Source organism: Barbus barbus (assembly GCF_936440315.1).
Source record: "Barbus barbus genome assembly, chromosome: 39".
Classification (NCBI taxonomy): domain Eukaryota; kingdom Metazoa; phylum Chordata; class Actinopteri; order Cypriniformes; family Cyprinidae; genus Barbus; species Barbus barbus.
In genome coordinates this window covers 4,908,216-4,980,304 of record NC_136717.1, presented here as the reverse complement: position 1 = coordinate 4,980,304, position 72,089 = coordinate 4,908,216, and the positions used below count along the sequence as shown (strand labels likewise).

The window sequence follows — 72,089 nt, the reverse complement described above, 5'->3', positions numbered from 1 at the left end:
TTTAGCCAATCACTAGGGATCAGCAGACAGACGCAATGATTCATGAGCAAAAGGTTTTTAGCGCGATAACGGATCCGATTTTGAATGTATAACTGTAAGTGATCATAATGCCTATATATAAGTTCGATGGTAAAGAGTGGAGAGTGTTTTAACTCTCATCCTGTTGAGGGAGATGACATGAAGACTATATCACTGCAACTCCGAAATCAGAGCACAGTTAAATTATTTAATCAAAATCTATTTATATCTATACGATCCTGTCTTTTATCTTTTAAATGGTCCAGATTGGTATATCCTTTAGAGATGCTGGACTTGTTAGTTTTGACTGTGCAAAATTCTATATTATGTTCAATATGAACTTCACGAAAGACTTAGTTCTGTGTGAAATTATAGAGCGACACGAAGGTAAGAGCATTATTGTTGTTGTTAAATTTTTTTATTGTTGGATTATCATACAGATTATCATTATTCTGATCACTTATATTGGGCACTTTTTTTGTATTTAAATTCTGACTGTTGGCGTGTTTTTCGAGGGTATCGGTTAATTTCTCGATTGCCGTTTTGACAGTGTCTTCTTGCATATTTTAATCATATTTGGTAGTTCTCTTTAATGTATTTGCCCTGATTGATCCATGGGACATTTATCTAGCATTATATTTATATTATTTTGTCATTGTCGTTTCATTAGAAGGAGTTAAAAATGGCTCTTATCAACCTTGATTTACATTTATATCACATTATTTTGACAGTTACATTTTTGGGCGGGTTTTTGTGAGTTTTTGGGCTGGAAATCGTCCATCCAATCTGGCAACGTTGGGGACCGCTAGAATATTTTAAACTCACCACTGAAAGGGTTAAAGGGGAATGTCTGAAGAACAAACAATGCTGAAACTAGAGATGTGTCGTTTACGTCTGTCAAAACAACTGCATTGAAAATACCTGAGTGCCATAAATATAATTATTTCCAAAAGTTGTGTGCCTGTAACTCAAGATATAGTATAAAGTTATCTTAATATGATTTTAAATTCTGGTTCCATTTTAATTTTAAGGCCCTGTATAGTTTAATCCTGCAGCTCCATGTCCAAACTGTTGTATCCTACCATTTTCACACCAAATGTTGTTTTGTGTTTATCTAGTCATCACTGCTGACAATGCAAATATGCTAATTATAACAGTAACCCAGGGTTTAGTAATGTAGTGTGACACATCAGATTATGAATGACTAGGATTAATTGTTAAATCTAGGTAAAGTATGAACGGTGTGATATGTAAAATAAGATTACCCAGGATCCCATTTACCTGGGGTTTAGAATTACCCATTGTTAATTATTTCAAAGACCTAAACGTTTGGGTACTATCAGTGATCCTGCCAAATATGCCCGTTAGCAGTAGATACTACTTGATCTATGCCTATGCTCACATTATACAACAATAAAAAAGAGAAAGAAATTCTAATAATTAATCAAGGTTAGGCAAATCTAGGTTTATTGATTTGAATGCAAAGTGTGACGAAAGCAAACACTTTTCCTTATTAGGTGTGGGATTTGATTCTAACATGTTACAATACTGTGTGTTTGAACTCTTGGTAGCTTCAGAAGCTGTTAAAATGAACAAAATCCCTTCTTCCAAATATCCCTGAAACTGATTCAAATAGAGAATATTCTGAATAGACTACTTAGAGAAAGGTAATATGCCTCAACTTGACCATTACAGGGCATTTTTAGCACTCGGACAGGTATGTTCTGTGCATCCCTGGTTTCATCATTACTTATTCTTCAGACATTCTGCTTTAAATACAATAAGTATCAGCTGTATACAAAGTGACCAACATTTGGTTTCCCCATTTTCGAATGGTCACCATTGGCACATAATGCAACAAAAATGGCTAAAGTCAACAGATTTTACTAACAGACCTACCAATCTCTGTGTAAAAATAACATTTTGATGCTGCCATCTTTCTGAAGTCATTTTGGAATGGCCCATAAATAATTTATTTTAGTTCAGACCTCTGCTGGGAAGAGACCGGACCTCCTGGAACTTTAATTGAATACCCCTGACTTGTATCATAAAGAAAGACTTTATTTGTATGGTTTTGTAATATCTGTGTCACATGTGTAACAGGCTGGATGTACATTAACCTTATAATGTATATCATAGACGATCATGTTTTGTGTAGAGCTTCGTAATTAGGATGAGTTGAATTCATGAGGATTTTTAATGAGATATTTTTTAGCAAGCCATTAAATCACTCGAGACTTGACTCTGACTCCAGCGATAAAGACTTCTGAACGTCGCTGTGTGGTTACTCCACTGAGTGGATCTTCATGTGTAGCTTCAGGTGACTTTTAAAAGCGAAACTCTTCCCACACTGATCACACATGTGCGGCTTCTCTCTGCTGTGGATCTTCTCATGAGTTTTCAGATTAGCTAACTGAGTGAACATCTTGTCACAGTATGAACACTTGTGAGGTTTCTCTCCAGAGTGGATCTTCTCATGAGTTTTCAGATTAGCTAACTGAGTGAACATCTTGTCACAGTATGAACACTTGTGAGGTTTCTCTCCAGAGTGGATCTTCTCATGAGTTTTCAGATTAGCTAACTGAGTGAATATCTTGTCACAGTATGAACACTTGTGAGGTTTCTCTCCTGAGTGGATCTTCTCATGAGTTTTCAGATTAGCTAACTGAGTGAATATCTTGTCACAGTATGAACACTTGTGAGGTTTCTCTCCTGAGTGGATCTTCTCATGAGTTTTCAGATTACCTAACTGAGTGAACATCTTGTCACAGTATGAACACTTGTGAGGTTTCTCTCCAGTGTGAATTCTCAGATGCAGTTTTAAGGAGCAAACTGAAATAAAAGTCTTCCCACACTCAAAGCACAAGTACTCTCTCACATCAGAGTGCATTTTCTGATGTACATGTAAACTCCGCAGCAGTGAAAAACTCTTTCCACATTCAGAACAGGAATGTGGCTTCTCCTTCGTATGAACTGCCAGGTGTGTCTTCAGAGCTGATGACTTATGAAATGATTTGACGCACTGACCACACTTGAATGGCTTCTCTCCTGTGTGGATCCTCATGTGTCCTTTAAGATGTTCTGATCACGTGAAGCTCTTTCTACATTGATCAGAGGTGAACGGCTTCTCTCCGGTGTGAATTCTCATGTGATACTCAAGATTTTGTTTGTATGTGAAACTCTTCCCGCACTGATCACATGTAAATAGGATTTTCATGTGTTTGTTAAGTTGTCCTTTTTCTTTGAATTGACTTCCGCACTGGTCACATGAATGGTTTCTCTCCAGTGTGAACTCTCATGTGAAGCTCAAGAATTGATTTGCATCTTTCCACACTGAGTGCAGGTGATAGATTTATTGGCTTTTCTTTTCTTTAAAAATGTATTTTTAGTCTTTGAGCGACTAAAAGGTTTTTCTCCAGGTTTGACATGATGCTTCTCCTCAACTTCACTCAGTTCTTCACTCTCCTCGCTCACTTCCATCAGGTCTGAAATTAAAAAAATAAATTTTTTAAACAAAACCATATTCAAAGAGTGAAATATTAAAGCGAGTCCTGATGTAATAGCAGAAACAAGTAAAACATTATAATCATTTTGGTGTGTTTTTATGAATTAATTGCATGAATGAGGTACATTGACATTTCAGTTATTGTTTTCAAAATCTCGCCCCCATTTACTTCCATAGTAGGAAAAATAATTTCCAGACAGTCTGGAAAACCCATTTACTTGATACAATTTGCTGTTTATTGCTTAAAAAACCACAATGTTGTATCCAATATATTGAATATCTATTGAAAACTACCCATTTCATAATTTAACTCTTTATCTAAACGTGATGAAGTGCTTGAATCTTTCTAACATGAATGCTCGTCAGCATTGTGAATGAAGAATAAACACCAACCTGTTTGTTCTTGAGTATCTTCAGTGTGTTTGATTCTGCCGGGTTCTGGATCTCTCATCTTCTCTCTGTCCTCTTTAATAAACTCAGTCTTTGATCAGATTTCAGCTGATGCTCATCTGCACTTGTAAACTGATGGGAATCGTCCAGCATTTATTGTTGAACTGCAGTGGGAGGAGCCTCACTGATGATGAATTCCAGTGTGGGAGGAGCTTCACTGAAGATTAATTCCAGTGTGGGAGGAGCTTATCTGTCAATATAAAAAATATCACTTACTGAGTTTGTTTTTACAAGGTCAAAGACCAGATGTCAAAGTGCAAATTTGTGTATAGCAGGGATTCTCAAACTAGTTCCTGGAACCTCCCCAACACTGCACATTTTGCATGTCTCCTTTATCAATCACACCTGACTCAACTCATTAGTAGCAACTCCAAGACCTGAAATGGGTGTCAGACAAAGGGGACATGCAAAATGTGCAGTGTTGGGGAGGCTCCAGGTACGTGTTTGGGAACCCCTGGTGTATAGTTCATCTTTAGTCATAAGTTATAGTAGTTACTTATAGTTATTCTGACCTGTACTTAATCAAATACTGTATATAAAAAATAAGAGGTTGTTTATTAGGTTGTTTTAAGTGATTACAAAGTTCTTGCTGACAAATGGGTAAAAGCTAGTGTTTTGAAGGATAGTATCAAAGTATAGCGATTTAAATGGACAATTAATTATTATTTTTGGGCTGCACTATGATCCTTAAACACAGTGTTTGAAAATGTCATCAAATGATTCTTGTTCTAAATATGCCTGGAAAGTTTTTTCTTTTTTTTGCTATATAAACCCATTTTTGTATATAAACCCAACGTAAGCATTTATATCTGTGTATCATAAAGCAGCTGATGCTAATTCACAAATGTTTATTCCTAATTCTAACATTATTCTGTTTCTTCATTAAAATAATGGTAGATATCTAGAAAAGTAGTAAAGAACTGTGAGGAAAGCATTGGGAAGCATAAAGACAGAAATAAATGTACATACTTATAAGCAACAAATACCTTCAGTCTGTTTACACCGATGAAATAAGCTTAAAGTGGCAATTTACAGGAGATCTGAAGACATCAGCATAATAAATGAGCTGAGAACAGGAACTATTGGCATGAAATAAAGAGTGTTTTCAGCAGCTGTTAAATACTGATGAGCCTCAGACTATCAACACTCATTCAACAAGACAATCAGGATCATCAGCAGATCATCTCAATTTATTCTGAGTGTTTCTGTTAGAAACAGATTATTTGAGTAAGGATAGATGCTCAAAGCCTATAAAAGTGTTCTACTGAAAGATAATACTGTTATAAGTAACACAATACAAAAATAAACACTAATGTAACTCATCTACAACTAAATAACTACAGCAGCATCTCCATATGAATCTAGCCTAAATATAGTTTGATTTTATAAGTACATTGACTGCAATAAAGTAATTGTAACTTAAGTGTTAGTTTTGTGAGAGATCCAAGGATGTCAGAAAAGTAGAAGGGTGATTCTCTGAATTAGGTGCCTTTTGGGTCATACCTTTTTTTTTTTATATACCTTAAATAGTTATATTTCTGATAATTTCATGTGATAGTGGATTAGTCAAACCTTTAAGAAAATACATTTTCCCACCTCAGGCATGAAATTCTAATCGATATCGAGTGTTTTTTCTTACTGAAAGTTGTTTTGGAGTTCAACCCCGTCACAGACCACTTGGACCCTGTTTAAATATGATTTAAAAAGATTTTCAAGTAAATTTTTGTAGAAGCTTTTCAATGAGATGTCCCTTGTTTGATATCATTTATTGCATATAGAATTTTATTTTTAAATACTCACCATTTGAATACCAAATCAGGTCATGAAAACTGCATCTAACATTGGTCTTCATATCTTATCACAAAATATGCATTAACATTAGGATTTAATTAGGCTTTCATATTTTTTCCGACTGTCCTGTAAATTCTGCACACAGCAAAACAAACATTGACCTAATTTGTCTTCTTATCACGAAAATATTAATAAAAACTGTCAAATAACAGGGTTGAACTCTGCATAACGGGGTTGAAAATGATAACAGGGTTGAAGTGATGATCATTATTTCAATATAGTATGGATTTCTTACCTGTAAAGTTAATGATATCACATTCAATAACATTTTATTTTATTAAAGTTGGCCTAAACAAACAAACATTTTAGTAAGTATTTAACATTAAATCAAAAGCATTAAGCATTAATTAATCACTAACATCAATCGATCTTTCCATTTGGAAATATTGAACATAAAATACCATAATTGATTATTTCTGACAGTTCACATTACAATACAACAAGTCTACAATTGAGTAATCTACTAAGAAGTGTCAAACTTTCAACCCTGTCACAACGATTCAACCCTGTTATAATAAAAAATGTGACGGGGTTGAAGTTTTTGGCTAACAGTAGCTAAAACAGTTAGCTTAGCTAAGACAGTAGCACCACATGGCATTTAGGACATCATAAAATTTTAATGTTTTGCAAAACTATTATTTAATTCTTCTTAAACCGTTGTTTACTATCATTTAGTCATATAACAGAGTTGAAATGTTGAGCCTGACAATCTTAATCTGACAGTGAAAAACATGAAATATAGGTAAGAAAAGATACTGGCAAGTGCCTTTCTTTGCAGCATGTTCTTCAAGAGACTTGTGTGATGTCACTGCCTGGATGTGATGCCACAGGGATTGATCCATTATTTTTATAGGGGGGTAAATAGTATGGCGTGACGGGGTTGAAAACAAACTGGAGGACGTGTATAAATATTGCAATTTCATATATAATTAATGCATTTTTATATATATATGTATATTTTAGTTTAAGTAGACCAACATATGATTATATTAGCAGCAACATTTTGGTATAAATTGCACTTTTTATTTGTTTGATATTCAATGAAAATGTAATGATGGTTAGTGAGGACATGCAAACATGCTTGTTGTCTACTACTTAGGCAACCCATTATATTTAAATTAAAATAAAAAAAAGCAATTGTGTTGCATTATAATGCAAAGGCACCTGGTTCTATTAATTGACAGCGTTAAAATGCATTTTGTGATTTCCTTCAATTGAAAATCTTTGAAGTAAGTTTGGGGGACTTGAAGGGCACCCAATTCAGAGAATCACCCAGAAATAATTGGTAGCTCAACACTTGAGATGGACTCCAATCAGTTCCCCTCACAGATCTCAAACTCTTGTCCTCACATCCTCGATGCTGCTGCCAGTCTACTTCACTGCTGTGTCTCGCGTGCAAGCCTTTCAAAGTATATCCCTTTGCTGTAAGCACGGAAAGTGTGTGCACGCTATCTAGTAGACTTTTGTTTTGAAGCACTCGATTAACTCGTGACTATTAGTAGTCCGTGTGGTCACAAATCCTGGTTGTGTGCGGACGTCCTCTGCGGTGTATTGTCATATGCACTTATGGTGGAAGTGCACATTAACTCCACTAGGGGCTGTCTTGGTCTTATTATGGTGGTTACCAAAGGTGACGAGTAAGTGATTTCACTTATGTGCTGAGCCGTTTATGTTCAGCAATAAATGTGTATGGGGGGTAGATCGGGCTCAGCAGTAGAAGGAGAAGGAGCAGTCTACCCTTCCGTCGCCGTCAGACCGTGTCAAATTTTGAATGGGATTGATAGGAAGGGCAGACGATAGTCCCGTGGCGACGTCACTGTAGAACCAATCTTAGGCGGCGACGTGAAGGCGGCGTACGTGAGAAATTTACATAAAAAATGACGTGTGATTGGTACGTCTGAACTATGTACTTCGCATTCCATGACGCCTGATACATACAGATTTTACAGTAATTAGTTAACTAACAAGTGGCAATAATGCATAAGATTTCTACATTTATTTCATGTATTATGTATGTGTGTGTGTGTGTGTGTGTGTGTATTGGCTGTTATGTTAGTGTTGAAGTGAATAAATTAAACATGTTTTGAACATTAAAGGCATTATTATAAGTTGGATGCTATAGCCCTAAGAGCCTATGCTCAATTTTATGCTCAAAAAAGCCTGAATTTTCTTTAAGTCTTTTAACATTTTCTTCAACATTAAATGTGGTGCAGAACAAGTTATTCTGGGAAAACATTCTTGGTTTCATGTATATAGCTTATCTATTTTGGAAAATAAGAGGTTACAAAAAGTATAAACAGTAAAAAGTTGATGGTAGAAAGGATTTTTATTATCATTATTAAATTTGTTACAACAAAGGAATACTAACATGGTAACTTCTGACCAAAAAGGGGAGCAGTTATAATAGATGTATGAATTTCTGATGCTTAGGAGGAGAACAGCAAATTCTTTACCGAGCACCTTGCTATGTTTCTGGACCTTGATCGTGGTAGGAACATTGCTGTCTATGGGGGGTCAGAGAGCTGTTAGAATTCATAAAAAATGTCTTAATTTGTGTTGCGAAAATGAACTTAAGGGTTTGGAACGACATGAGGGTGAGTAATTAATGACAGAATTTTAATTTTTGGGTGAACTATGCCTTTAATGTCTTCATAAGATGCATCTGTTTTTATAACCAGGTAGTAAAGTAACTATTCACTGGAGTCAGTTTATGTAATGTCTTCACTAGATTGCAGGAGGGCTTGGACACATTGGCGACGAGACAGTGCCCTATTCAGCTTGTATGTTGGAGGTCCCCCTGCCCCGTTGACTGCACAGAAAATAACTGACCTCTTTAAGGTCAATTATTCAGAGAGAGGCACCTCTCGGCGGTTGGCCAGTGGAGAGACTGGCTTATCGACATAGAGGGTATACACAGTTTGTTAAGTACAATTACAAAATGTCAAACACAAACAATGTGTTACATAGTAATGTTAAGTTTAGTCATTCACTTACAAATGAACACACCATCTGCAAGTACTTGCATCAACATTGACACCGGGTGTACATATTGAACAACATAATAGTTCTCACAAATTCATTATAATTTGCCACATCCTGGTCTGTTGTGGGCCTTTTCTCACAGTACAGATTATTCTGTTGGCTTCCTTGTAATGAATCATCAATATCAATCAATTGTAATGAACATCATAAAGGAAAAATGAATACTTTGTATTAGAGGTGGTGTAAATATTGTATTGCCTCATGATTCTGGAAATTTTGTGAAAAAAGTAATTGGTTTATATTGATAATCACAATATAGCTTTTTGTTGTTTTTAAAATAAATTCAGATCTAGACAGAAGTATTCATGTAACAACAACAGAAATTGAATACATGTAAGACAATCACTACTTGCTCTTTAGTGTTTTTATTCCAAAACACTCATTGCAGCTGAAAAATGGTCACTTCAAAAGCAATAATTCTTATCTTTTATGTTATTTGATGAACATTAATAATGGACAGCAGCTTGTTATGACCATATACACAGATCTAATGTAATGTTACACATCAAATGTTTGCACAATATATAACCAACTATGTTTGGGTTAATACTCAACAAGATAGGATTTTTTAAATAATCTGTGTGTACTGACCACTCAAGTGCAACCTGAATTTGTGATCGTGGATTATTTTATTGTAAATTATATGTTCTTAAATCTGGAGGACATTAACTGTGGAAAGATGATTGACAGGCCAGTATACGGTGACAAGATGCTCTTAACTAAGCGACATAGCTTCCATTAAAATACACAATTTTAATTAAATGACCGTATGAAAGCCATTCTACCGTTTTGCTATACACTTAAAAGTATAGCAAAATACACTTAAACACTTTTAGGGCTGGGTACTGGGACACACCAACCATTTCACTCAGATATACATTACAAAAGAGAAGAAAAAGGCCTGCATAGCTTTCATTTATGCAGACTTTCTATATTTAAATTTCTTAATTCCCCCTCCCTTTTACATTTCAGGTGGAGATGCTGTGCTGACAGTGGAAGACACGGTCATCAAAGTTTCATTTGACAATCTTTTAATGTTTGCCACTGGCACAGACCGGATTCCAGCTGTGGGAGTTGATCCAGAACCTACACTTGAATTTGTACACATTCCAGTAAATGGATCACAACGAATGTATCCAGAGGCTAACACATGTGGTTTAGTTCTGAGGCTTCCACTGCATGCTTCATATGAAAGCTTTAATGAGAGCATGATTTTAGGCATTGTTCAGTCCCCACATTTTGGACTAGCCTAGTATTATTCATGTTGATTCCGTTCTTTTTCTTTTTTTCATTCTTGATTTTGTATTTTTGTTAATGTTGAAATATTAAATAATATTTAACAACATTGAGTGTCTATTTTGTGTCCATGGTCCTCAGTCAGAAAAGGGTGGTTTGCCCACTTCAGGTTGGTGGAGAGTTCCTGCCTCAAGTGGAGTTTAAGTATCTTGGGGTTTTGTTCACGAGTGAGGGAAGGATGGAACGGGAGATTGACAGACGGATCGGTGCATCTTCTGCAGTAATGCGGTCGATGTACCGGTCTGTCGTGGTGAAGAAAGAGCTGAGCCGCAAGGTGAAGCTCTCGATTTACCGGTCAATCTACGTTCCTACTCTCACCTATGGTCATGAGCTTTGGGTCATGACCGAAAGGAGAGCTTTCTCCGCAGGGTGGCTGGGCGATCCCTTAGAGATAGGGTGAGAAGCTCGGTCACTCGGGAGGAGCTCAGAGTAGAGACGCTGCTCCTACACATTGAGAGGTCAGCTGAGGTGGCTCGGGCATCTGTTCCGGATGCCTCCTGGATGCCTTCCCGGGAAGGTGTTCCGGGCGCGTCCCACTGGGAGGAGACCCCGGGGAAGACCTAGGACATGCTGGAGAGACTATGTCTCCCGGCTGGCCTGGGAACGCCTCGGTGTCCCCCCGGAAGAGCTGGAGGAAGTGTCTAGTTGGAGGGAAGTCTGGGCATCTCTGCTTAGACTGCTGCCCCAGCGACCCGGCCCCGGATAAGCGGAAGAAGATGGATGGATGGAGTGTCTATTTTGCATTTTTCTTTCATGTCTAAATAGTAAACGTTTGTAACCCATAATAAAATAAATAATAGTAAATGATAATAAATATAACAGAATAAAAATAATACTTTACAGTTTACAAATAAATAGGTGCCTATGGGAAATGTGAATAAAAATATGTAAATAAAATAAAAATATGCCAGTAAGGATAACTAGCGTACGTCAAACCAGAGAACAGCGGCATAATGTAACGAACAAGCGGAAGATTAAAGAGAAATTAATTAGTTGATTTTAAGACCCTACAAGATAAGAAAGATTATATTTACCTGTTTGTGGACCTATAGGAAAATTACATGAATGAGGAACAGCGGTTTTGGTGAGTTTCGACTCGTGCCACATTTCTATTGTGTTTGGTTTATATTTTGTGTTCAGTGTCATCATATAACGTTTTTTCCTTTGCTTGAGTGTGATTCATTTGTTCTCTTATCTGTGAAAAACATTAGCTCTGAAATTATCAAATTCAAAATAAGTATAATCAATATTTTTTATTTATTAATTTATTTAATAGGGACCATGCATATTCATGAACATTGTTGTATGAAAATACACCATGTAAATATGCCAGAATTAGTAACAATAACTACTTTTCATCTGCAGTCCCTAGGCAGGTAACATAAAACATAAAAACAGCCAACAATATTACAACATTAATTCACTATAAATAAAAAAAAAAATACACAATGACAACATATACATTAACAACAAGCAAGCAAAACAAAAATACAAAATGAAAAAGACATTGTTCAAAGTTAATTAATTAACTTTTATTAATACTATTCATAAAAGACTATCAAACTAAACTTGATCCACTACACCACAACTTGTTTCTTAACTAATTTATAATTTGATCTAAAACAAGTAGGAAAGAAGACTTTTAATACTTAGCTTTTGTCATCTGCTAGAATCTCCTTCACCTGAATAGCTGTATCTAAGATCTGGTCTCCAGTATACAGTAATTTCATATTTCTTTTTATATATTTATATATAAAAACACTCCGTGAGAACCTAAAACTCCAATAGCTTATGTGTTGCATTTGAGTACACAGGTGCTACATATTGGATCACAATATGAACATACTCTGAATTTTTATATTTTTTATACAGCTACTATTCTGAGAACCCAAAACTTGTAATGATTCAATTAGTAATTATGATGAATTTAAGAGATTATAGACCACTCCCTGCAATGTATTATATGTATCATTACCATTCACTGTTTTCCTAAATGTGAGCAAGCAGAGTACAAATAATGTCTTCAATTAATGATTAAAAACAGCAAATTCTGAGCAAACAAGAAAGAAAAAAAACATTGGAAAAAACTCACGAAAACATAAATATGTACAGCTGAGCTGTACAGTAAATATGAATGGTTTCAAGAGTTTTCACAATTTCTCTGCAATGAACCATTGTTTATTTTAAGAAATCTCAATAATCATATTTTTGAGGGACATGGAAAAGTCTTCCATAAGTCTCCTTTTAATTTTTATTTTCCAAAGAAGCAAGAAAAAGAAATACTTGTCTGGGACAATATAAACAACCCTATCCCTTTAACCCTCTGGTACTGTTCTGTTCAACAGAGTTGAGTTTGTGGCAAAACCATTTACGGTCCTTGTATTATTTTATTCTATTCTTGGTACTTTTTTCCATAATAACTTGCATTTGGGAATGCGGACAAAACTTGTGCTGTTGAAATTATTTGTAGCAACTTAAAAGCATAGCCAGCAACACATGAGAATGCATTTCTATCATAAATATGTGGCCAAACATTACAGAGTAAATGCAATTAAACATTAGATAAACAATGGTTTGCTTGTGATGTAAAGTTTAACAACTATCGTCAGGCCGCTGGCGCCGTCTGCTGGCATTTCTTATAATACATAAAATACATAAGTTTATTGTTTATACATTTTGATACTTTATTTCAACCCATTATTATTGCCGCTTTATTACATGTATTTAATTCGTACTAAAAGCTATTGTTCACTTATCTTAATTACCAAAAATATATAAATAAAATCTTCGGCAGATGATTAACAAAATAATCATTACTGATAGCCCTAGTTAAAACAATTGAAAATGAACCTGCATTGTTTTGAAATTTGTGATTAGAATAGTATTTTTCTGTCATATATTTTGCCATTGTTGATTTCTTGAAAATAATAGGCTATTAAAATGACTTAATCTCCTGAAAAGAATATTGTTTATAGTCGTCAGCTAATGTAGGCTATTCACACATTGTATAGTCAGTTGTGTTAATTAAAATTCTTACCACCATCAAAAGTAAAAACTCAGAATGACATATCCCAGAATATTGTTTATAGATTATAATTATTAATTGTTTATATTTGAAGTTGTTGTGAACATAACATAAAATTGCGACTTTGATGGTGTATAATTTGTCATTAATCTCCAAGAGAATGCAAATTAAGTCTTTTTTTAAAATTATGTTTGTAAAAAGTACAGAGATGACATCAATGACATACAACTTTGTATGCAATACACAATTAGTATCAAGGATATAGTCAATGTCATCAGAACACAGGAAAGTAAAAGAAAAAAGTTAATGATTGATAAAGAAAGTAAGAAAACTTGGGGAAAAAACACATGAGGGTAAGATACTAATTTATTGTGGTGGCAAAGTACTCCTCCAGCGTTGGTGTCACGCGTCTGTGTTGCGACGTACTCCTTCTCCTGCGTTGGTGTCACGCGTCTGTGTTGCGACGTACTCCTCCGGCGTTGGTGTCACGTGTCTGTGTTGCGACGTACTCCTCCAGCGTTGGTGTCACGCGTCTGTGTTGCGACGTACTCCTCCTCCGGCGTTGGTGTCACGCGTCTGTGTTGCGACGTACTCCTTCTCTGGCGTTGGTGTCACTCGTCTGTGTTGCGACGTACTCCTCCTCCGGCGTTGGTGTCACGCGTCTGTGTTGCGACGTACTCCTTCTCTGGCGTTGGTGTCACACGTCTGTGTTGCGACGTACTCCTTCTCCGGCGTTGGTGTCACGCGTCTGTGTTGCGACGTACTCCTTCTCTGGCGTTGGTGTCACGCGTCTGTGTTGCGACGTACTCCTTCTCTGGCATTGGTGTCACGCGTCTGTGTTGCGACGTACTCCTTCTCACACGTAAAAACTACATGACTGCCTACTTTGGTTGGTAATCCATGGCACGATGCACCCCCCATAAATGTGTGGTTTTGAGACACACCCCCACACTTGTAAAGATCAGGGCTGAAAGATAATCCTGAGCTAGCCAGTGGTATGTACGACTTGGTGGTGGAGTATAAGTGCATTTAACTCGAAAATACAATATTTCAGACGGTACTTGAATGCACCCCCACCTCCATTAGTCAGAAAATACAGATAAAAATATCAAAAAGATAAAAAATAGCCATTCTACTTCACACATTAGGAGAGGAAGCCTTGATCAGGGTGGTTTGAATGGTGTGGATTTTACAACTTTGAATAGCAATTAAAATGGGGGGGGGGGGGGGGGGGGGCAAAAATGCTAAAACATGCAGAGCCAGAATAGGCTTTCAGCACATATTCTGGCTCAAACAATCAGTTTCTAACAGCAAACACTCAGATTAAAGTGAAATGATCTGCTGCTGATCCTGAATGGCTTGTTTAATTTGTATTGATAGTCTATGGCTCACTATCACTATTATCAGAGCTGCTGAAAAGACTCTTTATTTCATGTCAATAGATCCTGTTTTCACCTCATTCATTATGCTGATCTCTTCAGATCAGTAAATTGCCACATTTTAGGGACTACAATCAGATATCTCATTTACCAAACAATAGCTTTATTATCTTTCAAATTCTAAAAAAGCTCAATCAAAATGGTAGATATAAAGTGCACCATGCAATGACTGGCAACTTTAGCCATTGAAAGGATACTACGACAAAGATATTCATTTTCCTTATTCAAACTGATGTTTTAATGAATACAGGTACATCTAAAAAAAAATTGAATATCATGAAAAAGGTTTTGAAATATTTTTTGTCACTCATTTCAGAAAGTGAACCCCATATATTATATAGATTCATTACACATAGAGTGAAATATTTCAAGCCTTTATTTCTTGAAATTTTGATGATTATGGCTTACAGATAATGAAAACCCAAAATTAAGTGTCTCAGAAAATTTGAATATTACATAAGATCAGTATAAAAAATATATTTTAAAATGCCAACCCTGGACGGGTTTCAATATTGCATCAACTACTGATGAACATTTTTATTTGAATTATCACTCTGCAGGTTTTTTTTTAACCATGTATTATGTCTTTGGAAGGCTTTCGGAGTCTTTCAAACTCATTAAAATGCATATATTCACATTATTTCTTATTTACATGTAATGCAGGCATTCCACAACTTTTTGTCATCCAAACCTTATTCACCAAATATACTTTAAGTGTCACCCCCTTTTTTGGGGGTAGAGCTGAAAAGGGGGTGTCCAGATTCAAATTAATATAATTCTGGAACGGTTTGGAATATGAACATAATTTTGGGCTCGTTTTTAAAAACAAACTTGGAAGTTTCTTGTACAAGTGAAAGAAGTTGAATACAATTTTTAATAAAAAAGTTATAGGTGTTTAAGTACCTCTGAGATTTTAAAACAAATATTTAAATAAGTATCACATTTGCATGTTCACGGTGTCTTTAATGTTGATTAGTGGTCAAATGGCATGGGGTAAAAAAATAAAAATATATTTCATCTTTTTAGTAAGTGTTTTATTTTAATTGTTATTTTAAAACAAAGACTATAGAAATACAAAGACAGTTCACTCCTATACTTATGAATGGGAGAAACTGCAACATGCAATATGGAGGAATAGTCCCGCCTTCTAAATGAAAGAGCCAGTTTCTGATTGGTAAAGTCATTGCGCCACTGCAGCAGCCGTTAGAAGCTCCGTTTCCCATAGAAACCTGAGGTTAGATCAGCCAATGCGCATGCACAGCATAAGCGCGATATAACTGCGCATGCGCATTGGCTGATCTAGCTTGAAAAATAAGCTTTTTAAATGCTATTTGAGCATAAGAAACAACATTCATGGGGCAATTAATTTCAGATTTTTGTTGCTAATTTGATGCATGTAATTTATTTGCGAGTTTTTGAGATTTCAGGTTTCCCCAAATCATTAAGAAAGGGCTTTCCTTGAAAGGGACTTTGTTTAAAAAAAAAAAAAATTAGTAACACTTTAGAATAGGGAACACTTATTCACTATTAACTATGACTTTTCACTCAATAAATTCATAATTTGCTGCTTATTAATAGTTAGTAAGGTAGTTGTTAAGTTTAGGTATTGGGTAGGATTAGGGATGTAGAATAAGGTCATGTAGAGTAAGGCATTAATATGTGCTTAATTACTACTAACAAATGGCTAATATTCTAGTAATATGCATGGTAATAAGCAACTAGTTAAGAGACCCTAAAATTAAGTATTACCAAATTTGTTATGGTTTAATTAATTGCTGGCTTTTCATTAAACTCACAAACCCCCTGCAGTTCCTTTACGAACCCTAGTTTGGGAAACCTTGATGTAATAATGTTTAATGCACTTCATGTTGTAAAATACAATGAATGGAACACTATTTTTATTTATGATGATGTCGACATATATGCTCATTTGCACTTTAAAAGAGAGGGAATACTGCGTATAACAGACTTGATAGCGACTAATATTCAACACGAAACAGACCGAAACGGCGCTCTCTCTCCCCCAGCCTACAAGTGTGCGTCGCTTTACGCAACAGGATCGATGCAGAATTTAGTAGGCGACAGCATCCAGATTCACAAGTCTACAGTGTGTAGAGTGATCTGCTAGGTGATTCTGCATACCCAATTAAAAAGTGGCTGATGACACCATACTTAATGCTCTGCATTTCGCCCATCTAAGTGCACACACACACACACACAGCAGTGAGTAGTGAATACACACCTGGAGCAGTGGGCAGTCATTTTTGCTGCAGCACCCAGGGTTCGGTGCCTTGCTCAATGGTCCCACCTCAGTTATGGTATTGAAGATTAGGGATGCACCGAATCCAGGATTCGGATTCGGCCGAATCCTGGGCTTTTTGACGGGGTTCGGTTTCGGCCGAACCTTAGATTTATTTTCCACCGAAACCGAACCCTAGACTTGCGCTACGACGTCACACGGCCGTTGATTACGTGAAGGTGTTTACATAGGACCCGTTCGAATGTAGTAGGCTGTAATAATCTGAAAATGGAACTCGTAAGCAAAAAAAGTTTTGTTTGGCAGTACTTTCAACCAAAAGAAGGCGATTCAAGTCGAGCTTTATGTTCAATTTGCAATGCCAATTTGTCTCGTGGTGGCAAGTAGAGCCCTGCGCGGGACTGTTTTCTTCATCCCGCGCCCGCCGAATTTCTGACCATTACCGCCCGCTCCCGCAACGTGTGTGTTACACTCCCGCCCGCTCCCGCAATATGTATGTCCACTCCCGCCCGCACCCGCAAAACTCTGAGAATTTATTCCCGCACGATAATAGAGATGCATTGATTTTGTGTCTTCTCCCGTCCCGCAGGAAAAAAAAAACGTATTGTATTGCTATTATTAAAGAGATTCATGTTTGTTTCTTTCCCTGACCTGCATGTATTCTGACGCACTGGTAGGGAAGATGAATATAGCCTGGGCTATCGGGGACATCTAAAACGCTTAGACTACCGCGTGTTTCTTTAGACTTCAAGTACTTTGATTTTGTTGACAATGACATCATGTCGCTAGGTTACCTCCCGATCCCGCAGTGTTTTTTTTTTTGCCGCCCATTCCCGCCCGCAGCAAAGTTCAAACCGCCCGCTCCCGCGAGATTTGCGTTGGGTCCCACGGGACCCAGCGGGTCCCAATCCCAATGCAGCACTCTAGTGGCAAGGACCCTACGCAGTACACAACATCGCCGATGTTAAAACTGAGGATGCAAGTAGGATTCGGTATTCGGTTTCGGATTCGGCCGAATCTTAAACAGTGGATTCGGTATTCGGCCGAACCCCAAAAATCTGGATTCGGTGCATCCCTATTGAAGATAGATATAAATATGGCTTTTCAAGGCATAACCATCCAGTAAAATAAAGGTATGATTTTTATCTTTAAACAAAAAGGGCAAGTCCAAAAATTTCTGTGAAACCTCCCAATTATCAGAAATGTGCACACCTTGTGAAATATTACTATTCCGTAAAATCCATTGAACCTTAACAAATATAATCTGTATTGACCTAAATTGATCATCTTCTGACCCAACATTAACACCCAGTACATCAGAAATTCAGAAAGAGGAGTTCTGAGTTTTGACGTAGAGTGTGTGAGTCACGGATGGAAGTTCTGTGAGTGGGGTGTGATCTGAGCTCAGGCACATTTGTAGCTCATTAAACATCTGCAGAAGGGATCAGAGCCAGACTATAAGTTCTTAGGTCCTGAATGAACAGTTCAGGTAGAGAGCAGGTCAAAGAAGGAGTGAATAAACCTGGGTAAAGGGTTTTACCTGTGAGAAACACGCTGTTACTTAAGAGTACAATATAATTAAATCAGCAGTATATTTAAATGTTTTGTTTACGTACCCCCTCCGTCACTTTGCGTACCCCAGTTTGAGAACCACTGCTTTAATCTATGTTTCTTGATGTTCCTTCAGCACTTCAGTCACCACCATGTCTTCCCTCAGTTGATGACTGTGGTAGGTTGTCAATGGCAGGGATAGGTAGAATATATAGAAATATAATGCACCAACTAAACAAAGAATCATGAGTTTCCCAATGCAACGTTTAGTAATAGTAAATGCTGAAATGAACACATTGTAACAAGGAACAATTTCTACAGCTTTCATTAATGTTACAAATGGACTCTTATTGTAAAGTGTTACCATTTCATTTCAACAGTCATGCTTTAAATATTTACACAAGGCCATAGGATTAAAATTACATACAAATGGATATTAAATTTATACTCTCACACTTTAAATAAAATATGGCAGTCACACACTGGGGAAAAGCACAGAGCTGCGTCATATTCTATTCAAGCATTGGTCTAAAGGCCTTTCCACATTGAGCATGAAAAAGAGAAACGAATATCGGATGCAATGACGTGCTGGAATAAAACAGCAGATTCCTGTGGATGCTTCCACATAGACGGCGAACACTGGCGCACCAAAAATGCGAATGTTGTTTTTTTCGTCCAGTCCACGGGCCGTCCAATAAGATTTGAGCATTACATGACATGGCCAGAGGAACTGCTGTTACCCAAAAGGTCGACGCGATTTATACAGAAATATAATTATGAAGATATATTTTCTGTATATGTTTTTATGCAGCTCACGGTATTTTTTTAACAATAAAGGATGTTTATAACACATGACAACCAATTAGCATTCAGTCCATTATAAAACATGCAAAGAGTGCATGTCTGTCTATTATAGAATCAAAATCCATTTTAGATCACAATGGGAAGTTATTACAAGCACTCTGATGATGTAAAGTGGGTTTTGAGCCAAAATGTTAATGCTTGATGCTAACTGTAACTCTAGTTATATTTTAATATGTGTTCTTGTAAGCATTATGCATATTTTGTGTTTCTGATGAAGAACCAAAAGTTATTTATCTTTTTTTCTATATTGAGCAGCGGACGATGTAAACCATACTACATGAAGAAAAAAATGCATTGCTGGTCGGCACCACCTAGCGTGCAGGCGTGAATTAGCAGAAGACGATCAGTCGTTTCGTGTTCAGTGTGAAAGCAACATCTGCGGGCGATTCGGCTCGCTTTTTCGCATCGCGCTCAGTGTGGAAAGGCCTTAAAGGGTGTGAATGTTCGGCGCGATGACGCTTTTGAATCAAAACAATAGATCCTTAATGGAGCTATTCACACCAGGCACAATTATTCGCGGTGCGAAAAAGCGAGGATTTTTTTCCATCCTGTGTGTCGATTTTTCCCCCCGTCGCTCCGCGAAGAAACGGGCCATCCAATCAGATTTGAACTAAGATTACGTGCCTGGAGCAGCTGCTGTTGCGGTTGAGACTCTTACAATATAATTGGGTAATGAGAACTTATATAACCCCTGTAAGATTAAATAAGTTTAACCCTAATATCCTTGATCTGTGTTTTAAATGCAATAAGCTTCAAGGTACATTTTTCCATTGTGTGTGGGAATGTGAGGAGGTGCAGAAGTTTTGGGTTGGGGTGACACAATATGTTTCTCAATTTACTTCCTCTCCAGTTTTTAAACAAAACACCGTTCCTGGTTTGAGTGTTGTGTGAAAAACTGATTTGTCTGCGGGGAAGTATACTGATGTTTAAATGATTAGTTAATCATTAACAAAACACTTTTAAATGATTTATACCTGATTGTTATTATAAAGTGTTACCAGAAATTTGATCAAAACAGTCTGTAGTCACAGTCAAAACCAAACTGTGTAATAACTATGACGATGATGAGGTGGTTTTTCCGGACAGATTTGGCAACCTTACTGACAGAAGGAAGGTGAAAGCAGAAGTTGTACATGCAGTGTTTACACTTGACCGTAATATTTTTTCATTTTGAAAAACTGATCATCAAACTGTCATTATTATTTGCTGATGTGGGAATTTAGATGTATCTAATGGGAATCCAAGGACATATTGAGAACTTGTCTAGTAGCTGAACATTTTGATCAAAGCAAGTCTCGAAGCAAGGAGCACAAAGGCACTTCCTTATCAATGTAAGTAAGCATAAAACAAATAGGGATTACAAGATTGTAACATGTTTCTCTATAATGTTCTGCAATCATGTTTTCAAACTTTTATATAACTGATATAATGAAAATTTTAAAGTAGCTTACTTTTGTTACTCCATAGGTTGTTTAACGCTGTAAGTAATATGAAATGTAAAATATATTTCAGTCACAGATATTACTCGTGCGTTGCCTTTCTTAATTAATATAAGGAGAATATATCACCTTTATGTTCTTTGTGTAATCGTGAGTCAGAAACACTTCTACATTTATTTTCCTCTTGCAACTACTCTTACTTACTTTACTTTTACTGACAATGCACAATTAAAAGTAATTGCACCAGAGTTAGCGAATCCGCTTAAAAAGGGTGGTCTTAGGTTCGGGTCATGTGAAATCCGGTACGGTTCGCTGCTGATGTGAACGCAGTCGTACCAAATCACAGAAGTGAACCACTATCAATGCCGTATTATTTGATAAAAATTTGTTTTTGTGCATTTCACTCACTTTCCTGACGAGCGTGATTGACGCGCTGCAAGCAGAAAGCTGTATGTCTCGTTTCTGTTCGATTTCAGCGTTCTGCATTTGCAGTACATTCGGAAGACAGAAGTAAGTGGTTTATTGACTGAAGCTTTGTAAACAAAATGAACGGTTCAAACGAGTAAATATATAAAAGTGCAGAGAGCAATCTTATGCATTTTGCCGCGTTCTCCCGCACCGTCGTTACTAAGCAACGGGGGTAAACAGCTGCTGGCTTGATGACGCAAACGAACCGCGGTCCGGACCCAAATTAAATAATATGAACACAGTCCAGCAGGGGCAGGGGGGAGCAAACGAACTTGGGTTCGGACCAGGCAATTGAACCAAGTGTGAAAGCACCCTTAGTTTTCCCTCTTGTATGCCCATATTTGGTTATGTTCCTGTCTTTATTAGTTCATTTGTTACCAGCTGTGTTTGTTAATTGTCTCGTTTAGTTTGATTATTTAAACCCTGTGTTTCCCTGAGTCTAGTGTCTGGTATTAACGTCAATGTCATGTTCCTGTGTGTCTCTGCCTGTTCTGTGTTCCCTGGATCTTGAGTTTGGGTTATTAAAGGACTGTTTATGTTTAGGTTTATCCTCATCTCTTCGTTCCTTTTGCCACAGGGCAAAACCGTGACAGAATACCAGACCAATACAAAAAGAGTGAGCTAACAAAACTCAAAGCAGTTATATCAGATTTGCTTCAAACTATTTTCTGATGATTCATGCCTCTATTTCACAGCTTCAAAATCAAAATAAGATTTGAGCACTTAGGTCCACATGTTAAGAGTGGAAGTTCTTCAGATCTTTTTTTTTTCTTGATCTGCAGCTGTGAGTTGGTGAAGGACGATGACGTCTGTTAAAAAACTGCTCGTGGACTCACTGAAGGAGCTGGTAGAAGCTGAACTGAAGGAGTTTCAGTGGCACTTTGTGAATTTATATCATGAGCATCTATCAAGATCTGAATTGGAAAAGGCAGATAGATTCGACACAGTAGATATGATGGTAAAATGTTTTGGACCAGAAGAAGCTGTGAAGGTCATGGTGGACATCCTGAGACAGATGAACCAAAATGATCTGGCTGAACAGTTGGAGAATGAACACAAGCAAGGTAACATTTAATTCACTGTGACTGTAAGGTGATTAAATATTTACCTATTTATAAACCTCTTTTTCTCTTTGCTCTGCTGATATGTTTGTGATAAACTTTTCCCAGTAAGTAATTCTCTCTTTCTCTCTCTCACAGCTCAGACTGAGGGCAATATAAAGACATCTGTCCTTGTTGGAGGTGAATCACCACAGATCTGGAGTTAATAACAATCACCGTCTGTAAATGAAAACGAAAATATAACGCAAGCAGCAATTACAGGGCCAGTCACATCAGTGGCAGATTTTATAGAGATATATAGAAGAAAACAGTGTGTTTCTCCAGTGATATCCAGTTCACAATTGTCTAAAACAGGCATGAGCAAACTCAGTCCTCCATGTGATACAATTGTTTATTAAAGTTGGCCAAAAGGTGGCACTGTCACCAAATTGATTCATTGTCATCAAGACATGATTACAATCACACATGAAAAAGTTAATTGAAGCAGGTCAAAGCATGTTGTAAATGCAGCCTCACATCCTGTTTGATGGGCTAGCTAAATGATGATCTCAATCAATACAATGATTGTGATCTAGAAAGAACATGAAAAACATATTCAGACATTTTTACATTGAAAACAAGTTAGGGATGGACTGTGCTGTTTTCAAAAGTATGAATTGAATTTTTCTGCATCAGTTATTAATAATGACGATCATGCTTGTATAAAAATATTTCTCAAATATGTTAAATTTTTTCCCTCAATCTTATTTATTTTATTACAGAGCTACAAACCTTTTTTGAAACTCACAAAACAAACATGAAGAAGAAAGCAGAGTATATTTTTGAGGGCAACAAAGAAAATGAAGCACAACTTAAGGCTGTTTACACAGAACTGTTCATCACAGAGGGAGATATGAAAGATGTCAATCAGGAACATGAGATTCTGAAGATTCATGATGCTTTCAATAACAAAAAAACACATGGCAAACCAATCAAATGCAATGATATATTTACTGAACTCAGGAAAAACAATGAGGAGAAGATTGTGCTGACCAAGGGAGTCGCTGGCATTGGAAAAACAGTCTCTGTGCACAAGTTCATCCTGGACTGGGCAGAAGGATACACCAATCAGGATATAGACTGTGTGTTCCTGCTTCCATTCAGAGAGATTAACTTAATGACAAAAGAAGATTTCAATCTCCATGAGCTTCTGCTGGAATTTTACCCTGAACTGAAGGACCTGGAGAAATCAAAGCTATATAAGGAATGTAAGCTAGCATTTATATTTGATGGACTTGATGAGAGTCGCATGCCTCTAAATTTTAAAAGTAGATCACTGAACAATATTGAGAAAAAAGCATCTGTAGATGTGCTGTTTTCAAGTCTGGTCAAAGGGAATCTGCTTCCATCAGCTCTCGTCTGGGTGACATCACGACCAGCAGCAGCCAATCAGATCCCTCCTCGGTGTGTGGGTTTGTTCACAGAGGTGCGAGGATTCACTGACCAACAAAAGGAGGAGTACTTCAGAAAGAGAATCACAGATGAGAAACTGGCCTCCAGAATCATCTCACACATTAAGACGACTCGTAGTCTCTATATCATGTGCCACATTCCTGTGTTCTGCTGGATCACAGCCACAGTACTTCAGGATATTCTCATTGAGGATAATGCAGAGAACATCAGCATAACACTTACTGAAATGTACATTCACTTCCTGCTCATACAGATGAACATGAAGAGCCAGAAGTATGATGAGCAAGAAGAAAGAGAATGTACAGAGCACTTACAATTAAATAGAGAAATGATTTTGAAGTTAGCCAAGCTAGCATTTGAACAACTGAAGAAAGAAAACATTGTGTTCTATAAGGAAGATCTGAAAGCATGTGGTATTGATGTGAGCAAAGACACTGAGTTCACAGGAATGATCGCTGAGATCTTCAAAAGGGAACACAGACTTCATGGAGCAAAGGTCTTCTGCTTTGTGCATCTGAGTGTTCAAGAGTTTCTTGCTGCAGTGCATGTGTTCATCTGTTACCTGAACAAGAACTGGCAAGAGCTTCGGTTTTTCTTTGATAAGCCAGAAGAAAATATCACATTGGAGGATTTACTGCGGAAGGCCATTGATAAAGCCATGAGGAGTCAGAGAGGACATCTGGATCTTTTCCTGCGTTTTCTGATGGGCATTTCACTGAACCTCAGTCAAAACCTGCTCAGAGGCCTGATCACACACACTGAAGACACCAGTGTGTGCATCAAAAAAATAACTGAAAATATTAAACAAGAACAAAACAAGTACAATACCTCAGATGAAGCTGTAGTCAACCTATTCTACTGCTTACTTGAGCTCAAAGATCATTCATTATATGAGGAAATCCAGAGTTACCTCAGTTCAGATGAACATCCAGGAAGAGACCTCTCATCTTCAATATGCACAGTACTGACCTACATACTGCTGATATCAGAGAAGGTGCTGAATGAGTTCAACCCAAAGAGGTTCACATTATCACAAGCAGGCTATAAGAGACTCGTTCCAGCTGTGAGATGCTGCAGAAAAGCACTGTGAGTAATTACACTGACTGCTGTTCAATCAAATGTTTTGTTCTACATCACTAAACAGTTAAATCTCAAAATACTATGAAATATTTCACACTATATGTTAATGCAGAAAAAACTGAACATCATAAAATAATTTGGCTAAAACATTGTTTTGGCAGATTTGACGGCTGTGATATTGATGAAACATGCTGTGAAACTGTGTCTTCTGTTCTACAATCATCAAACTCCCATCTGACAGAACTGGACCTGAGTAGAAATCACCTGCAGGATTCAGGAGTGAAGCTGATTTATGATGGACTGAAGAGTCCACACTGTCAACTGAACATACTGAGGTTTGACATTCACATTCACTGAATCACCATGTTTAAATAAGTGGATAAATAGGTGTTTCATAACTGTAGCTAGCAGATATTTCCTGTCTATTTTGTAGTATGATTGTATCAGTGGCATTTTATCCAAGAACACAAGGCAGGCAATGCCTACTCAAAAAACCTGATGAGAAAACCATCCTAGAAAACCTGGAATTTTGTAATGCAGTTTTCCAATTATGATTCTGAAATAATACGTAACACCCTTAATTACTTCTTCTGACAGTTTGTTTGTTCAGAGAAGAATGAACTGTTTCATGTAAATTTACATTTACATTTAGTTATTTAGCAGACACTTTTATCCAAAGCGACTTACAAATGAGGACAATGGAAGCAATCAAAATGAACAAAAAAAGCAATGGTATGCAAGCGCTATAACAAGTCTCAGTTAGCTTAACGCAGTACACGTAGCAAGGTTTTTTATTATTACATAAAAAAAGAAAACGGATAGAATAGAAAAAAAATAGAGTAAGCTGAATAAATAGAGTTGGAGGCCTATTTATTTTCATTTAAAAACACATTCCCTTTCCTTATGGATTTGATTAAAAGTTAAACATAACCATTTAAAAAAATTATATAGCATAATGCTGTCAGTACGAAATACATACAAGTACTCATTAGATCACGATGTTAAAATACATCAGTTGGGATTAGGGGTAGGCTTACATTTAGGTTTAGAGGGGACAGGATATACACTTTATACAGTATAAAAATAAGCAAGAAACCTTGGAGTTATGATTGATGATCAGCTGACTTTCTCAGACCACATTGCTAAAACTGCCTGGTCCTGCAAATTTGCTTTATTCAACATCAAGAAGATCAGGCCCTGTTTCAGAACATGCTTCACAACTCCTTGTTCAAGCTCTTGTTCTGTCCATTCTGGACTATTGCAATGCTCTCTTGGCTGCTCTATTCTTTTTTTATTCTATCTGTTTTCTTTTTATTTATTATATAATAAAAAAAAAACTTGCTACATGTACTACGCTAAGCTACCTGAGATTTGTTATAGCACTTTGGATAAAAGTGTCTGCTAAATGACTAAATGTAAATGTAAAGACATTTTCTGTGACCTAATCTAAAGTGAGAACAATCTATGGTTAATAAATTGTCAACAAAGCATAATCTAACTCTTTACATATGAGCTAATTAAACAATAACGCTTTGTTAATTACAGTGATAATCGTTGCAAAGCAACTTTACAAAAAAAATTTACATTTCTAGATTATATTTAGGAGTAGGTTATTAGTGGTACAGTGAAAATCATGCACTTAGTTAAATTACATGCAATCAAACAGACGGTGAACACTAACCGCAAAGATTATTGGTTGCGATTAAACTTATAGCAAAATTTTGTAGTTTTGTATGTTGTTCCAGGTTTAGCAATATCTGAGGTCTTCTTGGGGGTTGGCATCATCTCATCTCATCTCAGCAAAAGAATGATAATTTGCATTTGATCAGATGTAGCTGACGTACAAGGTTATGAGTTATATTTTGTGAATGCTTGGCTGAAGAGGTGTGTCTTTAATCTAGATTTAAACAGAGAGAGTGTGTCTGAACCCCCGAACGTTATCAGGAAGGCTATTCCAGAGTTTGGGAGCCAAATGTGAAAAAAACTCTACCTCCTTTAGTGGACTTTGCTATTCTAGGTACTACCAAGTGTCCAGAGTTTTGTGACCTTAGGGAGCATGATGAACTGTAGCGTGGTAGAAGACTAGTTAGGTACGCAAGAGCTAAACCATTTAGAGCCTTATAAGTAAGTAGTAGCATTTTGGGTCACACTTTATATTAGGTGGCCTTAACTACTATGTACTTACATAAAAAAAATAAGTGTTCTTATTGTGGTCATATTGTATTTGCAAAAAACTTTTGCTGCTATTGAGGTGGGATACGGGTAAGGTTAGGGACAGGTTAGGGTGAAATGGGTAGGTTTAAGGGTGGGTTAAGGTGTAAGGGATGGGGCAACAGTGTAATTATAAATATAATTACAGAAATTAATTACAGATGTAACTACAATGTAAAAGCATGTACACAATACGTACATTGAATCACATTATTAATTTAAATGTAAGTAGTTAAGGCTGTCTAATATAAAGTGGGACCATATTTTGTAACTGATAAAGAACCTAATAGGTAGCCAGTGTAGAGACTGTAAAATTGTGGTAATATAATCATATTTTCTTGATCTGGTAAGGCTGCATTTTGGACTACCTGTAACTTGTTTATTGAAGATGCAGGACAACCACCTAGCAGTGCATTACAATAGTCCAGTCTAGAGGTCATGAATGCATGAACTAGCTTTTCTGCATCAGAAACAGGTCAAATGTTACATAGTTTGACAATGTATCTAAGATGAAAGAATGCTGTTTTTGTAACAAGAGAAATATGATTTTCAAAATACAAATTGCTGTCTAATATAACACCCACATTTTTGACTGTAGAGGAAGTAACAGTACATCCATCTAGATGCAAATTGTAATCCAAGATATTTTGTGAACTGTTTTTTGGTCTAATAAGTAATATCTTTGTCTTTATCTGAATTTAATAGGAGGAAATTATTGGTTATCAAATATTTTATATTTGTAACACTCTGTTAGCTTAGTTCATTTAGAAGTTTCATCTGGTCTTGTTGAAATATATAGTTGAGTATCATCAGCATAACAATGGAAACTAATCCTGTATTGTCTAATAATATTGCCAAGGGGCAACATGTATATTGAAAATAGCAGAGGGCCTAGGACAGAGCTCTGCGGCACTCCATACGTTACTGCCGATAATTTAGATGATTCCCCATTTAAATATACAAAGTGATAACGATCGGAGAGGTAGAATTTAAACCATCTTAAAGCCTGCCCTTGAATACCTGTATAGTTTTGTAATCGATCTATGAGTATATCATGATCTATTGTGTCAAATGCAGCACTAAGATCAAGTAAAACTAGCAATGAGATGGAGCCTTGGTCTGATGCAAGAAGCAAGTCATTTGTAATTTGATCAAGTGCAATTTCTGTGCTATGATGGGGCCTGAAACCTGACTGAAACTCTTAATAAATATTGAGCACAATTGAGCATACACAACTTTTTCTAAGATTTTAGACATAAATGGAAGATTAATTGAATGATTGAAATGGGTCTATGGTTTCTTAATAAGAGGCTTAATAATTGCCAGCTTGAACGGTTTTGGCATGTGGCCCAGAGATAATGACGACTTTATAATATTAAGAAGTGGTTCTTCTGCTACAGGTAACAACTCTTTCAGTAATTTAGTGGGTACAGGATTTAATAAACATGTTGTTGGTTTAGATACAGTGATAAGTTTAACTCTTCCTGTCCTATAGTTGTAAAGCACTGCAGTTTTTCTTTGGGTGTGATGAATGAAGCTAAATTACAAGGCGCTGTAGAATCTACATTTGTTATTGTATTTCTAATGCCATCTATTTATATACTATATAACCTGAATCTGAAAAATTCACATTTATATATATACTGTATATATATATATATATTGATTCTCTTCACAGGCTGTGTGGCTGTAAACTCACTTCTCAGTCCTGTGAAAGTTTGACATTAGCTCTACAGTCCTCAAACTCTGTCCTGAGAGAGCTGAACCTGAGTAACAATGACCTGCGTGATTCTGGAGTGAACCTTCTTTTCTTTGAAGCTTCTGATGGACTGAAGAGTCCAGACTCTAAGCTGGAGATATTGAGGTTTGAGTTTCAAATATATATATATATATATATATATATATATATATATATATATATATATATATATATATATTAGGGGTGTAACGGTTCACAAAATTCACGGTTCCGTTCAATACAATACAGTGGTGTCATGGTTCAGTATGTTTTCGATACAGCAAAAAGAAAGAAATGCGAGAAATTTCCTTGATTTTTACAAAATTTTTATTTATTAATTTTTTTTTTTCACTTTGAACAATGATGGAGCTATATGTAACGAATCTGGTCCATGACCTTCCGTCCGATTGCCACCAGAGGTCGCCCTTCCATTGCCTTTCACACCACACAGACTGTTACACATCACCCTGGACTGCATTTCCCATCATCCATCATTGCACTGATTACACACAGCTGTACCAATCACATGCTCACCTGAAAGCTATTACAACACCCACTCAGATCCTGCTCAAGTTGCAGAGTATTGTCTGTGTTTATCGCTCTCCAAGTGATAGACAATAAACTGGCTCCGTAAAGTGCTGAGTTTTAGTCTAGTTTATCCTGTTTATTAGTCATTCATGTCTTGATCCTAGCCTGTGTATCTTGTTTCTGTGTTATCGCTGCCTGCCCTGGAGTTTATAGCCTGCCTTGGATTGCTCTCTTGTCTTGTCGTTTGGACTATGTTTGCCCCTGCCTGGACCATTGCTCGTGTACCTGGTTTACCCCTCTTGTCAAGCCCTCTGGATATTGTTCGCCGATCAAAGACCACGCCTGTTTACTTGAGTACTCATCTGTCTTGCCCTCTATTTACCTGTTTGCCATTTGTTTGACCCTGCCTGTGTTTTGACCATGTCCATTAATAAAGCTTGCATATGGATCGGCACGTCTCATCGGCTCCATTACACTATACTTGACCCATCTTCTGGGGTGTCTTTTTAGCAGCATATAAAACAAAAACAGCTCCGGTTTGAAGTATTCCAGCTGATGTTGCCTATTGTCATGTAGCATATTAATCTTTTCCAATAAGCTTAAATTGATTTTTACATTTTATGGGCATTTTTTACCTTTTATAAAGCCATTTTGTTTTCTAAAAGCGTGCATCACCTTTTCAGTCAGTTTTTTTACATTTAATCAGTCGATAAGACATTTGGGCTGTTACCAAGCAAATGGAGTCGGTATTGACACAATTAATCTTTGCAATGCAGAGGAAACATATAAGTTGCATCTGAATGGCATTTAGATGCTTTTACACACTGTTTAATGCAGCTCAGAGGAATATGACTGGGCGGGGCACCCAGGTATATAAACGGCCGCCCAAGTATATTTGGTGACACATTTAAGTGGTGACACATGAGTGAGCTGTTGAGGGATGACTCAACACCTGAAAGTAGTCCCCGGCTATATCATAACTAGTTACCTAGCTGGGGACTACTTTCAGGCGCTGCGTCATATCATTGCGCCTGCTGCACCCATAGTACGGCAGCAAAGTTCCTTGATTATTACGCCGGAACGAGAGTGTAGTTCCTAGCCACATCGGCCTAGAAAATCACAACTTTTAATTTTCCGTCGTAAATGTATATGTAAATGTATAAGTTAAATGTATATTGATTTTATCAGATATGTCGCCATTATAAATCAGGATTTAAGGAGTATAGTGAGAGTGACTCCTGGTTAACGTGGTATTAATGGGTCATGTTTACTATTTATACTTGTTTTATGTATGACAACACAAAATATAACGTGAACAGCTTTATTGGTCATTCAGTTGTATTACAGTATGTGACATTTCATAGAGTAGAACAGATCTGAAGTGCCAAAACTCGTCTGAAAGCAAACTTGACGTAATGATGTCATAAATATGCAAATGAAATATGCCACAAGTCTCACAAAATCCTGTGGGAAACACTGCATGTAATGCTTTTTTAACCTGCAGTTACAAATGCATAAATTATGTTTTGATATTTTAAACGTAAAACGTTGGCAACTGATGTTTGAAATTTATTAAAAGATTAAAAGATACTTTAAATGTGAAATTAAAACATCCAGCGGGTGGCAGCAAGTCACTGTTAACAAGTGAGTCATTGTGATTGAACCGAGTCATTGCGATTGAACCGAATCATTTAACGGGTGATTTATTCAGGAATGAAATGGCGTCATGTTGCTCAGACAGTTATGTCGCTGTGTTTGGATTTATTTTTGTTGGTGAAATTCAGCAAAAACAGGCAATAAACTGTCTAAAACATAAATCTATTAATTAACTTCTTGCTTATTGAACTGTTGTAAAAATCATTTGTAATCATGCTAATTTTTGGAGAGAAAACTCTTCTGTGGTATTGATTAACTATTTGAAATTATGTAAATATATACATTTTCTACCCCCATATCTTGAATTTTGCAATCATTCTAAATGCATTTTAATAGACTGAATCATACAGTGAAAGAACACACTCTCTATGCACACACGCACTAGTCTAACATAATAGGATAATATGCTGTAATAGGATTAGGCCAACGAATCGTTCGGTTTGTAATGGGTACTGAACGGTTGAATACGTGTATCGTTACACCCCTAATATATATATACAGTGCCCTCCATAAGTATTGGAACAGTAAAGACAAAATTGCTCTGTTGGCTGTGGAGTCAAGACATTTGCAAATATGATTAAAAGATGAATATGAGACAAAACTACAGAATGTCACATTTTATTATTAGCCGTTTCTACACATACATATTTTACCAAATAAAAAGCACAGCACTTTTAGAGTTCATCCCACTCATTGATGTGAGCATAAGTATTGGGACAGTTGAACATAAGGCAGATATAAAAGCTATTATTTAGTTGCAGATCCCTTGTGCACAATCACAGCAGTGAGTCTGTGACCCATAGACATCACCAGACTCTTGGTCTCATCCTTTGAAATACTTTTCCCAGCCTTTAATGCAGCCAATTCCAATTGTTGCTTGTTTTGGGGAGTTTCTGCCTTTACTCTCCTCTCCAGCTGGTGAAATTCATGTTCAATTGGATTTAAATCTGGAGATTGACTTGGGCAATCTAAGACTTTCCATTTCTTTGCCCTTATAAATTCCTTGACCAAACTGGCAGGGTGTTTTGGGTCATTGTTCTGATGCAATATGAAGCACTTCCCAATGAATCCGGAGGCATTTTCTTGAATATTGGTAGGCAAGATGGCTTTGTACCCTTCCAAATTCATTCTGCTACTGTCATCATACATTAAGTCATCAGTAAAGTTGAGAGGGCCTGTTCCAGAGACAGCCATGCATGCCCATGCCATGACACCACCTCCACCATGCTTTACAGATGAGGTTGTATGCTTGGGATCATTTGCAGTTCCCTTTTTTTCTCCACATTTTTGCTTTCCCATCACTTAGATAAAGGTTAATCTTTGTCTCATCGGTCCATAAACACAGTTCCAAAACTCTTCTGGCTCACATTTGTGCTTTTTTGCAAACTCTAATCTTGCCTTTCTATTTTTGGAGCTGGTCAGAGGTTTGCATCTTGCTGTGTCTGTAATTCTGTGTCAAAGTCTCCTGAGGACAGTAGATTGTCAGAGAATCACCCCAGCTTTCTGGAAGTTGTTGGTGATTTTACAGACATGTCTTTAAGGATTCATTTTCAAAGTTTTATGATTTGTCTGTCATCAACTACTGTTGTTTTCTCAGCCGATCAGGTCGTTGTTGGTTGCTGGTGTCGCTGGTGGTTTCCAAACTCTTGATTTCTCCATGCCCATTGGTTTTGCAATAGCTCGAACTGACTTCCTCTTTTCTTTTAGCATCCAACTTGCTTGCTTTTCTCTCAAAGACACCTCCCTCATCTTCATACTGGTTTGTGTGTCATCATCGAATGAAAGATTCAGAATGCAGAAGTAATGGATATAACTGTTGCAACACATTCCCTGCTTTTAATATCTGAAGAATTAATGCAACAGGACACAGCTGATCACTTAGAAAGACCTGTGAGGCAACTGTTCCAATACTTATGCTCACATCAGATAGAGGGATGAAACTCTAAAAGTGCTGAACTTTGTGTTGAATCACCCAATAATAAAATGTGACATTCTGTAGTTTTGTCTCATATTCATCTTTTAATCATATTTGTAAATGTCTTGACTCCACAGCCAACAAAGCAATTTTGTCTTTACTGTTCCAATACTTTTGGAGGGCACTGTATGCATACGGTATATATTAATTCTTAAAATAAATTCATACTGTCAAGATTAATATGCAACAACTTTGTCCTTTTGTTTAGATTTTCCATATGTAATCTCACTGCTCAGTCTTGTGGGAGTTTTACATCAGTTTTACAATCCTCAAACTCTGTCCTGAGAGAACTGGACCTGAGTAACAATGACCTGCAGGATTCTGGAGTGACACTTCTTTCTGAAGGACTGAAGAGTCTAAACTGTCAGCTGGAGACACTGAGGTAAACGGGTTTCCATAGAATAATTAAGAATGCTACCTCAATAAGTGACCATTAAATTTTGTCAACAAATGTTTATTCTGCTCCCAAAGCAATGCCAGAACAATAGACAAAAACATTTTCAGGCATTTTCTCATGTTTATACAGTTGTCTGTAGATTGAGTGTACCTGTATTGAGATTGAAATAGCAAAACGGTCTTTTAATTACTGACTGTAAATAATTACTGAACAAACTGCAAAACTGCTGCATTTTCAAGAATAACTTCTGACAGCACTGCACAAGCTATCAGCAGTATCTAACAGCTTTGTGCAGGATGCCCTTAGCATCTTAGCTAGGGTCCAAAATTAACATAGCTCTGTGGAGTATAGAAATGTATGATTATACAAACATACAATATATGAGTGAAGTCTGACACTGTATGATGCTGGTCGCATTAACTCATCTCTACCAGCGCTGTGAGTTTGGGCCACTTATAACATGGATTTGAAAATATTATTTGCAAATAATATTTTTATTTTTAAAACGTACACATTCTATCTTAATCGTTTGCCTAATATGCAGCAAATGACTGTACAAAAAGTTGAGTAGTACACATCATTGGATATTGCTGATATTAATTTACTGTTTGCTATTTCTGTAAACCGTAAAGCCCCATCTGAGGCTTAACCCTCTGGGGTCTGAGGGTGTTTTGGGGGCCTGGAGAAGTTTTAAGGCAAGGGTCCACAGAACAACATCCCATAGAGCACTTTTAGTCCAACAAAACAATAATGTTGTAATATGGATAGTAATTCCTTTGTTATTGTGACATAAACTTGGACACATTTACTAGTTGGGTTGTTCCCAAAGTACAACATGATGAATGCTACGCATCTAAGAATGTTTAGACCATGATTATTATTAATACTGTTCATAAATAGATTATAAAAATAATTGTAATGTTTTATCTTGTTGTCATTCAAACAACAAACTGGTCAGTGTTCAGCAGATCAAAATGAAGAATCTCAAATAATGGGGAGACAGTTTGTCCATATCTGATTATTGGTGAGGATGTGTGCTGCTAAGTATCTGTGGCAGTGAGGTTCTAGATCAAAGTGAATTAAACAGTGTTTTCAGTTTACACACATGCCACTCTCATGACCCTTCTGACTAGTCAAATACCAAATGCACAATAATCTAAATAAATTACAGCTGTCACAAATTATCTGAAAAAAAGAGAAAAGTGTTGATTGTGGCATTAAATTTAGATCTGCTCATGTTGTATCATATTTCTTTTTATGTTTTAACAGTGTTGAGCAGTTTGACCAATCACACACAAATTGTGGACTGTTGTTGTGTTTTTGTAGGTTGTCCGGCTGCATGGTAACAGAAAAAGGCTGTCATTATGTGTCTTTAGCTCTGACTTCAAACCCCTCACACCTGAGAGAGCTTGATCTGAGCTACAATCACCCAGGAGATTCAGGAGTCAAGCTGCTTTCTGAAAAACTGGAGGATCCAAACTGCTCACTGAACAAACTCAAGTATGTCAAGCAGGAGGAGTTTTTGGTTTCAGTATCTCTGTATATCTATAGGAGTTTAGCAGTTTCTAGAGGATGCAACAATATAAAGGATTAAAAGAGCCTATAGTCTTAGAAGTAAAATCTTATCTAAACTGCTCAGAAAAAAACAAAATCAACAACAAAACAGTGTACTTTAATTCCCTAACTGGCCACAAAACAGGTGCGGACAGTGAAAATACAACAAAAATGGCAGCCACCTTCTTACAGATTTGATAAAAGGAAAGAACAAACATATTCAAAATGATCATTTATGTTGCAAACATTAACAACTTGTAAATGAAGGAACAAAAACTAACTTTGAATATTACAAGCTACACATTGGAGTCACTATTACAGTAAATTAGTTGACATTACCTCATTAACCCTTATGCGCTGTTCATTTGGGGTGGACACCCTGGCTCTTTGGGGTCCCAGAGACCACAGACAACATTGTGTACAATTTTGTAACAATTTACTTTTTAAACAAATGTAATTTTACTCGGTTTATTAAAGGGGCCCTTTAATAAACTGTATCTCTGGTTTAATATCTTTTAGATGTCTCTTTCTTGATATCAAAATGATATCTTGACGTAATGATACCTTTCGGGGGGAGTCCGAGCTTCTGGCAGTTTTAAGTCTGCCAGAACTTAAGTTTAAGTTTTAATTAAGGTGATGTGATTCTCCGATGGTTATAACAAGTTGTGTTTAGCTGATGTGTTTACCTGCCATTACACTCTACTTTCTTGCGCGCTCTCACTCTCTCTCTCCATGCCTTCCTTGCGTTGGCATCTATGTTTAATGTGTGTTTGTTTGTGTCTAGTTCGATGACGCATGTTCCCCTGTAGTGTAGTTTAATAAACATCCATATGTATTCACCCTTGGTTGTCTGTGTCTGCTGCTAACAGAATGAGGTCACTTCAATGTTCCGGTTTTGTTACATGCCGTATGAGCAATGTATTAGGGAGGAAATTATTTTTTGTGGCCAGAGAAATTATTTTCCTTAGAGTCAATAGATGATTAAAACTGTCCGTACTGCGGACGAACAAATCATCTTATTGTACTATTAATGCTATAATTCCTGAAGATGAATATATAATTGATAACAACCCGTTATGATTATGTTTATCTCACTTTGAGCTAATTTGCTACATCCCCATGGCTTAATGTCCTGCAGAATTTAGCTCCAACCCTGGAAAAAAACTCACATGCCTATAGCCTTAGTAATCCTGAAGACATTGATTAGCTTGTTCAGGTGTGTTTGATGAGGGTTGGAGATAAACTCTGCAGGACAGTGGCTCTCTAGGACCAAACTTGCCTGGATTAAGCATTCCTGTTAATTTTTTGTTCAATTTTGAAGTTTAAAATGGATTATGGGTAAAAAAAAATGCTTTCTCTGTAGTCATTTATGGTAATATAAGTAAATATATGTTCAAAAGGAAAACCTAAAAAACGAGCAATTATGTCCAAAAATGCATGTATAAGCAACTAGGTAAACACACATGCATAATTGAATGATTTAACTCAATTAGCCTATAGGTTGTAGTGAAAGTGAAGGTGTCTGAAATGTACATCTAATTCATGGAAATTTTAGATGCTAACTCCAGCAATTACAACAAGTATTACATTTAAAAATAATAACACTAGTATCAACATGCCACTCTGTGTCTTCTGTGCTAATTCTGGTGTCCCAAAGGTCTGATTTTAAATTAATACTTAAAAAAAAATAATAAATAAAATATATTATTATTTAGTGCTGTCAAATGATTAATCGCGATTAATCGCATCCAAAATAAAAGTTTTTGTTTGCATAATGGGTGTGTGCTGTGTATATTTATTATCTATAAATACACACACATGCATGTATATATTTCAGAAAAATGTTTATATATTAAATATTTATTTATAATATAAATACTGACATGTAAATACATACAGTATATATATATATATATATGTATGTATTTATATATACATAATAAATATACATAGAACACACATATATTACGCAAACAAAAACTTTTATTTTGGAAGCGATTAATCACGATAAATTTTTTGACAGCACAAATAACTAAAAATACTGTTGCGTCCAAATCACTAACAAATAGACTAAGGATTTTCATAGTCAAATCGGAAATTTCGAATCTTGCCGATAGTCAACTGATAGACGAATAATATGTTTGGGGGCGGGGGCAAAATACATTACATTCCACAGTCATAAATACTGACGTTAACACACAGGGGAAAGGTGTAATGGACAAATCGCAGATAATGTTTTATCTTTTGATGAAAAGATAGTTAAGATTAAACGTAAGCGAAACCCTAAAAATTAGCAACATTTTTTACAATAGTGCTATCATTATAATCTTTTGCATTTCTTTTTTGAGCTGCGCACGCTGAAGATTACCTGTAGAATGAAGCATTTGATAGCAGATTTATAATCAATGGGATTTAACGTATCATTTATCTCACATAGAATACGCTTCGTAAATTTATACAACATAACATTAATTTTACGACTTATAGGCTATCTGCACAATATCCCACGAATGTGAACGTCTGCTCGGCTCTGAATTAACTGATTTTGTGGACGCGTTCTTCTCACAACAACGTGTGTGAGTATTATAATAGTGTTCGCATTATAATGTTATGTATATGACAGTCCAAGTCATGTTATTAACATTATGCATTGTTGTTTGTAGTGCTCGCGCTGCACACTGAAGAGATAATCACCGTTTAGTAGGCTACAATGAAGCACATACTGCAGCTTATTGTCACGAGTCCGGGTCCTGCACTCCTCCCTGGCGCCACAGGAGGCCGCCATCTCCCGTTCTCTCGGACTCATCTTCCATATCACTTACACCTGCCACATAACACACACCTGCCGCATCATCATGACACTCAGGACACCCACAGCTGTTTCCCATTTGTCTCTGACTATTTAGTATCCCCTCTCCCACTACTCTGCCTGGGTTCATTATTTGTCTTGCCATGTCGTCTACCATTGTTTTGAAGTGTTTGTTGTGCCGTGTTGGCCTTTATTTATATTAAATAATACCTTACCTGCATTTGAACCCTGACCTCGTCTTTCCACGCCATTCCTGGGGGCGTACCGTGACAGAATGAACCCAGCCAAGATGGGTCCAGCAGGGAGGCTCCTCAACATCCGCCAGGGGAAACGGAGCATTGAGGATTACGCCAGGGACTTCACTGGACTGGCTGGTCAGTCGACCACTGAGAAGTCCTGCCTCGTGGTTTTTTTTTGGGGAGGCCTAGTGGAGCCCTTCAAGTCCCTTATGCCTTACTGGCACCCCGAGGAATCACTGGAGGAGTACGTGAATCGGGCTCTTTACTTGAGCGGCTCAGCCTTTCGGGTGGATTTAGCTGCGGAGCCCGTTCACAAGACTTCCGAGGCGGCGATGCACGCTCACGATCCTCCCGAGAGCGCGGCGTTCGCTCACGAAGCTCCCGAGACAGCTGTGCTCACTCACGTTCCTCCCGAGACAGCTGTGCTCGCTCCCGTTCCTCCCGAGAGCGCGGCGTTCGCTCACGAAGCTCCCGAGACAGCTGTGCTCACTCACGTTCCTCCCGAGACAGCTGTGCTCACTCCCGTTCCTCCCGAGACAGCTGTTCTCACTCACGTTCCTCCCGAGACAGCTGTGCTCGCTCCCGTTCCTCCCGAGACAGCTGTGCTCACTCACGTTCCTCTCGAGAGCGCGGCGTTCGCTCACGAAGCTCCCGAGACAGCTGTGCTCGCTCAGGTTCCTCCCGAGAGCGCGGTGTTCGCTCACGAAGCTCCCGAGACAGCTGTGCTCACTCACGTTCCTCCCGAGACAGCTGTGCTCACTCACGTTCCTCCCGAGAGCGCGCCGTTCGCTCACGAAGCTCCCGAGACAGCTGTGCTCGCTCAGGTTCCTCCCGAGAGCGCGGCGTTCGCTCACGTTCCTCCCGAGACAGCTGTGCTCACTCACGTTCCTCCCGAGAGCGTGGCGTTCGCTCACGAAGCTCCCGAGACAGCTGTGCTCACTCAGGTTCCTCCCGAGAGCGCGGCGTTCGCTCACGAAGCTCCCGAGGCAGCTGTGCTCACTCACGTTCCTCCCGAGACAGCTGTGCTCACTCAGGTTCCTCCCGAGAGCGCGGCGTTCGCTCATGAAGCTTCCGAGGCGGCGGTGCCTGCCTGGTTTGTCCCTCCGTTCCCACCCTGGCCGTTTGTCCTGTTTGGCTGGAGTCTCCCTGGTCCAACCCTCCGAATCCGCCCCGGTCTCCTGCTCGGCCTCTGTCTCCAGGCCCTCTACCTCTACACGGACCTGGCCCGCCATCCCTCCCCCTGTTTCACCATCCCCCTGTTCCACCTCCCTCCAGACTTTTGCGGTTAATGGAACGTCTGGAAGCCGTTCCTTTAGGGAGGGGTAGTGTCACGAGTCCGGGTCCTGCACTCCTCCCTGGCGCCACAGGAGGCCGCCATCTCCCGTTCTCTCGGACTCATCTTCCATATCACTTACACCTGCCACATAACACACACCTGCCGCATCATCATGACACTCAGGACACCCACAGCTGTTTCCCATTTGTCTCTGACTATTTAGTATCCCCTCTCCCACTACTCTGCCTGGGTTCATTATTTGTCTTGCCATGTCGTCTACCATTGTTTTGAAGTGTTTGTTGTGCCGTGTTGGCCTTTATTTATATTAAATAATACCTTACCTGCATTTGGACCCTGACCTCGTCTTTCCACGCCATTCCTGGGGGCGTACCGTGACACTTATACTTATAATCTTATAAGAGATAAATAATATATATATATTATTTATAATACAACTTTCATATATTTATAGTACATATTTATAGTGCAACTTTCATATACGTGTTGTTTTGTGTCTACATTCAAAAAGCTATAAAAACAAAACCCTTACATTGCACAGACCACTTTCACCACTGATTGAGAGGACACCTTGACACAATGACAAGATGTTCCGATGTTGAATTTCACATATATAAATGTTTAATATTATCATAACTTAGACATTTCTTTCACATTTTTCACAAAACAGTGTTTATACTCAATTTAATCAAATGATTTACAATTTACAACTATCAACAATAATTTAAAAGAACAACTGCACACTTCAACCAAAAAAAATATCAAATTATTTTTCATGAAAGGATTTAAGAGCACAATATGCAGTTCCAGTTGTTAGCTCTGGCCTGTTCCAGGTCTTCTTCGGCCATACCCAGGCACTCTTCATGGTACCACCTGTCACATGTGTCACATTGGATCTAGGCATTTGATCAATCTTAGGAGTGGCCTAGTAAAACGTATTTAATGAATAATAAATTATTGTATTACATAACTCAGACCTCACAGGAAAACGGTATATATAAATATATATAAATGGTTGAATAGTGCTACTTAATTGGTTGTTCATGCATTTTGCTAATGGTCTGTAGCAAAGACTTGTCACTGTCGACATAAGTAATGTTGCTTAAATGCCCAAACAAAATATAGCTATTTAAAGCAGAGGGGCTCTAATATGTAATAACAGTTGTGGTCACCCTTGCTCTTTCTTCGACATCCTTCCAGTCCTCGTGCAAACCTACGATTTTTAGGTGTTTACCCTGATGCAGCAATATTGTCGTGAAATTTTAATCGTACTCTAGTGGGCGTTGCCCTCTTGATGGATGGCTGTTTAGCTCTCACAAGTGCCTGACAGGAACTTATTAACGTTACAATTTTGTGCTTTTGGAAATTTGGCATTATGTTTTACAGTATAATCAGTATAAATATTTCCTAATATTGTTCATTTCCAAACACTTCGTAATGTAGACTTAATAACCATTCATTTGAAATAGGGGAGACCGGGGAGTGTTGTAACACGGGGTTAGTCGAAACCCTGTCAGTTTAACAAGTCAGAAAGGAGCTGTTGTGATGTCATCAATATCATACAGTCCAATCACATTTTTTATGTTACAGAAGAAGTGGCATGTGAATGTGAGCAACATTTTAGATTTTATGACAAAAAACTGATTTTCAGGAAATAAAGCAATTTTTTTTCATTAAGATTATTTTTTGCCTAGCAATCATTGTGTTGTAGATACAATTATTTGACTTACAAAACCTAAAGTAGCTGTTTAGTTTAATTTGATACTTTGCATTCATGCTAACTTAAAACCCACATGATAAAACAGTTAGCTATGTTATGGCTGCTTGGGGTGGGGGTAGTTGTAACAGTTCTTTAAAAATGTTACAACCGACTCCTTATGATGATTCCAATGAGTCCTCTATTGAGGCAATGTGAGGTTTTTGTTGCACATCAAGGTATTTATGTAAAATGTGTTTCCATTATAGTTTATGCGCATATCTTCTTATTGGATAAAAACACTATCCGCCTCAAATGAGCACATTCGTTTTTTTTTTTTTTGGGGGGGGGGGGTTGTGCACATTTAAAATTTATGCACATCTTGACATTTCCATCCTTTTTTTTTTTTGTGATATTCCAAAATTCACATAAAAGTAAGTAGATGGCAACACAGCTAGTGACTGAATACAATACACACACACACACACACACAAACATTTTGTGCTAAATTTAAATTCCTAAAAGGAATACAGTATAATGTTTTTGTCACTTTAAATGATTCACTTTATTCAAAACTGATTATTCTTTGTTCTTCAATCAAGTTTTTGCATAATAGTCTAGTAGCCAGCCCATAGAGCCCCATTATGAACCCGGAAATGTTGAGTACACCAAAGTTTTATTGCAGAAATGTGAAGTATGGGTCCCCAGCATACAGAAACTGCCGGATGCTAATTTGCATATGTTGAGCAATTTGGATAATTAGCATAATTAGCATTATTAGCTTAATCGTCCATTTTGGCCACATATTTTGCACTGTATGGCCAATTTCTACAATATGTGAGTGGTTTTAGAGGTTTTAGAGGATGCTGATTTCATTTCTGGCACTTTCAGACTTCAAAATGGTAATTCTATAACAAATTTGGATAAATTTTGACATTTTTTATTCATTTCGGACAAAATTTTAGGTTATTTTCATGGTAAACACAATATTCTCACATTTCAGAATCACAAGAACTCTTGCTCTTTGATGTGCATGTTGATAACCTCAATTTGTTTACATTTCTTGAGGTCCGGTCATGTTTTTATGCAAATAAGCTGTAGCAGTGAGCTGTTGTATAGTTATAGTCTAGTTTTAAAGTCAAAATTCACCTTGCAAATATTTTTATATTCTTATATCGCCTTAATATTCGTACAAAAGTCAGTCAAGGGATTTAATGTTGACATTTTAATGTTGGCATTACTTATGTTTTCACATTAAGATAAAAGGTGGACAGTTATAATGACAGTATTGTTCAGTACATTGTGAATTTCTATTCAGATCCATTTTGTGGGTGAATCTGGTGTTCTAAAATTAGTTACCATAATTTAACATTTTTGTATTCTTCTTTTTTTTAAATTCTGACTTCTTGCTATTTTATCAGGAAAGGATTAAAAAAAGTCGATATTCAGTGTTATTGCTGTTTTCTCAAGTTGTTGTGGAGTATTAATTTAACCATTCGGATCTAGGGTTAAGTATTTTCAAAACAAAGAGAGACAGTTTGATCAGGTCGAAATGTCGGGAAAGAAGTGTCTGTTTGCTCCATGCAGTGGCAAAGATAGCGACTTTAAAATATCTGGGTCCAAAGGAATTGCTACTCTGCTAATTAAGAGCGAGGAGCTCGGAGACACAGCCATACATGAGACTTTATCAAACATTATTGCTACTGACGGTGCTTCATCAGCTTCTGTGCTATGTCACAAATCTTGCTACAGCTCATATACTTCTCGTTCTAGAAATGTGAGCAAACGCAACACAGACTCATTTCAGAGTGAGCCCGGAAAGCGAATCATTCGTTCTCAACTCTCTGCCTTTGAGTATTCAAAACAGTGCTTGTTCTGTGGTCTTATTTGTGAAGAAAAAGACTCTAAAAATCCTAGAAGGTGGAATCCAGTTAAAAAATGTCAAACTTTAGATAGGTCAGGCCTTCCATCCTTCAAAGATGTGATTTTGTCTAAATGTGATGAACGGCAGGATGATTGGGCAGAAGTTGTGAAGCTACGGGTGAATGGCATCATGGACCTACCTGCAGCTGATGCTCAATATCACTCCAAGTGTTACAATGCTTTCAGGAAGGTACCTATTGACTCAAGTGCAACTGCTAGTAAACCAATTGACAGCTGCCTAGCTTCGGTCATAGACCACATGAGTGCAAACAAGTCAGTGACTTTGACTGTCTCCGAATTACATGATGTTTTTGTAGCTAATTCTGGGAATTTGTGCCAGAGGCAAATGCTAGCCAACCTATGTGATTATTATGGTGATGCCGTTATTGTACTGAGAGTTGAAGGATGCCAGACGATTGTTGGCTTTAGGCAGTACATAGGTAAATCACTCAAATTAGTAGGACAAACTGGCCTCTCCAATGACGACGATGATGATGTCAACAAGGTTGTCAGAAAAGTGCGGGCAGAGGTTCAGAATATTCCATTGCCTCGTGAATACGACCTTGGCAGCTTTACGCATGAAAGGGTAATTCAAGATACAAGTCCAACTCTCCTAAGACTTGTCTCCAGTCTTGTATCCAGGGAAGAAACGGTGACCAAACCAGCACTCACACTTGCTCAATGCATCCAGCAGCACATCAGTAAAAGCTGGAATCAGACAACTTTGGGGCTAGCTGTAAAACTTCATCATAAGTATGGTAGTTCAGAACTGGTTCGGAACCTAAATGAGCATGGCCTTGTAACATATGATGAGGTCCTCCGGTTCCAGAAGTCAGCTGCCAAATATGCCTCAGATGATGCAGATAAGTACCTGCGGGTATTAGGACTGGAGAGGTGCATTGGCCCTATTCACAGTTGGGGTGATAATTTTGATCTTGTAGTCTTCACACCCAATGGTTGCCGCACAACACATGCCATGGCCACGCAGTTTGTGCAGAATCCTGCAGGGATCCTGTTCCCTGGAGTGGCGACTCCAGACGGTGGGATTACATCGCTAAAAGTACCCCGTCTGACAAAGCTCCAAGCTGAGAAATTCTGTCCGGTAGCTAACAGCAGTCTTGCCATTGAACATTATACAGGCCCTAAGAAGCTGACTCCACCTGCTCTGAAAGAAGTGCCAAGAACAGCTACTGTCCAAGAGAGCATCCAAGAGAGGGTTTCTAGAGCACAGAGGAGGGATGCTGCTTGGCTCTGTCAGCTCCATTTTACTCCTCTTCCCCTGGACTGGTCGGCCTTCTGCCATTCTGGCATGGCTCTAGCGACTTGCGGGGCCTGTCTTGTATGGCATGTATATATTGAATATTTACATGTTTGGCGTGGTGCGGAGGTGAAGCCCTCTTGGTTAGCCTTGCGTCTGGGGGGCTGACCCGGCTTGGCCAGATTCAGTTTTATCTCTTGCACCTAGCGAAGTTTTAATTGGGTCCCCGTTGGATCTTGCGACTTGCGGACCAACCTGGGCAGCCCTTCTGCCATTCGGCCGTTGCCCTAGCGACTTGCAGGGCCTGTCTTATATGGCATGTATATAGTGTATATTTGTACATAGTTCGTTGATCACACATGGTGATGGGCTTAGGTGATGTCATCTCATTGGGTGTCTTAAAGAGCTACCCCATTAATATGTATCGTACAGTTGCAGGATCCAAGTTATGTCAAATACCCGCATTGCTTTTTCATCCAGAAATGCATAACATTCAGCCTAACAAAGATTCATTGTTTATCCAAAAAGCAATTTTGAATCTTCAAAAGTGTCAGGAGGGGATTCAGCCTCTCTACACCCTGAAAACAATGCATCAACATTCACAAGAGCACTCATGATTCTGAAATGTTAGATTATTTTGTTTACCATAAAAATAACCTAAAATTATGACTGAAAGTAATCAAAATTTGCCCAAATAAATCAAAATATGTACTAAAATTAGCTCTTTGAAATCTGAAAATGCCAGAAATGAAATCAGCATCCTCTAAAACCTCTAAAACCACTCACATATTGTAGACATGGGCCATTCAGTGCAAAATATGTGGTCAAAATGGATGATTAAGCTAATAATGCTAATTATGCAAATTGCTCAACATATGCAAATTAGCATCCGGTAGTTTCTGTATGCTGGGGACCCATACTTCACATTTCTGAAATAAAACTTTGGTGTACTCAACATTTCCGGGTTCACCTACTTGGCTACTAGACTATAAATTCTATAGTCTAGTAGCCTATAGATGGCGCCGCTGTGTTCGGTCGCCGTCCGGGTCGCTCCACCGAGATTTTGCTTCAACTTTCTTTTTTACCTATTTTTACTTTCTCTTTTTACACATCTCACGTCGGCACTGATCACCTACAACATAGAAACACTTTTGGACATTGGAAACCGCTACACCAACCTGTTTCAGGACACTTTATCCACGAATCCTGCGTGGCCTCTGGAGATTCTTCGGAACGCGGAGATAAACAACACCCCCCCGAGGCGACGGATCAAGAAACACCGCGGGAAGCGCGCTGGAATTCGAGTCAGACTCAGGAAAAGGGCTCACAGTCCTCCTCTCCCAAGCATTCTCCTCGCTAATGTCCAATCCTTGGAGAATAAGATGGACGATCTTAGAGCCAGGATTAGTTTCCAACGGGACATTAGAGACTGTAACATCCTTTGTTTGTCAGAAACGTGGCTTTCGTCCTCGGTCCCGGACACTGCTGTAATGCCGAGTGATAACTTCTCTGTCTTCCGGACGGACAGAACAGCAGAGGCCGGTAAAACCAGGGGTGGAGGAGTATGTTTTATGATCAACAAGAAATGGTGTGATCCCAGGAATATCTCCATTCTGTCACGTTCCTGCTCGCCTCATCTGGAACATCTTTCCATTATTTGCCGCCCATTTTATCTGCCCCGGGAGTTTTCATCGATCATTGTTACTGCTGTGTACATTCCACCACAGGCGGACACTGGCTTGGCTTTGTCTAAGCTTCACGATGTGCACAGCGGCTACATTAACAAACATCCTGATGCTGCCTTTATCATCGCGGGGGACTTTAACAAAGCCAACCTCAAGCAGGTCATGCCGAACTTTTATCAACATGTATCCTGTCCAACTAGAGGACCAAACACACTGGATCATTGCTACACTCAATTCAAGGATGCCTACAAAGCCCGCTCACTACCGGCTTTTGGCAAATCGGACCATGCCGCCATTTTTCTAACACCGAGATACAAACAAAGGCTCGTTCAGGAACCTCCGGTGCAGAGAGTAGTGACGCGCTGGTCCTCCCACTCAGAGACTATGCTGCAGGCGGCGCTTGATGACGTCGACTGGGACATGTTCCGGGCGAGTTCTTCTGACGTCAGCGAGTTCACGGATGTAGCATTAAGCTTCGTAAACACGCTAACCGAGCAAGCTACAGAAACAATAACAATAAGGACATTCTCCAATCAGAAACCGTGGGTGGACAGAACAATCCGTGCCGCGGTTAACACACGCACCGCCGCTTACAACGAGGCTCTTCTGTCTGGGAATACGAGCGAGTACAAAGCATCGTGCTATGCTCTCCGTCGTGCAGTAAGAGCCGCCAAACACAGATACAGAGAGAGAATTGAGTCTCATTTCCAGCTCAATGACTCTCGACGGATGTGGCAGGGACTGAGGACCATCTGTGACTTCGGAAACAAATCCTCCGCGGAGGTGAGAGCAGATCCGTTGCTGGCCGACGAGTTAAACATCTTCTACGGCCGTTTCGATGGCAACGGCGGCAGCGCGTTTCTGCCGACCAGCGCGTTTCTGCCGACCAACGCGTCAGGAAGCAACAGGCAGAGCAGCGATGATCCTGTAATCACTGTGTCGGAGGATGAGGTTCGGAGGGCACTAAAGAAAGTGAATGTCAGGAAAGCAGCCGGACCTGATGGGATAACCGGCCGTGTTCTGAGGTCCTGCGCCGATCAGCTCGCTGGTTTGTTCACTTCTATCTTTAATGAGTCCCTTGCTATCTCCGTGGTTCCCACCTCATTCAAAAAATCCATCATTATCCCTGTGCCAAAGAACAATAAACCCTCTTGCCTGAATGACTATCGCCCAGTTGCCCTCACATCTATAGTCATGAAGGTTTTTGAGAGACTTGTAAAGAGCCACATTTGCTCCTCCATCCCTGATACTCTGGACCCTCTTCAGTTTGCTTATCGCCCAAACAGATCCACGGACGATGCCATCTCTCACGTCCTCCACTCTTCCCTCACACACTTGGATAGCAACAATGGAAATTATGTAAGGCTGCTATTCATTGACTATAGCTCAGCTTTCAACACTATAGTCCCCATCAAGCTGGCATCTAAACTCACAGACCTCGGCCTAAACTCCTCACTCTGTGACTGGATTAAAGACTTCCTCACCGGCAGACCTCAAGTGGTGAAAGTTGGCCAGTTCACCTCAAACTCCATCACTCTGAACATAGGAGCCCCACAGGGCTGTGTCCTGAGTCCCCTGCTCTACTCTCTCTACACGCATGACTGCGTGTCCTCTCACAGCTCCACATCCATTGTTAAATTCGCTGATGATACTGTGGTTCTGGGCCTCATCTCCAACAACGATGAGACCGCATACTTGGATGAGGTAGAGAGACTCACATCATGGTGCCAGGACAACTGTCTCTCTCTGAATGTGAGCAAAACTAAAGAACTGATCATGGACTTTAGGAAGAGACAGCAGCAGCCCTACACACCTCTTATGATCAGTGGGACCCCTGTGGAGAGGGTGAGCAGCTTCAAGTACCTCGGTGTAAACATCTCCGAGAACCTGACTTGGACTACACACATCCAAACACAGGTTAAGAAAGCCAGGCAAAGACTGTACCATCTGCGACAGCTGAGGAAATTCAGGGTCTCACCAGCAATCCTGAAAACTCTCTATTCAGGGACCATAGAAAGTGTATTGACTCAGTGCATCTCAGTGTGGTATGGAAACAGCTCCAATCAGGACTGCAAAGCTCTACAGAGAGTTGTGCGCTTAGCTGAGCGCATCTCAGGGTCTGCTCTCCCCTCTCTGCAGGACATCTACCTCAAACGCTGCAAAAATAGAGCTGTTAAAATCTTCAAGGACTCTAATCACCCTGGTAACCATCTATTCACTTTGCTTCCATCTGGTAAGCGCTTCCGTAGCCTGATGGCAAAAACTGAGAGACTTAGGAGGAGCTTCTTCCCCCAGGCCATCAGGCTCCTAAACTCTAACTCTGTGTCATAACATCACTTGACTCCATGTAAATATCACCATATCAATAAGCTATTCATAATTTTTCTCTACCTCATATTGCTGCTATTTTTACCCTGTACAACTTTTTGCACATTATTTTTGCACATTCCTCTTAGTACTATTTAAGTCAACAATACTGACCTGCACATTTAGATTTATATTTTTTATCTTATCTTATTTTATCTTATCTTTTGTTTTATGTTTGTACTTCTTCTTAATATTTGTATTCTTTATAATTGCACTGTCCTTGGAGCGGACCTGACCTACATTTCACTGCTGGTTATACTCTGTATAATTGTGTATGTGACAAATAAAACTCTTGAATCTTGAATCTTGAATCTTGAATCTTGAAATTGGAAGAGTGGATCTTATTTCAGCAAATAACTTCACACTGTTAAATCTACCCCAGCCTGTGTTACAACTCACCCCAGTAGTGGGGAAAGGTTCTAACAACGGAACTCTTTGTATTTGACATTAACTCACACAATCTGTGATTATGCAGTACACGTCCAAATGAGTTTTACTTTTAGTAGACAAATGTGGCTACCATACATCAAAGTTTGAGAGATCTAGCACTAACAACCACTGAGTTACTGATGCTCAAACAAAAAGTGTTACTTTCATCCCCAGTCTCCCAGCTGTATAGCGATGATGGCCACAAGACCCGGTTCCACTGCCACCCTATGGTGCAAGAAAATAATGCACCACGGGCACATGTATTTAACTCTCCACGAGTAGTTTTTGGTTGTAAGCAAAAAAAATTGTAATGTTTATAAATAAATATTTATTTATGAATATATGTATTTTATATACATATAATTATAAACACCTAATATTTTATGTATGTGTATATATATATTGGAATTACAAAGTAGGAGGTCATATATGAAACCGATGTTAATACCAAAAAAATGGTTCAGAAACTGGTTCAGAAAACCAAAAATGTTATGTTTTTATTTATTATTGTTATTATTATTTAATTTTAAATCATCAGAATGTTAGAGTATTTGTTAACTTTTTTTGGGTAATGGTATAAAAAAAAATGTATTCTGTATTCTCAATACGCTTAGGCTCTACGTTATATAATTCACAGGCCTACTTTATTACCCTACACAAAAACGACAGCCACAAACACAGAAAATAGAATCACAAAGGTGAGCTGACAAAACCACTGGTTACTTAAGCACTATGGACAGCACCAGAGATTTGTACACAGCACATATTTGTGGCTTCACAGTTATGAGGCATGGTCAAGGTTGCAAATATATGTTTAACATATTTGATGTTTTGTGAGTACAAGTCAGAGAGAAGAGAGAAGAAAGCTTCCAATGGGCACATGAACTGAACGTGAAGAAACATTGATAAGCATTGACAGACACACACTTGACCATCAGCAATAACAGCAGTATTACAATATGTGATGCAAAAGATATAACTGTATTTACATCTAGAAGTTACATATCTCAATGACATTTGTATTGCACAAATTAATGTCCACCAAAAATATTTCTGTCTAAAAAATGCTCGATGGATAGTCATACGCACAAAGGGAATAGAAAAGGAAGTCTCTTCTGGCCATTGTTCACATCTGAGTGCAACTAACTGTACAACTTCAGATCAAGAAAGATGTTTGCATTATTGTGCAACTTCTGTCATCTCTTCTGCCTTAGGCATTATTGTGTCTGAAACAGACAAATGGGTAAGTACATTTATTAAAAGAAAACAAGGACTGAGGTCTTCAAAGAATGTTTGTTTTGTAATGAAACATGGGATTTTTGTGACATGGAATGTGTGACATTCTGACAAAATGTACTATCAATCTGTAAAAACTAGGATATTATATTAATGATTAACTGAATGTCTGGTTAAAACGGCATATTTATGATTTTTTTTTTCCTCGTTTGTTTGGGGGAGGGGGAAGTGCAGGTGTGTAAGCTTTATGAATGTAGAGACACAACGTTGTGAGTTTTGGGGGGCACTTATTTTGTAATTCCATATCAGACAGTCCTGAAACGACGCAGCTGACACTGTGGGAAGGTGTCCTCTCAGTCTGAGGTGGAACTGGTCTGTGCAATCTAGAATTTTTCTTTTTATTGCTTTTTGAATGTAGACACAAAACAACACGTATTTGAAAGTTGTGGGGGCTCTTATTTTGTAATTTCACATCAGACAGTCCTGAAACGATGCAGCTGACACTGTTGGAAGGTGTACTCTCAATCTGAGGTGGAACTGGTCTGTGCAATCTAGAATTTTTCTTTTTATTGCTTTTTGAATGTAGACACAAAACAACACGTATTTGAAAGTTGTGGGGGCTCTTATTTTGTAATTTCACATCAGACAGTCCTGAAACGATGCAGCTGACACTGTGGGAAGGTGTCCTCTCAGTCTGAGGTGGAACTGGTCTGTGCAATCTAGAAATGTTCTTTTTATTGCTTTTTGAAAGTAGATACAAAACAACACGTATTTGAAAGTTGTGGGGGCTCTTATTTTGTAATTCCACATCAGACCGTCTTGAAACGACGCATCTGACACTGTTGGAAGGTGTACTCTCAATCTGAGGTGGAACTGGTCTGTGCAATCTAGAACCTTTCTTTTTATAGCTTTTTGAAAGTAGAGATGCAGCAGCGTATGTATGAGATTTGGGAGGCTCTTATTTTGTAATTCTACATCAGACAGTCTTGAAACGACGCATCTGACACTGGGAAGGTGTACTCTCAATCTGAGGTGGAACTGGTCTGTGCAATCTAGAACTTTTCTTTTTATAGCTTTTTGAAAGTAGAGACGCAGAAACCGTATAGGGCTTTTATTTTGGTATTCAACATCATCAGACAGTTACGGACTGTGTGTTGGGAAAAAAAATTGCGTTCGCCAGAAGAGCGCTTGCATTCACATCAGTTCTCTGACGGTTTTACCGTAATAAGCAGTTTATGCACGACCGTAGAAATAACGTGGCGGCTAGATTGACCGAGTTTTTTGACTTGGCGGCTGGCCTGACTGCAGTTGATTTTAAACTCTGCTTTTTGACACCTCCCAATGGTTGTCTTGGCCAATTAGATACTGTTCTGGCTCGGGGTGTTGCTTTGTTTCTCCACCCAATCAATAAATCAACATGTCGTGGTCAGTCACATTGTCCAAATTTTAAACGCTCTTGTAGAATATAATTTTGGACATGATTTCTATAACAAGACTATGATACATTTGACAAAGAATTGATTGGAAGAAACTTTTAAAGCATGATTTTTCTAACTCATACATACTAAATACGAATATGACCCTTGTTCAATAGTTATTAAAAAGACATACCACCATATGTGATTAAAACATGATAGTTAATTGTGTGGGTTACACACATAATATGGAGTTATGCATATAAATTATTAGTTTCATTAAAATTAAAGTCTTTTAAAATTATTTTAGGTGCATATGGAAGCGAAAGTCTCTGTGTAGTTCTACGGCGAACAAGAGACATGTTCTGTGGAGACCAGAGAGAGGTTACAAGGTCTCCTAAGAAATTTCAGTCTAAGTCTTTGTCTTGTGGGGGTAGCCAATCCAAGCAAGTCTGTAGCTCGTGATTTCTATCACAGATTTACATGTGACGCGGTGCATCTCTTTGACCATTAATCTGGATTACTTGCCCCAAATTTGATGATCTCCTTCCTGTCTTGGACTTATTGATAAGTGTTCTTTTGTCTTAATGTTGCAAGCTGTTTTGTGAACGAGGCTTGCTGGTTAGGCATTCTTCAGACAGGCTGGCGCTAGGATCTGGACAGATTTATGACGTTTGATTGATGCCTCTGTGGAATTTCGGCTCCTCAGGTTCCGATGTTCTGATCGAATCTTGAATTTGTCCGATTCGGTCTCCGATATCCTACATGTCCATTCAACACGAAATTAGATCAGTTAACCTCAAAACTGTTTATAAACTGACTAGACAAATACTGATAGATGACTTCATATTAAAATTACTAATAGTGTAGCCATTCATCAAAAAAGCTGAAAAGAGATTTTGTGTTATTTATGGTCAAGAGAAAATCATCTTGCCCCATCTTACTCTACTCTAAATGACTGGACTTACAGTATTTCTCTGTTTCTGTCAGAGTCAAACTGTGAAATTCAGCTGCTATATTTGATGCAGCTGTTGATTTCGTGATCTGGTTTGAGACTCAAACACTCATCTCATCATTTCTTCAAGTTCTTGTGAAGTGCAGGAAGAAATGCACTTCCCAGCTTTATAACAGCGGTTGGTGGGTGTTTCTTTTCAACAGTCCAAAAGAAGTTCAATAAAGTGCATCCATCCTTAATAAAAAGTGCCTCACGCAGTTCCAGGGGGGCGTGAATAAAGGCCTCCTGTACTGAATCGATGTGTTTTTGTAAGAAAAATATCCATATTTAAAATGTTAATAACAGTTTTCTCTAGCTTGCGCTAACTGTCGTAGCACAGGAGACAGCAAAACAGTACAAAACGTGGATTTGTACAGAAAAATGTCGGTGGATTTCAATATAAGCTAAGAAAAGACTGGTTTTCCTTAGCTAAGGTAAGGCTCTGTTTACACTAGTGCGTTTTTGTTTTAAAACCGCATTTTAAATTGAAAACAATCCTCATTTACACTGGTGTTTTCACTGCATTTCAGAAATGATCTCCGTCTACACTAAACAACTGAAAACGCATGTCACATGAACATTCAGGCTGCATACGTCATCAAGGATGTTTTCATTTAAGAGAAGTAACTGTAATAAAACTGACTGTTATTCCTTGGGGTGTAAAAATACTGTTAATTAATTTTTTTACTTTGCTATTTAATGGATACTTTCCTTAAATGAGCATCCGAAATGAGACATAACAAATGAGCATGATGTTATTGTATACATGGTCATCAAGGATATGCAGAGCGAATGTGGGCAGCCACGCCATCATTTTCAAATGTCTCAGTTTTGGTCCGTTTACACTGAATACAAAATACAAATTGATACACTTTTTAACCTCTAATGCTCGTTTCGTCTAGCTCTGCGATGCGCATGTGTGCTCTGTGTACTCCGGTTCAAGACCGTTAGGGTAGGTCGAAATACAGTGGTAGGGAATACAAATGAGATATTACACCATATTAGGAACAACAGTCTGTTTTATGAAGTATGACGTCTTGTCGCAATTTTGCGCTTAGAGGGTTAAAATGCATAACTTTGCCACATTCACACGGGGTGTCGAAAATGCTGCAGACCCTGTTTTAGTTTGAAAACTCCAGGGTTGCGTAACAGGTTGCATAAAACAGACTGTTGTTCCTAATATGGTGTAATATCTCATTTGTATTCCCTACCACTGTATTTCGACCTACCCTAACGGTCTTGAACCGGAGTACACCGAGCACACATGCGCATCGCAGAGCTAGACAAAACGAGCATTTGAGGTTAAAAAGTGTATCAATTTGTATTTTCTCTAGAAAATGACTGATCATTTCGCTAGATACGATTCCTCAGCTGGGATCGTTTAAAGCCCTTTGAAGCTGCATTTTTAACCTTCAATCCTTTGAGCACCATTGAAGTCCACTATATGGAGAAGGGTCCTGGAATGTTAAATCAATATATCGTTTTCTGTGAGCAAGTAAACAAGATGATTTTCACATTAGTTTGAAGCAAAAACTCTAGACTACAAGATCCAGTTCTCAAAAGTCTTGTGAACAAATGCTCTGTTTTTTATGGCCTTATTTCAGTGACTTCAAAATCTTAGTTTTTCACTAACCACGCACAAACGTTTTCTCAAAAACACAATCATGTACATACATGCTGCTAACATATTGTAGCCCAGTTTGTGCTGTTTACTGTGTTATTAGACTTTAGCCATTTATATGTTTATAAGCAACTGAAAAAAGCACAAATGTCAGGGCATGTCAAAACTTATCCAGGCCCCCAAAACACATTGGGGGACATACATTGGATTTAGTTTTATCTTATGGTATTTCTTTGAGCTATGTGAATGTTTGTGATGCAACTTTTTCTGATCACAATCCAGTTATTATTGGGGTTTCTCTCCCATATCACTCTGTTAGATCTTGCCCACCATCACGTGTTTGTCGTATGTTGAACTCTAGTGTTATTAGTGAATTTTCTAGGGCATTTTTGAAAAATCATAATATTTCTACCACTGAAAATCCTCCATTATATCTAGATCCTGAACCTGTACTGAGTTCTTTTAACTCTGGTTGTTCAACTATTTTAGACTCTATTGCACCTTGGAAGGTGAAACGTGTAAAAAGTAAGGTAGAGCCCTGGTTTAATGATGCTACACAATCTTTTAGACAAACTTGCAGAAGAGCAGAGCGTAGCTGGCAGAAGGACAGGCTCCAGGTGTCTTTTGAAATTTTGAGGGACTCTTTGCATTCCTACCAAAAAGCAGTTAAGGTAGCGAAGGCAAAGTACTTCTCTGCTATTATTGAAAATAACTGTCATAGACCCAGAGTATTGTTTAATACTATCAATTCTGTTATTAATCCATCAAATAGCATTGGACCTGAGATTTCAATGGAGGATTGTGAGAATTTTTTTGTCAAAGATCAAAAATATTAGATCTCAAATACCTCCTGTAGCTGGTGATCCCTCTGCTCCTTCTAGTTGTCCTGCTGTGTTTCATCAGTCTGAACTTCTTCAACTTTCTACCTTGGCTAAAATGGTTGATCAACTGAAGCCATCGGATTCCCCTCTTGATGTTGTTCCGTCAAGACTGATCAAACAAACTTTTGATGTAGTTGGGTGTAGCATTTTATCAATTATAAATAGCTGCCTTGCATCAGGGATTGTTCCCGCATCTTTCAAGCATGCTGTAGTACAACCTTTAATTAAAAATACTAAATTGAATCCAACGGATTATGCAAATTACAGGCCTTTTCTGTCTAAGGTGTTGGAGAAAGCTGTCCTTATTCAACTGCAACTTCTTATTTTTTGAATAAGAACTCTTTATTTGAAGTTTTCCAGTCAGGGTTTAGGGAGCATCATAGTACAGAGTCTGCACTTTTGAAAGTTCTCAATTACCCCTTTTCCACCAAGGCAGTTCTAGTGCTGGTTCGAAGCCAGAGCCTAGTTTCAAACCGGTTCTTTGTCTTTCAACACCCAAAGCACCAGCTCCTAACCAGTAAAAGCGGTTTGTAAGTAGCACCAAAACATTGCTGGGCTAGAAGGAAGAACCGCTTGCGTCAGGGGCTGGGGGAAGGGTTACCATGATCAACAAGACGACAGAAAGTTTTGACTGACATATTTGAAATCGCAGCTAAACACGAACACGTTGGATTCGCCGTGTTTGGATGCCGATGTAGGTTCGCAAAGCCATGAACATCAATAGCAACGCATTTGTTGATAGTTTGTTTAGGCTTGTTTGGGATGGATCGTTCGATGCGAGGCATCGGGGTGCTACGGGAGCAACTGAAAAGCTGACGGCTCTTTATGCTTTTGGATCGTCTCGCTGTGCTTTAGTGTGTTGTGTGCCGATCGATCTGTCTGCGTGGCGCTGATGCACCTCGAACAAGTCTGTTGTGCCGTGCTAGTGAATCGAAACATGAAACGTATTCAGTGATGTAAGTCCTGGCTCTGTATTGGCTCTCTAACCTGTGGAAAAGCAACTGATTCTTAAAGGGCTCACCAGTTGAACCAACTAAGAACTGGCAGTAGCACAGGCTCTGAACTAGGAACCTGGTTCCTGCTGGTGGGAAGGGGGTAAATGATATTCTGCTAGCAGTTGACTCTGGTGATACTGCAATTTTGGTGTTAATTGACCTCAGTGCAGCTTCTGACACCATAGAGCATGAAATTCTTATTGCTCGACTTGAACGGGTGGCAGGGATTCGTGGTACTCTTTTGAACTGGATTAAGTCCTATCTAACCAATAGGAGCTTTTCAGTTACCCTGGGGAAATTTTCATCATCATTGGCCACTCTCTTAGATGTCATTTTACATGTCTTACATGTCTCTTACATGTGGGATCCCACAAGGATCCATTTTTGGACCTATTTTGTTTTCATTGTATATTCTGCCAATTGGATCTATTTTTAGTAAACAGCGTATCGTTTAATTGTTACGCTGATGATACGCAGATTTATGTACCTGTAAAGAAGGAAGGAAACTTTTTAGAATCTCTTCTTGCATGCTTAAAGGATTTGAAAACATGGTTGGCTGTGAATTTTTTGCACCTAAATGAAAGTAAAACTGAAACTATTGTTTTTGCACCCTCTAGTGCATCTGGGACTATTAATATTGATTTATTTGCCTTGAAATTTGACAAACAGATCAATAGTGTTGTTCGATCTGGCTTTTTTCAACTAAGAACACTGGCAAAGATTAAGCCGTTTTTGTCCTTTTTTTGATTTTGAAAGAGTGATGCATGCTTTTGTGTCTTCTCGACTGGACTACTGTAATTTCCTGTATGTAGGGATTACTCAGTCCACCCTGTCACGACTACAGATTGTCCAGAATGCTGCTGCAAGGTTGTTAACAGGTTCTTGGAAATGGGACCATATCACTACCATTTTGACATCTTTACATTGGTTGCAGGTTCGTAATAGAAAAAAATGTTTTTAAATCATTAAACGGCCTTGCTCCATGTTATATTTCGGATTTGTTGCAACCGTACTCTCCATCAAGATCCCTTAGGTCATCTGACCAGAAACTCTTGATTGTTCCTAGGTCGAGACGCAAACTTTGGGGGGACCGTGCTTTTGCAGTATTGGCCCCTAGGCTTTGGAACAGTTTGCCTTTATACATAAGAACTGCCTCCACCTTGGTGTCATTTAAGTCCCTTTTAAAGACTCATTTTTTCTCCCAGGCTTTTTTGCAAAATGTTGTTTAATGACATGTTGTTGAAAACTAACCTTTTTTGTTTGTTTTTGCAATGTTGAATGGTCTGATGCTCTGTGTTGTGTATATACTGTTTGCTTATGTTTTTAGAATCTGTGCAGCACATTGGTCAACTTGTTGTTTTTAATCATGCTCTAGAAATAAATTGCCTTGCCTTCTAAAATTCATACACTTCATGGTTGAGTGCATAAATACATAGGGCCCTATCAAACAGCTGGTGCAATGTGGCACCAGGTGCGACACAGGTGTTTTTTTTTTTTGCCAGTTTCAGCCCGACGCAGTTATTTTCACATCCTGCGCCATGTTGTTTAAATAGCAAATGCATTTGCGCCCATGGGCGTGCTGGTCTGAAAAAGAGGTGTGTTCAGGTGCATTGTTGGCGCATTGCTATTTTGAGGCAACTGAAATAGACTGCACCATTGACCAATTAAAGGTGCGGTCACACTGCACTTTTAGTTCCATTGACTTCCATTCATACACATGCAAATGCGTCAAATTCAAGCTCATTTGTATTCAAGCTTGGTGAACTCTGGCCTGCGATTTTACATCACGTGATACTGTGTGACCAACAACGGCAGATCAATACGTCACAGCATGACCTCATATCTGAATTAAAAGAACAAATCTAAAACTGCAGCACTGCAGGAAAGTGGAGTAGATTGTATGTTTTGTGTTGAATTTAAGTTTTTGAAAAGACGCTGCACAGCGTGACGTCATATCATGACCGTTACAGCATGCAACACGATTTTGCATGCTCAAAGTCTAGGGTGACCGCGCCTTTAAAGCTGGATAATGGCTAGTGATTGAATGTATCAGAATTAGCCTACCTATTTGCTCAGGCATGAGCAGCTCCATTTCCTCTCTGGAGACGGATGAGACTCTGATTGGTTTATTGCTCGTTATGCCCAAAACACACCCATTACTAACGGCGCGCCAACCGTTTTTCCTGTTGTGAAACACATGGCTTTAGACCATGTGCTTAGATCGTTAAAATAAGGCCCATAGTGTATAGTGCGTCATTTCGGACGCAGCTAAGGTCTCAGCTTTAAAATGTTGTAATTTATTAGGAAATTCAAACAATAAATACTGTTTTGTGGCTCTTTAATGTGTTGTGACCGATCACTGTAGCGCCTTAACCCTGGAATACACTACACGACTTTTAAAATCTGAACAGATGTTTAAAACATAGGGCATCATACACTTACAGACTTTGTAAATAGTGACAAAGTAAATCTGGCCATCATACACTACGCGACTGAGGATCATACACTACCAGACTTTCAAGTCGTTCCGATCACAACAAACTCATGCAGAAACACACGCCTTATTGCTAGGAGACGCGTGACAGATTAAACAAACATGGATGTGCAGGAGATGAGAGCTGTAAATTTTGTAGCGATTCTGTGTGCTGACTCAAAAGAGAATATAAAGATTATAATATATAGACTAATTATTAATTGTACATACAATTGTCAATTTGTATATTATTATTCCTTATTTATTTGTTCTATTTAAAAAGTCTTTGATGCTGGCGTTATCTGTTAACTTCATGAAATGCAGCGCTGACGCTCTCCAGACGTAGAGAAACTCCACCTTTGTTCATAGTCACTCCTCTAACCCTTATTTTCCACCATAATTTGCAAATAAATTATTTAAAAATCAGACAATGTGATTTCCTGGATTCTTTCCCCCCCATTCTGTCTCTCATAGTTGAGGTATACCTATGATGAAAATTACAGGCCTCTCTCATCTTTTTAAGTGGGAGAACTTGCACAATTGGTGGCTGACTAAATACTTTTTTGCCCAACTGTACCTCGACTCTAGGAGTCAAACAACTAAAAATCAAGTGAAGAATCTTGGGGTGATTCTGGAGACAGACCTTAGTTTCAGTAGTCCTGTCAAAGCAGTAATTAAATCAGCATACTATCATCTCAAAAACATTGCAAGAATTAGATGTTTTGTTTCCAGTCGAGACTTGGAGAAACTTGTTCATGCCTTTACCACCAGCAGGGTGGATTACTGTAATGGTCTCCTCACCGGCCTTCCCAAAAAGACCATTAGACAGCTGCAGCTCATCCAGAATGCTGCTGCCAGGATTCTGACTAGAACCAGAAAATCTGAGCATATCACACCAGTCCTCAGGTCCTTACACTGGCTTCCAGTTACATTTAGGATTGATTTTAAAGTACTTTTACTCGTTTATAAGTCACTCAATGGCCTAGGACCTAAATATATTGCTGATATGCTCACTGAATATAAACCGAACAGACCACTCAGATCATTAGGATCGAGTCAGTTAGAAATACCAAGGGTTCACACAAAACAAGGGGAGTCTGCTTTTAGCTATTATGCCGCCCACAGTTGCAACCAGCTTCCAGAAGAGATCAGATGTGCTAAAACATTAGCCACATTTAAATCCAGACTCAAAACTCATCTGTTTAACTGTGCATTTGTTGAATGAGCACTGTGCTACGTCCGAACTGACTACACATGTAATAATTTTTTTAATTCATTTTAAATCAATTCTTAAGTAATTTTAAACGTTTTAAAATTTCTGGCTTTATTGTTGTGATTATTTTTTTAAATTAATATTTTACTTCCTTTTATGTAAAGCACTTTGAATTACCATTGTGTATGAAATGTGCTATATAAATAAACTTGCCTAGCCTATCTCATTATTTACACTTCAGTTTGAACCAGTTTTTCAACATGGTAGTAATGATATGTCTACATTCAAAAGGGTGCTTTGCAGAAATTTATTACCATTTCATTCGGGACCTGAATTTGTCAGTCCTCATTTATAATTTTAATTGTACAGGAAAGTGTGCAATAACACTTTTTTATCATATGTTCATGTTTACAATTGTGTATTACAGTCACAACTCAATGTCTATACAAAAAAAAAAAGTGGAATACTTACACTGGTCTCTGTGTGACGTAGCGTCATCTCTTTTTTTTTTTTTTTTTAGATCTGCTGTTTTTTGCCAGATCTGCTTTGCTGTAGCAGTTGCATCTCCATTGCCACTTGGCTTGGGCTTCAGTAATCAGCTGTACTGTGTACGCAATTAAGTTTCTTGATTAGTTTCTTCACCTCTGAAACTGAAATGTAAATGTATTTATAAATGTTTCAAATCACAAAGTTCAATTATAAGTGCATAAAGAATGTTACAGGATTCATGATTTAAGCATAGAAATATAAAAGGTTGGAAAAAAAATCAATGCTTTTAGATTTGAAGCAAAAACCGCCAGTAGGTGGGTGGCAAGTCACTGTCTTAATGAGTGACTCGTTGAAACATTCATTCAAAAAGCACTGGCTGTATTTGGCTGTATAGTGGCATTAAATCATTGTTTAAAACAATTAATTTTTCAGTAAAGAAACACGACTGTGTTGTTCTGAAATGGACAGCTGCTCTGCTGTGGCTTTGTTTGTAAATTAACAGTTCATTTGCAAAAACAGATCACTCTGTTTTTTTTTATTTATGAACATGATTTATGAAAATTAATAAAAAAGTGTACGTATTCCAGGCTTTACTAGATCAATCAACACGTGAACTGATCATCTTTTCTTCTTTACTTAAAGCACAAACATGAATGAACACAAGAACGTATTTTATTTCAACCGCGGAAAGATGTCTATACACAGTTTTGCAATTTTAAGCCCACCAACGTTAATCAACTCTTCTGTCTGATTTGTTTGTCAGACAAAATGTAAGATTCGGCGTTATAATTGGTCAGATCGCCTGTCAGTCAACTTCGAGAGCAGTGAATGGGAGAGTACCACAAATATTTTTTTGCATTATTCCCATTTGCTCTAATAACAAAAGAAAAACTCCCCGATAGTGTTTTCGCAACTTAAAAAAATAAAAAATAAAAAAAATGAGAGACTGATAATGGAAGAGAGGACAATATCAAATTTACCTTCCCTCCCATAAGCAGAGGTGGGTAGAGTACCCAAAAACTGTACTCAAGTAAAAGTAAAAGTACTTGTAGAAATATTTACTCAAGTAAAAGTAAAAGTAATAGTCTGAATAGTTACTTGAGTAAGAGTAAAAAGTATCGGATATAAAAAATACTCAAGTAGTTATTTACTAGTTACTTTGGATCATATAGGTACTGAATATAGTCTATTTTTATTTAGATATATAGATATTTAGATATAATTTATACACACACACACACACTGCTGTTCAAAAGATTTTTAATGTTTTTTATGTAATTTATTTCAGTGATGCAAATCAGAATTTTTATCAGCCTTTATGCCAGTCTTCAGTGTCACATAATCCTTCAGAAATCATTCCAATATGTTGATTATCAATGCTGTTCTTTTTAGCTTTCTATTCATAAAAGAATCCTGAACAAAATGTCACAGGTTCCAAAAAATATTAAGCAGCAAAACTGTTCCCTGTTGAAAAAAACAGCATACACTGGTTAGGTACAGTCGTGGTCGGAATTATTGGTAAATATGCATTATAAACCTGCATTATTAATCCTTTTGATCTTTTATTTGAAAAAAAATAAATAAAAATCTCACCTTTCATTGAACTGAAACAATTGAAAATGGGGGAAAATTTAATTATGAAATGTTTTTCTCAAATACATGTTGGACACAATTATTGGTACCCCTAGACAATCTTATGAGTAAAATATCTCAAGTATATTCCCATTCATATTCACAATTTTGAGCACTCCAGGCTGATTATGAACATGAAATTATCCAGCCATGGCTTCCTGTTTCACAGAAATATAAATAGGAGGGAAAACAAAGGCCAAATTTCTCCATGGAGAAAAACCAAAGAATATATTTCTGATGTGCAGCAAAAGAGCAGCAAAAGATAATTGAGCTTCACAGATTAGTGAAGTAGCTTTAAGAAAAGAGCTAGAGCAGTGTAAATTCCCATTTCCACCATCAGGGCAATAATTATGAATTTCCAATCAACATAAAATTTTACGAAACGGCCTGCTGGAGGACATGTGTCTATATCGTCCTAATGCACGGTGAGAAGGAGAGTTTGAGTGGCCAAAGACTCTTCAAATATCACAGCTGGAGAATTGTAGAGAAAAGTTGAGTTTCGGGGTCAAAAAAAAAAAAAAAAAGGTCAAACAGCCCCTACATCACCACATGTTGTTCGGCAGGGTTTCAAGAAAAATTCTCCTCACTCGTCCAAAAACAATCTCCAGCATATTCAGTTGTCAGACACGACTGGAACTTCAAATGGGACTGGCTTCTATGGTCGGATGAAACAAAAAAATTAGCTTTTTAGCAGCAAACACTCAAGATGGGTTTGGTGCACACAGGGATAAAAAAGTACCCCATGTGTACAATGAAATATACTGCTGTATTTTTGATGTTGTGGGCCTATATTTCTGCTGGAGGTCCTGGACATGTTTAGATACATGGCATCATGGATTCTATCAAATACCAACAGATAAACAAATCAACAAGTGACTGACTCTGTTAGAAATCTTATAATGGGCCATATTTGGATCTTCCAACCGTACAATAATCCAAACACAAACCTCAAAAACAACACAAAAATGGGTCACTGAGCACAAAACCAAGCTTCTGCTATGGCCATTCCAGTCCTCTGACCTGAACCCTGTAGAAAATGAGTGAGGTGAACTGAAGAGAAGAAGCACTATCATGGAGCTGGGAATCTGAAGGATCTGGAAAGATTCTGGATGAAGGAATGGTCTCTGATCTCTTGTCAGGTGTTCTCTAACCTCATCAGGCATTATAGGAGACAATTTAGAGCTGTTAAACTGGCAACTGGAGGTTTCAAAAATTATTGATTAAAAGGGTGCCGTTAATTGTGGCCAATGTGTATTAGAGAAAAATATTTATTTCATAATGATGTTTCCTCCCATTTTAAATTCTTATTATCCAATGAAAGGTTAGATTTTTGTGATTTTTTTTAAATAAAAGATCTAAATGATTAACAATGCAGATAAATTTTTACAGCCTTCTTTGATCATATTTACCAAGGATGCCAATAATTCTGACCACGACTGTATGTTTTGAAGCATGGGATGCTGGTTTAAACTGGTCTTTCGCTGGTTTATGCTGGTCTTTAGCTGGTTTAATCTGGTCATGTGCTGGTCCGACCAGCTAAGGACCAGCATAAACCAGCTCAAACCAGCATCCCAGCTTCAAAACAACCAGCATATGCTGTTTTTTTTTTCAACAACACTGGTAATAAATCAATATATTAGAATGATTTCTGAAGGATCATATGACTCTGAGTAATAGCTGATCAAAATTCTGATTTGCATCACTGAATTAAATTATATTTTAAAGTATAAAAGTCTTCATATCCCTTAATTTTTTTTCATGTTTTATGTTGCAGCCTTATGTTAAACTGATTTGAATTACTTTTTTCCCACATTAATCTACACTCCATACCTCATAATGACAAAGCAAAAACAGAATTGTCACAACTTTGTAAATTAATTAAAAATAAAAAAACTGAAATAAGTACATTGTATAAGTCTTCATACCCTTAACTCAGTACTTAGCTGAAGCACCTTTACAGCCTCAAGTCTTTTGGGGTATGATACGACATGCTTTGCACATTAGAATTTGGCAATTATCTACCATTATTCTCATCTCTTCACGTCTCCAGCTCTTTCAGGTTGGATGGGGGCAGATGCACATTTTCAGGTTTCTCCAGAAATATTCAAGCCCAGGCTGTGGCTGGGCCACTTAAGGACATTCACAGAGTTGTCTATAAGACATTCTTGCTGTGTGATTAGGGGTCATTGTCCTGTTGGAAGGTGAATCTTCTGCCCAGTCTGAGGTTCTGAATGCTCTGGACTGGGTTTTCATTAATGTCAATATTTTGGTGCATTGAGCTTTTCTTCTAATGTGATGAGTCCCTCAGTCCCTGCCACTGAAAAACAGCCCCATAGCATGAGGCTGCTACCAGCACACTTTACTTCTGCAGGTGATGAGCAGAGCTGGTTTCCTTCAAACAAGATGCTTGGAATTGAGGTTCATCAGACCAGAGAATTTTGTTTCTCAGAGTCTGAGGGTCCTTTAGGTGTTTTTTTTTTTTTTGCAAGTTCCAAGTGTGTTTTCATGTGTCTTCACTGGGAGAGGATTGCATCTGGCCACACCAGCATAAAGCACAGACTGGTGGAGTGTTGCAGTGATGTTTGTCCTTCTGTAGGTTTCTCCTATCTCTACATATGATCATGGAGTTCAACTAGAGTGACCATCAGGTTCTTCATCACCACTCTAACCAAAGCCCTTCTCCATCAGTTGCTCAGTTTGGTCAGGAGGCCAGCTCTAGCAAGAGTCCTGGTTGTTCCAAACTTCTTCCATTAAGGGTAACAGAGACAACATGCTTCTGTGAAACTTCAATGCAGCATATTTTTTTTCTGAACTCTTCCCCAGATATGTGGTTTGATGCAATTCTGTCTCTGAGCTATACAGGCAGTTTGTTTAACCTCAGGGCTTGGTTTTTGCTCTGATATGTTTTTGCTCTGGTCGCGCGCCGCTGCGCAGAGCTAAGGCGGTTTTAATGGGTGTTCATTTCATACTCTGTGACAGCTTATTTAATGTATAAATTATACATTGTTTTTAATGTATAAGGTACATGTATAACAAACTGGTAATGTCACGGTGGTATCGTGTACTGTAATCGAATGTAGCCTGTGGAACACTAGACAGCACACGTGGTGTTCATCTAATAAAGATCTTCATAGCTAGCAAACAATAGCCTTTGCAGGTTTGCTTTCAATTGACTGTAGATCCAAAGCCACATCTTCAACGCTCTTGATGTTACAACTCTGAGTGAAAACCACTTCAGATGACTCAGTGCGTGCGGCAGGGAACTGAACGAATCATTCAAACTGATTTGTGAACCAATTCACTGGTTTACCAAATGGTTTGATCAAGCCTTTGAACAGAATTGACTCAAAAGAATGAATCACTCACCAATGGGCATCGCTCATTGACCAGAGAAAAGTAGATGGCACGTTTGAAATAAATTGAAGCATTTTTAACTTTTATTGCATTAAGGTATTGTAACGAGAGGAGCATCACCCACAGTAACGAAGTACCGTTTTTTTCACTAAAACGTACTTTAGTAAGAGTAAAAGTACCTATTTTTAAATATACTCAAAGTATTAGTTACCCAAAAAATGTACTCAAGTAAATGTAACGAAGTAAATGTAACTCGTTACTACCTACCTCTGCGCATGTGTTAACTATTTTTTTTGTAATTTGATGAAAAGTTGATATAATGCAAAGTATAGTGTTATAAATGTACATACTGTGGCGGGAGGAGCAAACGACAGACACAGTGGGCGTGGCGTCAAGCCTCGGAGAGGTTTTTATTAAACAAAATATTAAAATAAAGTGTCCAAAGGGGGAAAAGGGTCCAAAATAAACAGGGATCTGGTGTCCTCGTTGTGCTAGTGAAGGAGGGCAGTGTTCAGAAGGGAAGGGTCCAGGGAAGGGGCGGAGTCCGGTGGCCGCACGCGCTCCCCTCCTGGTCCGGGGCGCGACGGCTTCCGCTCGCGGCTTCGTCCTCAGCTGGCCGCGGCACTTCTGGGGGACTCTACGGCCCGGCATCCTGGCCCGTCAGCCGTATCACGAGTGCGGCGTCATCTGGACTGCGGGTCCGGCGGCTCGCAGGTCCGGCGGCTCGCGTCTCTGGCGGCGGCAGGAAATCCCTCAACGCTCCCTTCCTGGACCCACGAGGACACCAGCGTGCATGCACGGGGGAAGAGACCGGTCTCTCGAGGAGAGGCGGGCTTGGCATTTAAACGGCGGCGGTGATGAGGCTCCATTCACATCAGGTGCGCCTCATCACATGCCGCCAGCCCTGGCTGTTTCAGTGCCCCTCCTCTCTCACACACCCACTCCCGTCGGGAGCCTGGTGAAGGGCGGCGAATACGGGACGGGGTGGTGATGATAGAAAGGGGGGAGGCAGCCGACTCGTCACAATACATTTAAAAAAAAATAACTACACAGCAAGTACCCTAGCAACCATATAGAAACAGCCTAGCAACAACCACAAGCACCTTAGCAACTGCATAGCAACCACTCAGAACATGTTATCAACATTGTAACCACCCAAGTACCCTGGCCACTACATAGCAACAGCCTAGCAACCACCCCAAGTGCCATAGCAATGGCATATCACCCTGAGTACATTGGAAACTGTATAGCCTTTTTTTGACTGACTGTGACTTTGTGTGTTTTCTAGTGTGGATCATGGAGGACAATCCAGGATTACAGCAGGCCTAAAGAAATGTACGTCTACACACACACACACACACACACACACACACATACACAGCTGTAGTGATTGTTGTTGTTATTAATGTCTCTGTTCTTGTGTTTAGATGCCTGTTTTCTCACACTGGATCCAAACACAGCAAACATTAAGCTTGTTCTCTCTGAGGAGAACAGAAAGGTGACAAACGTGTTTGAGTCTCAGTCGTATCCTGATCATCCAGACAGATTTGATGGTGTGAATCAGGTGTTGTGTAGAGAGAGTGTGTGTGGACGCTGTTACTGGGAGATTGAGTGGAGTGGAGAGTATGTGTATATATCAGTGTCATATAAGACCATCAACAGGAAGGGAGAGGGTAAAGAGTGTGTGTTTGGAAATAATGATCAGTCCTGGAGTTTGTACTGCTCTCCTTCCAGTTACTCCTTCTATCACAATGGCACAGAATCATTCAGACACAATAACATAGTGAATTATCTCCCTGTAGAGTCCATCAGCAGTAGAATAGGAGTGTATGTGGATCTCAGTGCAGGAACTCTGTCCTTCTACAACGTCTCTGAAACAATGAGCCTCATCCACACAGTCCAGACCACATTCACTCAGCCGCTCTATCCTGGGTTTAATGTTTATTGTGAATCATCAGTAAAACTGTGTTGATGAATCTGAATAGACTGATGAGAGATTCTACCCATAATGCTTTGAGCTGCATGATAAATCAGTAACAGTGAGATGAGTCTCTTCATGACATTATTACTGCAACTCAACTTCTGTCACTGAAATAACAGAATAAATGTGTCAGAAATCCTCATATAGAGAGTAAGATCAGTGTTTGTGTGTGTGTGTGTGTGTATTCATGTTTTTATTGTTGTCTCATCAATCATTTATATTATCATCAAAATTACCTTTCAATTGAAAAGTTTATTTTACAAACATGACTGATGAAGAACAAGTAATTAATTTCTCTGTTGTTTTTGTACAGAAATAATAAAACACAATGACAAATCAACTTGAGATCAGATTTTAATTGATGTTTGTATCATGAATATAATCAATTCCTCACAAGACTGAAATGAGCTTATGACATTATAAAATATGACATTAATTACAGCATTTAAAGGGGTCATAGGATGCTACATGCACTTTTACAAGTTGTTTGAACTGAAATGTGTGTTGGCAGTGTGTGTACACAACCACCCTATAATGATAAAATCCACTAAAATCTTTACCTCTTTCTCAAATTGAGCCGATCTCAGATGCCTGTCTGTGTGACATCACACTGACAGGCCCCTCCCACGATTGTTTGATTGACAGTAGCGTTTCAGCACAGACTGGACTTTGTCTTACCTCAGACCCGCCCTGAGTGAGCTGTCATCAGTCCGTCATTGTTTCACCGCCGGAGCAGATGTAAACAAGAGTGACTCTGTTTTGTTGTTGGATGTAACAATGAATACAGCAGTCGTCATTTGCTCCCGACATCCGAGCCGCTGAAGATGCAGTGCATTAACGTTACTTGCGCTTTGAAGAGAATGTGCCGATCCCCGATCTGCCTAAATGCATTTACGTTCGTGTGAATCATTCATGATCCAGCCTCACCTACAGAAGAAGTATAATGTTTTGTAATGAATCTTTACAAATCACCTTTCCTAATAATGTACTAATGAGCTCATTAACATTAAGACCCTAAAGAATTATATCAACTTGTGGAAAATGGGCATCAGATGACCCCTTTAATAAAACGATTACCACAAAAAGTGGCCACAAGGTAAGCTATTTGTGGTAAGAAAACTCTAAAAAGCTCTTCCAAAAATTTTAGAACCTAAAGAAGAAAAGGGGTTTTGAATCCAGAAGTCATTAAATGTTGCATGCATACGGTCTTTGTTTACTGCATAGTTGTAGTGGGCACGCGGAAATAAGTGTATAGTACCGGATATTACAGCTGGAAATCCATGGTGGTGTAGTTTTTAGACAAGTAGTTTTTTAGTCAAATTCCTGAAAGATGGTGGTTTAGGTTTAGATCAGTAGTAAAAGTCCATGGTGGTTTAGCAAAATCCTGTAATTATTATATAATCGTTGTGTTAGAGAAAGAGTTAGCAGAAGATTGACAGGTGTTGAAATTTCACTCCAGGGAGCGAGATTAGAGAAAGATATATGTTGTGTGAGCAGAGACAGCGTGAGATCGTAACAATTCTTTCTGTCTGGCGTACTGAAGTGGTGTCATCAGACTCCTTGCTTAGACATATCTTAATAAGGACACATCGACTGGTACACTTGAAAGAAATTAACACTTTACCTATTTTAAGAGTTTATGGAAACAAAATGGATAAATAAATAGACCAATAATAAGATATATTGTCTAAATTGATTGAGGATTTATAAATTAAGATATATAATGATATATATATATAATACATTTAATATGTAACTTAAATATATAAATAAGTACTATGAATGCACATGCCTAAAATGATATATCATAGACAGAACTGTGAATGTGCATGTTTTCTGTACGGATGAGGGTTTGATGAGTTATTTACAGATGTACAGTACTGGGGTGTGTTATGTGTTGTTCAGGTGGGATATGGCCTGGGGAAAACTGTTCTTGTGTCACGGTGCTCAGTGATCAGTAGCGCCGGGCAGAGGGCAACAGTTCAAAGAGAGAGTGAGCTGGGTGTGACTTTCTTAGCTCTTTTCCTCACTCGGGAGATATAAAGATGTTGGAGGTTGGGTAGAGGGGCACCGAAGTTTTAAATTTTTTTTTTTTAGCTGGAGTTCTCTACTTCTAGTCATTTGATCGTTGTTCCACCTTTCGGTCAACAGCAAAACATGTATTTGTCCCGTGCTAAGAAGCGAGCGATAGTAATAAGAAGAAAGAGAGCAGCAAGAAAAAAAGAGGCTGTGGTGTAGTTTATTTCTAAAACTGCATTATTTCAAGGAAGTAGTGGAGGAGGCCAGAGAAGGAACGGCTTTTAACGGCTTTTTTGATTTCAGCGTGTGTTTGGATGCCCAGCTTCTATTGGCTGCACGGGGAAACGTCACAGAGAGCAGCGGCAAAAGTTTAACTATTTTGAACTTTGCACGTGCCACGGCCATTCTTGACACGCGTTCTTTGTATATATATCATTTTCTTCAAGTATATTATGGTTTAGATACATTGGTTGGCTCGGGTATACATCGGTTTCCTTAACGATGTATTGGTTGGTGTAACCGATGTATCCAAACCAATATATACTTGAAGAAACCAAATATATATACACAAACCAATATATTCTTGAAGAAATCAATATATAAAGACCAATATATACTTGAAGAAACCAATATATAATAACCGATACATAGTTGAGGAAAGCAATGTATACCCGAGCCAACCAATGTATCTAAACCATAATATACTTGAAGAAAACAATATATATACAAACCAATGTGTACTTGAAGAAACCAGTGTATACTTGAAGAAACCGATTTATCTCAACCAATATATGTCTGGTTATACCAATGTATTATAAACAAATGCGTTTGTCATTGAACCATACATTCAACCTGAGAACCAATCCATATTAACACAATACACATGAATTATTTCCTGAACGGCTGTCTAACGTTACCTTTGTAGCACCATATAGCACCTAGATGACCACCATGGCTCGTAGAATTCTTGTACAGTGCAGGATCACGTTTAACGACAGCTGTCGTCTTATTTTGTTAAACCCGGACCTCGATATTGTGGAAGCCACAATTGTAAGGTAGGTTAATCACTGATTTCATTCACTGGGTAACACTTTATAATAACTTTTTGATTAATAAATCATTATGTAATGCTTAACAGGTCATTGGGTAGTATATTCATATATCAAGAAACGTGAAATAATGTGCTTTTTAATGTTTACTAATAACTTTATTAAACGTTACCTAATAATTAAGGTTGGGTAAGGGGTCGGCAGTGTACAGGGGTCAATTTGATAAGGGAACACAATTCAATCTGTTTATATTTTATGGCATTGATAAATGTATTTTCTTGAAAATGAATTTTTTTCCCTCCTGTTGATGTATGATTCAAGGAATATTCTGTTTAATGTTACACACTAGTATACTAATACAAGTGTTGAGGTAATAAAAGCATGTTTTGCACCCAAATTACAATGTCTTTACCAAGCATTTAGCTAAACTTAAGTAACCACCCTTTACACATAGTTACAGTAGCCAATAAAGATACAACAAAAATGGTAAATGTTTATAAACATTTACAAATTATGAATAGTCTCAAATTTATAGACAGGGTCCTGCAAAAAAAAAAAGAACAAATTATAACTAATAAATGATTTGTAAATGTGTAAATAGAGCAAATTCGGTTCATTTGGGGCACATTGTTCCATTGAGATAACTGCTCATAAAAATACTAATTATATTCATTTAAAAAAGGCATAAACATGAACAAACAATGAATGATTTGTTAAGATGTGCAAATAGTAGTCTGTAACAAACCAAATTCAGATATATGACTTCTTAGACTGATTAAGAGTTAATTATTCATTAACATGAATTATTGTACAATGCTTATAATTACTAATTTAGCATATTTTATGTAAAAAAAGAGCATTAGGTAATAAGAACTGAAGTTTAATGACATTTGATAGCATTCAAAAGTACATTAACCAATAAGCTTTTAATAATTGTATAATTTGTTCAAAATCATTTGTAGATTTCTTTTTATAGCGCATAATCGAACGATTTGAAAGTTTAATGACATTTGTAAGCATTAATGAATTATCCGTTAAGCTTTATAAGATTGCTAATCATTTAATAATGAAGCTCTGAATCATAAAAGTCTATTTGACAGAGATGGTTTACAAGGTACACGGTTATAAGCATTTCAATTTATAATAAATAATGGTCTGTTTATCACTACATAATGTTCAACAAGTACATTAGTAAACAATAAAAAACATTTCTAGCTATGTGAAAATACATTAATAAGCTGTTAAGCATAATTTTTGTTATTGATGTATGAATGAACGTTGTTATAAAGTTGCGTGTGTGTCAGGGTTCTGTCGTGTCTGTCATGTGTTCCCGCCTCATGTTTCCTTATTTGGTTTGTTTCCTGTCCTTGTTTCATGTGATTATTAGTTCATTCTGTTCAGGTGTGTTTGTCTCATTAGTGTGTGTATTTAAGTTCCTGCTTGTTGAGTTTCGTGTTGTCTGGTCTACTCGTTACTCCCCGGTGTTCCTGTCTGTGTCTTGCCATGCCTTGATGTCATAAGTAAAGACTATTATTTGAAGTTATATCCTCGCCTGCGTGTTCCTGTGTCCTCCCTCGTGTGTGCACCGTGACAGTGTGTGTGTGTGTGTGTGTGTGTGTGGACAATTATCTCCTTGTTACACACTGCAGGTTTGTGGATGTTTAGGGTTGCATGATGCAATGAAGGCAAATTCTAAACATCTTCGGTATCTGTTCCTTGCCAAAGAGGACCCGTTGACTGCCCAGGACCTCATTGATGTCTTCAGCCCACCCTTCGCAGAGGAGGGAAGCAATCGGAGACACAGATATCTTTATTTATTTATATTATTTTCCACAGGTGGAGAAATGCAGGTGGGCCAAAGTAAAAGCCTTTGCTTCTGGGCTGGAGGAGTTGCCTCCACTGGGATTCAAGAATCAGCCAATCATTGACTTTATACACACAGACCGCATATTCCCAGAAGCTAACACATGTGATGTAGTCCTACGCCTACCAATACATAGGAGCTACGAGGAGTTCTGCAACCACATGTGCAGTGGGATATTGCAGGCCACAGAGTTTGGAATGACATAAAATACTGTCATGTTCTTTGTTTTTACACTTTTGTTTATCAGATTCTACTCAGACCAAAAGAAAAAAACCCAGCTGCTTCTTCAAGGCTCTAGCTCAAATAAATTCCTGTT

At 38.3% G+C, this 72,089-nt stretch overlaps 1 protein-coding gene across 4 annotated transcripts; it reads left to right on the top strand.

Moving 5' to 3' along the window:
* The first annotated feature begins 20,397 nt into the window (after window positions 1-20,397).
* On the top strand, window positions 20,398-67,179 carry LOC306858851 (NACHT, LRR and PYD domains-containing protein 12-like). Of its 4 annotated transcripts, XM_079399616.1 has the most exons (11): window positions 20,398-20,629; window positions 21,749-21,821; window positions 21,988-22,269; window positions 22,405-22,446; window positions 23,028-24,804; window positions 24,960-25,133; window positions 28,688-28,873; window positions 33,115-33,288; window positions 34,630-34,803; window positions 66,149-66,195; window positions 66,288-67,179. In XM_079399616.1, the coding sequence occupies exons 3-11, from the start codon at window positions 22,008-22,010 to the stop codon at window positions 66,830-66,832; spliced, it is 3,381 nt and encodes a 1,126-aa protein (XP_079255742.1). In that variant the 5' UTR covers window positions 20,398-20,629; window positions 21,749-21,821; window positions 21,988-22,007; the 3' UTR covers window positions 66,833-67,179. The 4 variants fall into 4 exon arrangements, with proteins under 4 accessions (XP_079255742.1, XP_079255741.1, XP_079255744.1 ...); XM_079399615.1 differs by lacking the exon at window positions 21,749-21,821; XM_079399618.1 differs by lacking the exon at window positions 28,688-28,873.
* Window positions 67,180-72,089: the final 4,910 nt, after the last annotated feature.

Bases quoted from the DNA above. Each gene is read 5' to 3' on its own strand.
- LOC306858851 (XM_079399615.1), top strand. From the start codon at position 22,008: ATGACGTCTGTTAAAAAACTGCTCGTGGACTCACTGAAGGAGCTGGTA. The intron at 25,134-28,687 runs GTTTGACATTCA...TTCTCTTCACAG, and splicing joins TGTCAACTGAACATACTGAG to GCTGTGTGGCTGTAAACTCA. The intron at 28,874-33,114 runs GTTTGAGTTTCA...CCTTTTGTTTAG, and splicing joins TCTAAGCTGGAGATATTGAG to ATTTTCCATATGTAATCTCA.